This window comes from Nicotiana tabacum, chromosome 23 (assembly GCF_000715075.1).
Source record: "Nicotiana tabacum cultivar K326 chromosome 23, ASM71507v2, whole genome shotgun sequence".
Taxonomy (NCBI): Eukaryota; Viridiplantae; Streptophyta; class Magnoliopsida; order Solanales; family Solanaceae; genus Nicotiana; species Nicotiana tabacum.
The window spans coordinates 69,890,140-69,962,228 of record NC_134102.1 but is presented as its reverse complement, the minus strand read 5'-3'; the positions used below and the strand labels follow the sequence as shown (position 1 = coordinate 69,962,228).

At 38.2% G+C, this 72,089-nt stretch overlaps 3 protein-coding genes across 5 annotated transcripts; 1 reads left to right on the top strand and 2 right to left on the bottom strand.

The window, feature by feature from the left end:
• Positions 1-20,578: 20,578 nt before the first annotated feature.
• LOC107802797 (uncharacterized) lies at positions 20,579-22,513 on the bottom strand. The gene has a single exon (XM_016626368.2). The coding sequence runs from the start codon at positions 22,511-22,513 to the stop codon at positions 20,579-20,581; it is 1,935 nt and encodes a 644-aa protein (XP_016481854.1).
• Positions 22,514-24,232: 1,719 nt separating this feature from the next.
• On the bottom strand, positions 24,233-28,819 carry LOC107802800 (growth-regulating factor 4-like). Of its 3 annotated transcripts, none has more exons than XM_016626373.2 (4): positions 28,216-28,819; positions 27,148-27,526; positions 24,599-25,065; positions 24,233-24,498 (listed from the first exon to the last, which is right to left on the bottom strand). In XM_016626373.2, exons 1-4 carry the CDS (start codon positions 28,427-28,429, stop codon positions 24,491-24,493), a joined length of 1,068 nt encoding a protein of 355 aa, XP_016481859.1. In that variant the 5' UTR covers positions 28,430-28,819; the 3' UTR covers positions 24,233-24,490. The 3 variants fall into 3 exon arrangements, with proteins under 3 accessions (XP_016481859.1, XP_016481858.1, XP_016481857.1); XM_016626372.2 differs by having other exon boundaries at positions 24,233-25,065; positions 28,216-28,489; positions 28,607-28,819; XM_016626371.2 differs by having other exon boundaries at positions 24,233-25,065.
• Positions 28,820-62,816: 33,997 nt separating this feature from the next.
• Positions 62,817-71,201, top strand: LOC107822746 (MOB kinase activator-like 1A). The gene is made up of 7 exons (XM_016649312.2): positions 62,817-62,998; positions 64,025-64,073; positions 65,248-65,356; positions 66,395-66,488; positions 68,571-68,704; positions 69,387-69,550; positions 70,903-71,201. The coding sequence occupies exons 1-7, from the start codon at positions 62,976-62,978 to the stop codon at positions 70,975-70,977; spliced, it is 648 nt and encodes a 215-aa protein (XP_016504798.1). The 5' UTR covers positions 62,817-62,975; the 3' UTR covers positions 70,978-71,201.
• Positions 71,202-72,089: the final 888 nt, after the last annotated feature.

The window sequence follows — 72,089 nt, the reverse complement described above, 5'->3', positions numbered from 1 at the left end:
CTGAAAGCTCTCCTCGCACTCATCCGACCCCCTCTAAGGAGCACCCTTTTGGGTCAATTTGGTCAAGGGTGATGCAATAGATGAGAAACCCTCTACAAAATGACGGTAATAACCTGCCAAACCAAGAAAATTCAGAATCTTTGTGGCTGAGGACGGTTTGGGTTAACTCCAAACCTCCTCTATCTTCTTCGGATCCACCTAAATACCCTCACTAGACAACACGTGCCCCAAGAACGCCACTGAACTGAGCCAAAACTCACATGGAGAACTTTGCATAAAGTTTCTCCTCCCTCAACCGCTGCAACACGATCCTTAAATGCTGGGCATGCTCCTCCTGGCTACGAGAGTACACCAGAATATCATCAATGAATACAATAACGAACGAGTTAAGATAAGGCTGAAACACACTATTCATCAGATGCATGAACACTGCTGGTGCATTGGTCATCCCATAAGACATCACAAGGAACTCATAATGGCCATATCGGGTCCTGAAAGGTGTCTTAAGAATATCTGAGTCCCGAATCTTCAACTAGCGATATCCTGACTGCAAATCAATCTTGGAGAACACCCTCGCCCCCTGAAGCTGGTCAAATAGATCATCAATATGCGATAAAATATACTTGTTCTTCATTGTGGCCTTGTTCAATTGCCTGTAATCAATGTACACTCTCATAGTACCATCCTTCTTCTTCACAAATAGAACTGGTGCACCCCAAGGTAACATGCTAGGCCGAATAAACCCATTATCAAGGAGTTCCTAAAGCTGCTCCTTCTATTCCTTCAACTCCGTCGTTGCCATACGATACGGTGGAATAGAAATAGGTTGAATGCCCGGCACCAAATCAATACCGAAATCAATATCCCTGTCAGGCAGCATGCCCGATAGGTCTGCAGGAAACACATCCGAAAAAGCTCGCACCACCGGAACAGAATCAATAGCAGGGGTCTATGCACTAACATCCCTCACAAAGGCCAGATAAGATAGATAACCCTTCTCAACCATCCGCTGAGCCTTCAAGTATGAAATCACTCTACTAGGAACATAGTCTATAAAGCCGCTCCACTCAACCCTCGGCAAACCCGGCATCGCCAATGTCACAGTCTTCGTGTGATAATCTAGAACCGCACGACATGGAGACAAGCAGTCCATACCCAAAATCACGTCAAAATCGACCATACTAAGCAACAAGAGATCTACTATGGTCTCCAGGCTCTCAATAGTCACCACACATGACCGATATACTCGGTACACAATAATAGTATCGCCCACCAGAGTAGATACATGAACAAATGAAACTAGAGACTCACGGGGCATATCCAGATAATGAGCGAAATACAAGGACACATATGAAAAAGTGGAACCAGGGTCAAATAATACAGAGGAATCTCTATGGAAAACTGAGACAATACCCGTGATCATAACGTCCGAAGCAATGGCATCTAGTATGGTGGGAAGAGCATAAAATCGGGCCTGACCGCCACTCGATCGGCCTCCTCCTCTAGGGTGACCTCTAGCTGACTGGGCCCCACCTCGAGCTGGCTGAGCAGGTGTTGAAGTACTGGTGCTGAAGCCGTAGTCTGACTCCTCTACTGAAGCCGTAGTCTGACTCCTCTGCTGAGCCGGACCTCCCGTAAGGCGGGGACAATATCTCCTGATATGGACAAACTCTCCACACTCGTAGAAACTCCCCAGTGCTGGTGGTAGGGACTGGAGGGGGGCCCGAGTATCGGGATAACTGGTAGAAGGACCTGGCATAGACGAGCCCTAACCCAATGGAGCACGGGACGAACACTGAGCTGGATGGAAGGGCACTGAGAGATGAGTGACCCTGCTGATAACTATATGAACCATGGCCAGATGATGCACCATGGTGAACTGGGCGAGACATCTGAGCATGCCTGAAAGGATGACCCCTGCCGTGGTAGAACTGACCCCCAGAATGAACACCACTGAATCCACCATGTCCACGAGGCCTCTTGGCCTCCCTCTCCTCTCTATCCCGAGCGAGCATGCCCTCCAATCTCCTAGCAATACTCACAACCCTGCTGGTAAAGAATATCCATCTCTAGCTCCCTGACTATACTAATCCTAATATTGGGGTGGAGTCCCTCAATAAACCGATGAACCCTCTCTCGAACTATGGAAACCAAGGCTGGTGCATGTCTCTCTTCCCGCTTCTGCGCGATCGCACCTGTGGTGCCCACTCCGCAGGTGCGGTTACACCAGTAGCAGCAATACTTCAGCTGCTTCACCAACTCAAAACCACTAAGAGCAATTGATATTTTATACGTCAATACCACACAAGAGGGGGAGTGATTTGTGTGGTGTCTAATTTTTCATGTGCACAGATTATAGAAGGACTCGGTTCTTCTATGTGTTCCAACTACTACTGTTGCAGAATAATAAGTACAGAAAATAAATAACATAAAGATTTTTACGTGGAAAACACCTGGCTCAAAAGGTGAAAAAACCACGACCTACTTCCCAGTAGGATTTTCCCAAAACTCTTCACTAAATCACCGAGCCAAAAACTGCATTTACAAAATACTTTTGTAAACCTAGGATTAACTCTAATCCCGTTGTGGCAACCAGCCTCTAACTGCTGCGACAACTTCAAGTTAACTCTAACTTGAATATTCTAATTAACTATTACAATTGCCTCTAGATAAAGCTCAAAGGTACAATATGAAAACACTTGGAGCTGAAAGGTACAATATGAACTAGAATAAAAGACAGACACTTGGAGCTGGTTCTTCTATCTAGTTCAGGTAGCTTCAGGTTCGCACACTTGAATCACACACGAACTGCTTGCAAAATGCCTTGCTATTTTGCTCTCAGTTCACGTTTAACTTCTTCTTTTGTGCGTCACTGTACAATAAGAACATTCTGCGATTTATAGAGTTAGTAGAGTAGAAAATAACAAGAGGTCTAATGCTACTCTTACTTGGTGGAAGAGTTCTAGTTGATCTCAACCTCTAACTCCACCCTTATCTTAGATAGTGTTTTCTTTGATTAAGGAGTCCTTCTCCTTATCAATTATGTAACCCTTTTCGATCAGGAGAAATCTATTATTATGCCAGATTTCATTTATCTCCTGTATGTATATCTCACGTGCTTTGAATCTGCCCGTGTCTATGCCCCCCAGTGATGGACCTGGTTTATCCTTGAGTTCCTTTGTCAATCTTCAAAACTATTCTTTACTTGGGCCAACAAATTCCCTTTTTTGATGATGACAAATTCTGTGCTTCCATAAGCTTAGGCCCTGTTTCAACTTAGCTCAACATCAACACAATGTTAGAAATATTTTTCCTTTTTATCACTTATCATTAAGGACCAGGTTCATTAGGTTATAAATATCACTGTTCAAAGTATAAAGCACAACCTTTTTTTCCTTTTTGGCATCATCGAAAATTTGCATAAATATGTGAGATAACCAGATTTTAAAACTTACTCATGGCCATAGGGGCTACTTCAAATACAATTATGGATTAATCATCATAGATCAAGCTAAGAATTTTAACCATCAAAGAAATATAAACAAACAGTTAGAGCAAAAATAGTGAATTTCATTGATGATTGATACGATTCTTCCACAAAGCATAAAAAGAAATAAAAATACTGAAAACATGAGCAAATAAAAAAACATCCAAAACTGGGTCACTGAAAGGACTACACTGGGCTAGAAACTTAAGGCTTGGAAGAACTGGGGGCTTGGTTTTTGGTTTGGAGAAGTTTCAGCATGTCTTGAAGAATTCCATCATTCTTCTCCTTTTCCCTTGCTAGTTTATTTCTGAGAGCATCTCTCTCAGACTCTACCTCAACTAACCTTTTCTTCAGCCTCTCAATCTCAGCATCCTTAGCCCCACTTTCTTGTACCAAGGCTCGCACCTTGCTATTCACTGGTACCTTCTTAGATGAACCAGGTTTTTTAGGAGTGACATGGGCTTCATAGTCACAAACAGGCAGTGTATTTGCCCCAAAATGATCCTTACTTGTACCAGCCTCCCTTTCTTCTTTGGATTATAACTTTCAGTCACTCTCTTCAGTAGGTCTGCGATGGTTTCCTGTTCAGATGAAACATGTTCCTCTATATTTTTCCTGAGTTGAACCAGCCCTTCAGCGACTTCGCCAGACCCACTTCCCCCTGTTTTCTTTACACTCTCCTCTTCTCTAGCAGATTTTTCTCCCCAAACAGCCATTGCACCTGTGTCTTTGGTTAAACTTACAGGAGTGGGTAAAGAATCAATCACTCTTTTACCCTTTCCTCTCACAACACTTCGGACACACTTGCTCTCTTTTTCTTTTTCTTTTTAATTTTTACCACCAATTCCTCCAGACTCTGTAGTTTAAATACCTGCTTTAGACCCTACTAGTACAAACCTATTCTCCAAATTTGTTCTCTCCCCGCAAAACCTTGCAAGCAAGCATATTTACTCTTTTCTTAGAGGTTAGGGTGGTGTAAGGGATGATAGTGGGTGTGGAAGTCTAATCAAACTGAATTTCAATTTTGAAAAGATTTTGGAGTGTATCCCTAGAATCTAGGTACTTCAATTCGGTTGGGACTATTTTGAACAGAACTGGTTCACTTGTAACGGATAAGTCCAAAAGGAGTTTGGAATTAAGTAGGACTCTGCTCATGATCCAAATATTATTATTTCAAATTATGCAGAATGTAGAAAATATACCGTGTTATCTTGATGAACCAGGTTCTTCACTGATAATTCTCTTGTGTAAGTCTAAATTTGCCAAAATAGAGAAAATATCATTAGAGATTAATGAGTCATTTTAACACATGCCACAAGAGTATACTACTGAAAATATGAGTCTGAGCAAAAATTAATCTAATTATATATATACATTTTCAGATTTTCTAAAACCAACAAAAAAAAATTTAATTTTTTTTATTAATTTTTTTTCGTTGTGGATTCTGAACTGATCCTTTTAGGTGATCTTAATCATCTCTAATTATAACCTGTTCCTTTCAAAGTGATCTCTACTTAGGGCTTTTGTGAAGATATCAGCTATTTGCTTGTCAGTAGCACAGAATTCCACAGAGATCAACCCTTTTTCATAGTTATCCCTCAAAAAGTGATGTCTAACATCTATGTGCTTAGTTGTTTTGTGATGAACCGGGTTCTTGGTCATATTAATTGCACTAGTGTTGTCACAAAAAATAGGGATACAACCAACATCAATTCTAAAGTCCATTAATTGTTGTTTGATCCACAACAATTGAGCACAACATGAAGCAGCAGCAACATACTCAGCTTCAGCAGTAGATAAGGCCACTGAATTTTGCTTTTTGGTGGCCCAAGACACAAGACATGAGCCAAGAAAGTGTGCCATACCTGAGGTGCTCTTTCTATCCACAAAAAAACCTGCATAATCAGCATCAACATATCCCACTAGATTGAAATTACTACCTTTTTAGATACCATAGACAAAGATCAGTGGTGTCTTTTAGATATCTCAAAATTCTCTTGCCAACAGTCAAGTAAGACTCCTTTGAATTTGCCTGAAATCTTGCACAAAGGCCTACACTGAAAATAATGTCAGGTCTGCTAGCAGTGAGATACAACAATGAGCCAATCATTCCCCTTTACAACTTCTGATCGACAGATGAACCAGGTTCATCTATATCCAACTTTGTAGCTATTGCAATAAGAGTGTCAATTTCTTTGGAATCTTCCATTTTAAACCTTTTAAGCAACTCTTTTACATACTTCTACTAATGGATCATAGTTCCATTTGAATTTTGTTTAATTTGTAAGCCTAAAAAGAAATTAAGCTTACCCATCATGCTCATTTCAAATTCACTCCCCATTAGTTTAGCAAATTCTTTACTTAACTTATCAGTAGTTGCTCCAAAGATTATATCATCAACATATATCTGAACTACCAAGAGATCTTTACCTTTTTCTTTCAAGAATAAAGTATTGTCAATTTTACCTCTCTTGTAGTCATGCTCAAGCAAAAAATTTGATAATCTTCCATACCATGCTCTTGGCGCCTGCTTGAGCCCATAAAATGCTTTGTCAAGTTTGTACACATGATCAGGACTTTCCTTGCTTTCAAACCCCGGAGGTTGTTTGACAAACACTTCTTCCTTTAGATAGCCATTAAGGAAGGCACTCTTGACATCCATCTGGTAAAGGGTGAATTCCATGTAAGGAGCAAAGGCTATGAGGAGCCTTATTGCTTCCAACCTTGTAACTGGAGCAAAGGTTTCATCATAGTCTATACCCTCATCTTGGCTATATCCTTGAACCACCAATCTTGCCTTGTTCCATGTAACTATTCCATCTTCATCAAGTTTGTTTCTGAAGACCCATTTTGTGCCAATTACTGATATGTCCTTGGGTCTTGGTACCAGATGCCAAACTTGACTCCTTTCAAATTGGTTGAGTTCATCTTGCATTGCATTTACCCAGTCTGCATCCTGTAAAGCCTCAGCAATATTTTTAGGCTCAATAAGAGATAAGAAGGCATCAAAAGCACAGAGATTCTTTAATGAAGATCTGGTTTTGATTCCAGAGGTTGGATCAGTAATTATGTTCTCAATGGGATGAGAACTTTGATACTTGTAAGGTTTCACAACCAACTGGTTTCCCCTTGATGTTCCTTCAGTGTTTTGTTGCTATGGAACAAGTTCATGGATAGGTTCCATTGAGGTTTGGGGATCATTTCCTCTTAGTTCTATTCCCCCCTGTCATGTTGCGGGGGATAGATGAGCCTATTCCATCACCTGTTCCTTCTTCCAGAGATGCTTCAGTCTGGGCTGTGGTTTCATTTAAGTGTTTAACCAGCCCAATTACTTCATCATACTGTTCCTGTCTCTCAGAAAGAATGTTAGTTTCTTTAAAAATCACATGTACACTTTCTTCAACACACATAGTTCTTTTGTTATAAACTTTATAAGCTTTATTATGTGAAGAATATCCCAAGAATACTCCCTTATCACTTCTGGGATCAAATTTACCTAGGGAGTCCTTACCATTGTTGTGCACAAAGCACTTGCATCCAAATGCCCTAAGATGGGATATGTTTGGTTTTCTCCCTTTAAGTAACTCATAGGGAGTCTTCTCTACTAGGGGTCTTGTCATGCACCTATTTATGATATAGCATGCATTATTTACAGCTTCTGCCCAGAATTTATGGGGCAGCTTACTAGAAAGAAGCATAGTCCTAGCCATATCTTCAAGAGTCCTATTCTTTATTTCAACTACTGCATTTTGTTGTGGAGTTCTAGGGGCAGAAAAATTATGATCTATGCCATGCACATCACAAAATTCAGCAAATTTAGCATTTTCAAATTCAGTACCATGATCAGACCTAATTGATGCAAGTTGATTTCCTAGTTGTTTTTGAGTTTTTCTAACGAAGGAAGTGAACATGTCAAATGCTTCATCTTTAGACGTTAAAAATAGTGTCCAGGTAAACTTAGAATAATCATCAACAAGCACCATAACATATCTCTTACCATCTCTACTTAATGTTCTCATTGGACCACAGAGATCCATATGAACCAGTTCCATCGTTCTGGTGGTACTTACCACTTTCTTGCATTTAAAAGAGGATCTTACCTGCTTCCCCCTTGCACAAGCCTCACAAACTTTGTCTTCCTTGAACTTAATGTTAGGCAGTCCTATCACCAAGTCCTTGGAGACTAATTTGTTGAGTTGACTTAGACTTGCATGCCCAAGCCTCTTATGCCAAATGAGGGGATCACTATCCAACACGTTTAAGCAAGTTAGTTCATTCTCTGAGAGTGTGGACAGATCTATAATATATAAATTATTTACTCTTTTACCCTGCAAAACAATCTTGTCAGTGATAAAATTTATCACAAAACATTTAGTAGAGGTGAATGCTACCAAGTTACCTCTATCACACAATTGTGACACACTGATTAGGCTATACTTCAAGCCGTCTATCAAGTAAACATTCTCAATGGAATGAGAGTCATTCTTACCTACCTTACCAACCCCAATGATTTCACCTTTATTTCCATTTCAAAAGGAGACATTTCCTCCTTTGAGGTCCTCAAGTGAAAGGAACTGGTCCTTGCTTCCTGTCATATGCTTTGAGCAGCCACTGTCCATGTACCATATTTGGCTGCTCCCCTTCACTTGAACCTACAAAAGGAAATCAGGGGTTAGTCTTAGGAATCCAAACTAGTTTGGGTCCCTTTCTATAAGCAAAAGGATGAATTAAATTTTTTTTAGCCCAACTTGGTAACCAATTCTTCCCTTGAACAGATTTTTTGTTCTTTTGACTGGCCCTTTCTTTTGCGTTACATTCACTTTTATAGTGACCAGTCTTACCACAATGAGTACAAATCTTGTTCTCAGGAAGAGTGAGGTACTTGCTTTTAGGATCCCACTTAGGTAGCTGATTCCCAAAGCCAAGTCCTCTTCTATTGCTACTGTGATGTTCCTGTAGCCATGACAAAGCATCGGAGGACCTGTTCCATTTACTAGTTCTATCTAGTTCATGCTTGACGTTGCCTAGATCCTCTTTTAGTACTCTTACCTGCTCATCCTTCCTATATAACTCATCTTTTAGTTTGCCTACATTTTCTTCTAAAGTGAGTTGTGTGCAATCAGCTGTCTTCTTACTGGTTCCTAGTTTCAGTTTTAGATTTTCAGATTTTAACTCAAGAACATTTGCTTCAAATGTATTAACCTGGTTCTTCAGAGCAGTTTTTTCACTCACAGTCTCACTAACTCTGAGTTTCAGGTTCTTACACTTTGCTTTTAAAATCACACAATCCTTAGACAACTATTCTTTTTCTTTATTTATTACCTTAGATTCATCAATAAAATCTAGCAATAATTCAGAGAGTTTTTCTTTAGACAAAAACTTAATCTTGTCTTTGAGATGAATTATACTTACCTCAGATTCCTCATAAGATTCCCCATCTAATTCTCCAACTTCCATAAGTGCTTGTTCATCTCCATCTTCATCATCTGATTCCTCATCTGAACATTCTCCCCAAGCAGCAACCATAGCCTTTATTGAACCTTTGTTCTTCTTGGGATGAACTTGTTCCTTCTTCATGTTCCTTCGTTCAGATCTTTCCTTCTTCCATTCAATTTTCCATTGAGGGTAGTTCTTGATGTGATGATCAGTCTTCCCACACTTGTAGCAGCCCTCATTGGTCATTTTTTCAGGAACCCTTGCTTTGTTGTAATTTCCACCTCTTGAAGAACCTTTTCCTCTCTTAAGGTAATTCTTGAAGTCCTTCGTGATCATAGCCATTTCATCTTCCTCCAGATCAGCACCTTCAGTGATTCTGAGTGTCAGGCTCCTTTCCTTCTTGGGTACATCCATCTTCATGGTTAGCCTTCTAAGTTCATAAGCAGTGAGATTTCCAATTAGCTCATCCAACCTAAGAGAGGCAATATTTTTTGATTCCTGAATAGCAGTGATTTTGCTCTCCCATGAGACTAGCAGAACCCTTGTCAAAATCTTCTCAACTTTGTCTTCTTCAAGAATAACCCTTCCAAGAGACTTAAATTCATTTGTTAGTGTGGTGAACCTTGTATACATCTCTTGGATGGTTTCTCCTTCCTGCATAGTAAAATTCTCATATTGAGAATATAGTAACGTTCCTATGGACCTCTTCACCTGAGGTGTTCCTTCATGAGCCACTTGTAAAGTGTCCCAAATTTCCTTAGCAGTAGTACAGCTTTGAATTCTGTTGTACTCGTCTGGACCGAGTCCACAAACAAGCCATTTCTTGGCTTTAGCATTCTTCTCCCATTTCCTCAAGTCGTCAGCAGTGCAGTCAGCTCTTGTTTTTGGCACCTCTTCTCCTTCGGCATTTATCTTCATGGTAGCCAGTGGACCATCTGTGACAATGTCCCATAGTTCATAGTCTTCTCCTATGATGTGATCTTTCATCCTATTTTTCCACCAAGAGTAATACTGGCCGTTGAAGAGTGGTGGCCTAGCACTGGATTGCCCTTCCTAGTTTCCAGGTGGTGCACTCATCTTGATCTTCTCCTAAGGTATTATCCTCTTCAAGGATAATCTGCTTTGATACCAATTGATGTTTTATACGTCAATACCATGCAAGAGGGGGGGTGATTTGTGTGGTGTCCAATTTTTCGCGTGCATAGATTATAGAAGGACCTGGTTCTTCTATATGTTCCAACTACTACTATTGCGGAATAATAAGTACAGAAAATAAAGAACACAAAGATTTTTACGTGAAAAATACCTGGCTTAAAAGGTGAAAAAACCACGACCTACTTCCTAGTCGGATTTTCCCAAAACTCTTCACTAAATCACTGAGCCAAAAACTGAATTTACAAAACACTTTTGTAAATCTAAGATTAACTCTAATCCCGTTGTGGCAACCAGCCTCTAACTGCTGCGACAACTTCAAGTTAACTCTAACTTGAATACTCTGAGTACCTATTACAATTGCCTCTAAATAAAGCTGAAAGGTACAATATGAAAATACCTACTACAATTGAACTAGAATAAAAGACATACACTTGGAGCTGGTTCTTCTATCTGGTTCAGGTAGCTTCAGGTTCGCACACTTGAATCACACACAAACTGCTTGCAAAATGCCTTGCTATTTTGCTCTTAATTCACGTTTAACTTCTTCTTTTGTGCGTCACTGTACAATAAGAACATTATGTGATTTATAGAGTTAGTAGAGTAGAAAAAAAACTATATTTCTAATGCTACTCTTCCTTGGTGGAAGAGTTCTAGTTGATCTCAACCTCTAACTCCTCCCTTATCTTAGATAGTGTTCTCTTTGATTAAGGAGTCCTTCTCCTTATCAATTATACAACCCTTTTCGATCAGGAGATATCTATTATTATGCGAGATTTCGTTAATCTCCTGCATGTGCATCTCATGTGCTTTGAATCTGCCTGTGTCTATGCCTACCAGTGATGGACCTGGTTCATCCCTGAGTTCCTTTGTCAATCTTCAAAACTATTCTTTACTTGGGCCAACAGCAATCAAACACGTCCGAGGCCCCCGGGACCTCAACCAAACATACTAACAAGTCCTAAATCACGATAAGAACTAAGTCGAATCCTCAATTCACCTCAAACAATATCAAAAATATGAATTACACACGGATTCAAGTCTAATGAACTTCGAAATTTCCAAATTCTACAAATGACGCCGAAACCTATCAAATCACGTCTGATTGACCTCAAATTTTATACACAAGTCACAAATGACCCCATGAACCTACTGCAACTTCCGGAATCAGAATCCGACCCCGATATAAAAAAGTCAACCCCCGGTCAAACTTCCCAAAAATTCGACTTTCGTCATTTCAAACCTAATTCTACTCCCGATCCCAAATCACAATCCGGACACGCTCCTAAGTCCAGAATCACCCAACAGAGCTAACAGAGCCATCAAAATTCCAATCCGAGGTTGTTTACACATAAGTCGACATCCGGTCGACTTTTCCAACTTAAGGTTTCAATTAAGAGACTAAGTGCCTCAATTCACTCTGAATTCACTCTGGACCCAACTGACCCGGTAAGTCATAAAACAACAGTGAAGCACAAAAATGAGCAAAAAAGGGGAACGGGCTACAAATCTGAAAATGACCGGCCGGGTCGTTACAATATTTTCCCGTGTCCATTTGCCAGCTGGCTTCAAGATGCCAAAATTTGAAAGGTACGACGGGCACGGAGACCCGATCGCTCATCTAAAATGATATTGTAACCAGCTGAGGGGTGCTGGTGGAAAAGAAGAGCTGTTAATGGAATATTTTGGAGAAAGTCTCACCGGAATTGCTTTCGAGGGGTACATGGATCAAGAAATTACACATTGGCATGTGTGGGGCACTTTGGCCCGAGATTTTGTCTGCTGGTTCTAGTGTAATGTGGATATCGCATCCGATAGAAACTCTTTGTCCAATTTGAAAAAGAAAATCGCTGAAAGTTTCCGTGAATATATTGTCAAATGGAGCGAATAATCCGCTAGGGTAAAGCTTGCAATGGACGAAACAGAAATGGTTACGGTCTTCCTACAGGCCCAAGAGGCAGATTACTTCCAGAACATGATGTCCGCTATGGGTAAACCACTCGCTGAGGCTATCAAAATTGGGGAGATGGTCAAAAATGGTTTTAAAAAGGGACGAATCTTGAGTCATGTTGCCTTTAAGGCCACATCAGAGGCTATTCAGAATTGTTCGGGGGGTTTGGTAAACAGAAACTAGAGAGAAGAGGGATCCATGATGGTTTCGAGCTCGAGGGGGGCCTGCAGGTCATGCAACCAATCATATATATTCTCTTCACGGGTGGTTTAATTTCTCAAACATTAGACAACTAATTAATAGTATATCTACAAATTAAAATAACCATCTCTACTCAATTGGTTAGAGTCTCGTAATGATAATGTGTTATAAAATAATAAAAGAAGAAGAAGAGTATTGCCGAGAAAAGTAGAGAGAGAGAATTCTTATTGATTTGAGATGATTTACAATGGAATAGAACCCCTCTATTTATAGGGAAAAAGTGACTTAGCCACAAAGTAACAAACCCTAAAATCTCTCTAAAATATAGACATTCACCTTAAATACAGTTCTATTTATAACAATTTTTAAATAGTGTCCTGTGAATATTATGTGATGTGAGTAGATAAAGTGATAACCTACTTGTGTTTTTAGAATTAGATTTATCATTTTTCATCATAATATATTGTTGTGTAAGTTTTGTTACAAAAATTAATTTTATGACTGTAGTACATTATATTGAACGATGAGAGAATTTGACCAAAATCGTCCCTCTTGTTTTACCCTAACTTTCACTACATCCTTATATTTCACTTAACATAGAACATCCTTTAAGTTTCCCAAAAGTTGACCAAAAATATCCCTCTGTTAAATTTGCCGTTTATATTTGACGGATCTTGTATTTTCACGCGACTTCTCTTTTTCCCCCCTTTTCTCACAAATTTTTCCCTCCTTCCTCCTTTTGACAGAACAAAAAGCCACATTTGGGAAACTTGTTATAGGGTTTCTAATGGTTGAACAACTTCTTCTTGGGTGAAGCTTCTACCTTTCAGTATAAATTTGACAATCTCGCTGTTGTGCCTGTGATACACTCCCAACCAAGGTTCCAAGTAGTAAGTCTAATCTCATTTTAGTTTTTCTTGGTTTGTTTTAGTTATAGACACTACTTCTTATATTCTTCCTCTAAAATGAATTTAAAGGTAAAGGTAAAGGCATAATACCTTATTATAATGCACAGTAGGTTGTGGACAAATGAATCTAAAGGTAAAGGCATAAAAAATTACATGTTAAAACAGCAAGGGACCACTTTTAAGAAAGAACCTTATGTTTCACATAAAAATTTAGCTTCTTTTATTATTATATAATAAAAATTACTTTATTGGCAGATTCAATGTTCGAGAGTCAAGCAGTATATAGTGATTCTGATAATGAGTCCGATTATGGAGAGTTTGAAGATTCAGATTATGAAGATGATATTTTATTTGACAGAAATGTTGATCCTTCGGTTGAAACATATATTCTGTCAATGCCAATGGAACTAAGAGAACAAATAATAATAGTGGAGAGTTTATTAGCAAAGAGTTGCAAAAGCATATGCAAAACGAAGATGGCGACTCAGATTGTGTTATTTCCAATGACACAAAAAGCTTGAATAGTGATAGCGATGCATCTAATGAAGATTTTAACTTTCCAAATCATAATCCGAAGACTGATGGCTCTAATCCTAAGTTAGCATTAGGACAAGTGTTTCAAAATAAAAAAGAGTTCAAGGAAGTTGTAACTACTCGTAACATTAAAAGAGGAAGGACGGTCGAGTGGATTAAGGATGATTCAGAAAGAGCAAGGGGAAGATGTAAGCATCATCCCTCTTGTAAGTGGGTAATTCTATCTTAAAAAATGCACAGGGATACAAATTTTCAGATAAAGTACAACTCCGAGCATACATGTTTTTGTTGGAATGTCAAGAATAAGAATGTTACTTCCAGTTGGATTGCAAAGAAATATATGGATAGAATCAAATCAAACAGAGATTGGAAGACAACAAAATTCAGAGATGAAGTAAGCAGAGCGCTGGGAGTAGACGCATCTTTATGTCAAGCAAGAAAAGCTAAAAAGAAGGCTATTTCTTTGATTGATGATAACTTAAATGACCAATTTAGCTTGTTGTGGAATTATATTAATGAGATCGTGCGTTCTAATCCTGGAATATCAATTTATATGGAGTTAACACCAAATGAGACCCCTAACAATCCGTCTAGATTCCAAAGATTATACATTTATTTTGTAGCATGTAAAGAGGGCTTTAAGGCAGGTTGTAGGAAGTTTGTTGGTGTTGATGGTTGCTGGTTGAAAGATTCTATATATGAAGCATTGCTGGTTGAAAGATTCTATATATGAAGCATAATTGCTTGATGTTGTTGGTTTGGATGGCAATAACAATATCTTTCCTATAGCCTATGCCATTGTGGAAAAGGAGTGCAAGGATACATGGCAATAATTTTTGAATGATTTGATGATTGATATTGAAATAAAAGAGCAATATCTCTGGACATTCATGTCAGATAAGCAAAAAGGCCTTCTTGAAGCTTTTGAGGAAGTGTTACCAAATGTTTCTCACAGGTTTTGTGCGGGACACTTGCACAATAATTTCAAAAATGCTGGGTTCCTGGTCATACGTTAAAAGGTGCTTTTTGGGAAGCGGCTAGAGCAACAACTGTTGAAGCGTTTAATATATGTATGTTGAAGACACTTGAATTGAATAAAGAAGCGCACAAATGGCTTTCTACTAAGTTACCTAGTGAATGGTCCAGATCTCACTTCTCACCACTTTCTAAGTGCGATATGCTGTTAAATAATATGTGTGAGATCTTCAATTAGTTTGATTCTTGATGCTAGAGATAAACCCATTATTAAACTTTTGGAGACCATAAAACATATATTCATGGCTAGAATTGCAACCAACAGGGATAAATCTAAAAAATGGGCTTCAGGTAATATTTGTCCAACTATAAAAAAGAAATTGCATAGAAACATGAAGGGAACTTCTGGTTATATTCCTCGAAAAGCCGACTCATGGAATTATGAGATCCTAGGGTCTACTGATATTGACACTTGTACTGTGGACTTTTATAACAAGATATATAGCGGTAGAAAATGAAAATTATCAGGGATACCTTACAAACATGCTATTTGTGCTATATGGATGAAAAAAAGATGAGATTGTAGACTATGTTCACGACTGCTACAAGGTTGAGACATACAGGAAAGCATATACAACCATATTCCCTACGAATGGGCAAGATTTATGGCCTAAATCACCTAATCCTAAACTATTGCCACCTTCTTATTTGAAAAAGAAGAAAGGAAAGAAACAGAGATTAAGAAAGAAAGAAGTGAATGATCTTGGAGCCTCGAGGACTAGGATAAAAAGAAAATAAAAATCAGTTGATTGTAGCAAGTGTGGTAGACCTAGCCACAACAAAAGAACTTGCTCTTTATATAATGTTGTTGAACCAGAACCAACAAACTACACTTCATTTTTGAACTCTATTATGGTTGAGAACACAACAAATTGGACGCAAGAATCTGTCTCTTTTCGTGACAAACTTCCGGTGAGATGCATATATCAATAATGTTTGTCTTATTTCATTGTAATGAAATTCATCTATCTTAAGGTCCTCTTATTCCTTTTTCAGTTTAGAAGAGGCCAGTAGCATGAATGTGCCAAATTGCATAGCATCGTAGATGTGACAGTCATTTCCATTTTGTTCATTTTGTAATGACAGGATTTATTTTGGAATGACGCAAGTTCATTTTGTAATGTGATGACTTCTAAGCGAATTAAGTTCATTTCGTATGAGTCAATTATGAAATTTTCCGACTTTAATTATTTACAAGTTTCAACTTTTGGCATTTGGTATTTCTGTAATTAGTTTTCTCCATTTTGTACTTAATTTTTAATTTCTGCACCATAATTTATTGCAATCTGCACTAATTCTGCATTATGTGCATATTTTTTAGTTTTTGCATACATTTCAATTCCTGTTCTATAATTATCTAGATTCTGCACTTACATTTCATACTTTTAAGATTTTACTGGGTTGTTGTTGTTGTTGTTGCACTTACATTTCAAATTCTACACTTAAATTTTAGTTTCAGCACACTGCACTATATTTTTCTTGATTCTGCACTTATATTTTAGTTTCCGCACACCAAAATCTGCATTTTCATTAATTTCTGCATACATTTTTCAATTTCTACACACCAAAACTGCACATTATTAAGTTTCCGCATACCAAAATCTGCATATTGTTCAGTTTTTGCACGCGATTCACGAGAAAGAGATCGGAGAAAATCAAAGACGAAAAAAGATGCAACACACTTTTATTAAGAATGAAGAGCTCGCTGGACTTGGAGGCTCTCCCTTCTGGGAAAAAGAAAAAGTCACGTGAGAATATTAGAATCTGTTAAATATGGATGAAAATTTAATAGAGGGATATTTTTGGTCAACTTTTGGTAAACTTAAAGGATATTTTAGGTTAAGTGAAACATTATAAGGATGTAGTGAAAGTTGGGGTGAAACAAGAGGGATGATTTTGGTCAAGTGACAACCTACTTGTGTTTTTAGAATTAGATTTATCATTTTTCATCATAATATATTGTTGTGTAATTTTTGTTACAAAAATTAATTTTATGACTGTAGTACATTATATTGAACGATGATTGACCAGCTAATCATATGATATTTAAATACTTCACCTAGTACTGCTCCCAAACTCCACCTGGATCTACTGGTAGACTAGCTAAGGAACCGAGTTGAAATATCCTGTTAGCTAACTTGAATTTTTTGTGCGTTAATACCTTCCCTAAAGATCACAATTGTCCTGAAGATGGTTAAATACATATTTAGATTGAGGAACATATCTGTTCTGATTTTGCTATGAAACCATTAGTAAACGATCTGAACTGAATGAAGTTCAATAGACCATGATAATATTTATGTACTCTTAATCTATTATAAAATACTGTTGTAATTCTATGCGGAGTTTGAAGCTGTTCTTGTTTGTTTTGACTGCCTAAGTAATAACTAATCTAAACTACAATAACAACAATAATAAACTCACTATACAACCTTATGAAGATAGAAGAGCTATTTTTAATATAGACCATTGGCCCAAGGAAAGATGAAAGGAAGTAGTAATAACAATCAGTGACAACAACAAGATACGATGATAAAGGAACTGAAGCGAAAGGAACAATATGTAGTAATAAAAATTGAAGTATAAGAAAATACGAGAAGGAATAGAAAAGAGGTACACTCGCCTACCTACGAACTTTTACTCTAATTCTCGACCTCCACACCCTCCTATCAAAGATTATGTCCTCAGTAAGGTGACGCTGCGTCATGTTCTGCCTAATCACCTCTCCCCTTTTTATTTCTTAGGCCTAACTCTATCTCTCACAAATCCTCATGGCCAACCTCTCGTACCTCCTCACTAGGCATCTGCACATCTCATCCTCGCATGCTTGTATCATCTCAGCCTCACTTCTCGCATCTTATCCACCACGTTAGCTACTCCTACCTTATCATGTATACTTCACTCCTAATCTTATCTCTCCTAGTATGCTCATACATTCATCTCAACATCCTTATTTCTAATGCCTTCATTTTCTAGACATAAAAGTTATTGACCGGCCAAAGCTCCACCCATACAACATAGTCAGCCTGACCATCACTCTGTAGAACTTATTTTTTAAGTCTGTGGCATATTCTTATCACATAAAAAACCGGATGTGAACCTCTATTTTATCCATTCCACTCTAACACAATGTGTGATATCCTTGTCAATCTTCCCATTGCCATGGATTATGAAACTAAGGTACTTAAAACTTCTTCTCTTGGGAATGACTTTTGAATCATGACGCGGACACGGGACGTAAGGAGTAACTAAGCTCCTTGCTCAATAATACTAATATGGCTTTATTAAAGCCAAAAAGACCTGCATCTGTCTCTAGATATTTTGTGGTTCATGAATCCTAAAAAGGGATTCTAGCTTTCTAGTAGTTTTGCTATTTATTTTTGTTAATCTTCTTTCACTTAGTGTGGTGAAAAACGGGCGAAGGACCAATATTATAAACAACCAACCATCTTGCGATGAAAATCAAAGGAGCATGAAGTAATGATGAATGAGCATCAATCAATGAAGTTAATAAACTAAGCATTAATTTGTGTTGTAACAAATTAAAGAAGACCATTTGTTGTTATTAATTCAACTCCAAGAAAATACTCATATGTCCCAAGTCTTTTATGTGAAACTCAGTCACATGGCATTAATAAAGGACAATTCTTAGCCTTGTGCTAAACACTGCAGTATGATCAATGTAAACAAGTAGAACCAAGATATTTGATTCCTTTAGATATAAAATATATTATGGTCTGAGGATGATTGCTTAAGGCCAAGATCTTAATGGAAATTAGCCGATTGATGATAACAAGTTCTCGGGATGGTTTCAGTCCATATATAGCACGATTAAGCTAACATACATGATGCAGATAGTCAAGATGTAAACTACCTCATTGAGAAGGAAATTCATTGGTCTGATAGCATATTGAGACTAAAGAGGTCTAATACTTCATACTCAAAAATATAAGGAAATCTTACGTAAATGTCCCAAATAAGTCTAAATAAGTCCTAACTTTGTGTATGTTATTCGCTGACGACATAATTCTGATTGATGAGACGCGAGACGGTGTTAACGAAATGTTGGAGATTTGGAGACATGCCCTTGATTCTAAGGGTTTCAAGTTGAACAGGACTAAGACAGAATACCTGGTGCAAGTTCAGCGCCGAGTCGAGGGAAGTGAGCATGGACGTGAGGCTTGGATCACAGGTCATCCCCAAGAGAAGTAGTTTTAAGTACCTTCAGTCGATTATTTAGGGGGGACGGAGAGATCGACGAGGATGTCACACACCATATAGGGGTGGGGTGGATGAAATGGAGGTTATCATCTGGAGTCATGTGTTACAAGAAAGTGTCACTGATACTCAAAGGTAAGTTTTATAGAGCGGTGATTAGACCAGCCATATTGTATGGGGCTGAGTGTTGGCCGGTTAAGAACTCTCATATCCAAAAGATGAAAGTGGCAAAAATGAAGATGTTGAGGTGGATTGCGGGCATAGTAGGATGGATAATATTACTAATATTTTATGAATTGAATAATTTTTATAATAAACTACTTATAAATGGACATAGTTGATAGTTTCGTCTACTAAATTAACTTGCAAAGCCAGAGGGGACAGTGTTTACACATGCAATGAACGATGAATGTACGGCTAAAAAATGAGTTTTTGACTAAAATTATCCCTTATCTATGGTAATGGGTTCATTTTTGTCCTTCAAATATAACCCAGAGCATCTTTAATCCTCTAACTTTGCTAAAGTAGAGCATTTTTGGTCTCAATAACAGAACCAACTTAAAAACTAACAGAAATGGCAAATTTTCTAACGGTGACTACCTTAAGCTTCTCAAATGATTTCTTTGTGGTTTCTGTAAATTTGATTAGTTCAAAATAGTGACAACCCCACCTTTACCCAAAGAGTATTTAATGTAGAAAACATATCTTTTTAAATTAACTATCATAGATAGAGAATTCAACTAACAATGCTCTCCTTCTTTCTTGATTGAGGCACGTTTTCTTTTCTTCTTGCTTCTTCATTTCTTAGGTCAAAATAACTTATAATTAATGTGCATGACTTATTAGAATCAATAGTGCAAACCATTATTTTTTCGGTTTACAAAGTTAGTTTAAACTTTATATGCTTAATCATCTCCACTTACTCGACACATCAAAAGCAAAAGTAAAACCCAAACCAAAATAAAGATTCATTGAACTCAACTCCTTCGTAGAGAAATATGTTTAAGTTTTTAAGAAATATGTTATAATAGCCCTTTACATCAGTTAAACCAAAATGAAGAGTTTACTAAAATCAACTCTTTTACGCCAGTCTTTTAGCGACAAAAAATAACTCTTTCATGCGCATCAAGCTATCCCAACCATCTGCTAGGCGTATCAACCTATCCATATAGTCTTCAACAGCAATCCCAACTCTTTTTCACCAATCTTCAGCAGCAAAAAATAACCTCCAACGGCAACAACCAATCCTTTTAAGCAGAAACTTACATATCAAAAAATATATCTCCAGTCACTCTACTTTCTTGAGTTGCTTTCATATAGTCCTGGCTGCCAGACCTTCTTCTTACCTACAATAAAAATAAAATTATCGTTACTGTATTATTAATATAATTAAATAAAGTGATATGTGTAATAAACTCATACCTGAAGCTTTACATGAGCAGAAGATGCAGTAGGAAATGAGGATTCTTGTCGCACCGTCTCATCATCATGAGAATCTAGATACACACGATTTAACTTGCAGGTTCTTTTGTTATGACATGGATTATGGCATAAGCTACAATCCAATTTTGTTTGCTTCCTTTTCATTTTTTGTCTACTTGCTCCAACTTCATCAGACTCTTTTTTGCGAAGCTTTTGTTTTCTTCCTTTGGTACTTTATCTTTCCAATCGTGGAGGCAAAAGAGGAACGTTATTCGACTTAGGCCACATCTCTTGACCATTCATAGGTAGAATAGAAAAGGCATAGATCATTCTATAAGTTTCTACCTTATAACAATCATCCACATATGAATTAATGTCATCATGTTTAGCCCAAATCGCGGCAATGGCATGCTTGCAAGAAATTCCTGTTAGATCCCATTTCCTACAGCTACATTTTCTATTTAGCAAATCCACATCCCAGTTGTTCATTATGCTTGCTCCTATTATCTCATAATTCCATTCATTTGACTTCCTGGTAATAAATTCAGCTGCTTTAGCTTGATTTTTGTGCAATACATTCTTAATCCTAGGGCAAATATCACCATCATTCCACTTGGTACCTTTATCCCTATTTGCTTGCATCCTTGTCATAAGGTGATACCTTAACTTCTCCAATAGAGTGATAATCAGCTTATCTCTAGCCTCAATGATCATACTATTAAAACATTCACACATATTATTGAGTAAGGTATCGTATTTCACAGTTTCAAAAAAGTGAGATTTAGACCATTCAGTAGGCGACTTCTTCTTGAGCCAATGAACAGCTTCTGAATCTATATCAAAGATGTCAACCATGCAATCCTCAAACCACTTTACTGTTGTAGCCTTTGCAGCCTTCCAAAGGGCATTCCTGAGTGAAATACTACTGAATCCGGTCCTCTTGAAGTTATTATGGAGGTGTCTCACACAAAATAAATGACTAACATATGGCAATACCTCATTGAACGCTTTAATCAAACCCTTTTGCTTGTCTGACATGAAGGTCCAAGTACCATAGTTATCAATGTCTAAGTCAAGCTTCAAATAATTCAAAAACCATTCCCACGATTCCTTTCTTTCCTTCTCTACAATTGCATATGCTATCGGAAAGATATTGTTATTCGGATCAAGCCCAACAGCAGTTAACAATTGAGTCCCATATATTGGACCCTTAAGCCAACAACCATCCACCCCAATTATTCTTCTACAACCGCTCTTGAACCCCTCTTTACAACTACTAAAACAAATATAGATTCTTTGGAATCTCTTAGGCTTGTCGGGCACCTCATTTTCAACAAACTTCATATAGACTGATGTATTTGGATTTGTCCTCCTAATTTCATTGCAATAGTTCCACAATACCTTGTATTGAGCATTAATATCTCCATCAATCAGTGCAAGTGCTTTTTTCTTTGCCCTTCTGCATTGTGATAATGTCACTTGAACTCTTAGTTCCACACTAACGTGATCTCTGAATGCACCGATTGCCCAAGACCCATTTGAGCTTATGGCCTTAAGATATCTTTGTGCAATATAAGAAGATGTGATTGCTTTGTTACGGTGATTCCAAATCTTACAATCATGAGTGGGATTGTATGTTCTGATCTGAAATGTTCTATCTCGATGCATTCTTGATGCTAGAATCTCCCATTTGCAATCTAGATGACCACAATTTGCTTTAACTCTTGAGTTATCATTCTTACACCACTTAATGTACTTTCCTTCATTAACTTCATGAGTTATTACAGAATATTTGAACTCATGCTTATTTTCAAATGTCAATTCTAATGCCAACACTGGTTTATCCCCGTCTGTTTTAGGATTGAACATCGGAAAGTTGAAACTCTCACTGTCAGAGTCACAATCTAAACTCTTTGTATCATCCGAGTCAACACAATCTATATCACCTTCTTCAGCAGCCATTTTTTTCTTAACTTCTTCACTAACTTCATGTCTATGATTCACATTTTCATTATACTCTGAAAAATCATTTTCTGAGTCTTCAAATTCATCATCAGTCAAAGAATGCTCGCTATTTACTTCTTTCTCTTGTTCTGCTCCACTAACTTCATTAGTATGTATAGTTTTTCCAATATATGAATCAAGATGTTCAAAGTACACTTCAACCATCTTATGATCTGGAATATTTTTGGATATAGGAGTAGCTTCTACATCAGTAGAAACAAGTGCATTCCATTCCCGTACCTCCCGCACTTGTGCCAAAAAGTAACAGAATCTCTCTCATAACCACATAGTTCTGTCATGGATTTGAATTGCGACAGATTCAACTCCGTATAGTTAACATAATCAATAAAATCTACACGTCCCCCAAGGTAATATCTGCTAGGTTGATGCTTCATCGTACCACCATGTGTTACTTTTACACTGAAAAAAAAGCTTCATATGCAGGGTCTGCTAAAAAAACTTATGTTAAGGCTATATGATAAGAGCTAATTGAAGTTGTCATGTGTTATATAATAATCATTAGATAAACTAAAGAATTAGAAATTGAATCAACATACAGTAAAAAAAATAATTCACAATTTCTTCAGTTTGATGAAAATCTAAACGGTATTTCTTGCTAAAATCTTACCATAATTGGGTATTTCACTACCATGCCATCTAATAATCATTGCTGGAGATCAATAAATAAGCTTCTTCACTTTGAGTCATCTTCTTGTTTCAGTCATCAAAGCTTTTTTGAGAGGCTAGGGTTTTTGGTAATGGGTAGATCTGCGGATGGAGTTGGGAAAAAGTGCAAATGGAATTGGTCATCTTTTACTAGTGGGTTTAGTATTTTATAAAGTGACGTGAGTGTCACATGGGTTAGCACCGTTAGTCTTTAAGTTGGTTCTGTTAGTAAGACAAAAAATGCTCTACTTTAGCAAAGTTAAAGGATTAAAGATGCTCTGGGTTATATTTGAAGGACAGAAATGAACCTACTCCCATAGATAAGGGATAATTTTAGTCAAAAACTCGCTAAAAAACAGTAAATATAGTTTACTTCCATGAGATTGAATCGGTAAAAAATATCCTTCTTGATTTATTCAATCACATCTCACCTAATCCAAATGGCTTTCACTTAGGGTGTGTTTGGTACGAAAAAAATATTTTCTAATTTTCTTATCTTTGGCTGGTTTAAATATTTTAAAAAATATTTTCCTTATGAACTTATTCTTTCCTACTAAAAGGAAGAAAATTATTTTTCAAAACTCTTTCTCAATCTTCCCCAACTTATTTTTCACCCCACCCCCACACCCTAACATTCCCACGACCACCCTGCCCCCTAAACTCGGACCTACCACCCTCCCATATCTTTATCCATTTCGTCTTATATAGATTTTGCCTAAATTATATATTTTTCAAAATATTTTCTACTACTTAACCAAACACCAGAAAATACGCAAGAAAATCACCTATTTTCCAAGGAAAATAGTACCAAACACACCCTTATTTTCCTTCTTGATGTATTCAACCACATCTCACTTCTAATCCAAATGGCTCTCACCCATTTCCCAACTGAGAGAAGATCTCCTTCCAACCAACTATACGTGCAATTTTACTGCAAATTATTTATTTTTTCCAAAGCTATATCTTCTCTAATGAAATTCCTTGTGCTTTTTCTTTTATTTTTTCAATCCCGATTTTGTTGTGATTTTTATGGAAACTCATTGGTGCCTCTTTGATTTTACTTCAGTACTCCAAATTAAGCCTTTTTCCTTTCTAGAGGGCTACCATGAAAAATAAGTCAAACAAAATGGAGAATGAAATAAAAGTTTCCTTGAGGGATCAATCTCTCTATAAACTAAATCACATGATTTGCAACCAAATATTGAAACCACAAAGTAATCATCATCTAAACACCAGCAGAAAGACTGGTAAAAATACATTTATTTTTGACAACGAACACGGGCAACATTTGAAGACAACTTGTTTTTTCTTAAAACATCGTTGAAAATTGAAAATCAACCACAGACATGGAACAACTCAATGTTCCAGCAACATGAAGGTTACATAAAGCTCATACAAGCAGATGACGCGTTAGTACTAGCATGTCGGTTCATCTGCATAGCACCAGACTGCTGAGTTTTTACAGCGGCAGCTCCCTCAAGCATCTACAGCCAAGAAAAAACCAAATGATATCAATAAGCTTGCTGTAAAAGACTAAACCAGTAGGATGGGAGAAGCTATTTTTCCAAGGATGTCAATTTTCACCATTCGGGGAGCAAGCACTTCTTGAAGAGAAGTCAGAAGGAGCCATTGGAATGGATATAGAGAGCTGTGTAGTGGAGAAATTGTTTTTGTTCGATTCCTCATCATCAAGGTTGGACCACGATTCTTTAGCAGTGGGCCATTCGTTAAAGAAAGGGCGCATTGACTGCTGCTCCTGCTTTACTGTTCCAGGTGAATCAATTTCACTGCCAAAGAAGCAATGCTGGTGTCGTCGTTTTGAAATTGTTGAATCAATCATTGGCTCAAGTAGATTAGGTAGATGCATCTGCTGTGAGCTACCCAGCAACTGAGAATCATTTTTTGGTCTCGCCGTGGGGCTTGAAGAAACTTGAGAAGGCAATACCCATGTGCTGTCCATGGTGGTCCCCATCCCTAAATTTCTGACAGTTGCAGAAGTTTCTGAAGATAAATTATGCTCATCAGCATCAGGAGCAATTCCATGGAGATACCTGTGATACATTTTGGCATTAGATGAAACTGGATGTTACAACACTTATTTCTCCAAAGGCAATACAAGCTGACTGCAGCCAAGAATAGTATTAGTAAAGGGACAAAGGCAAACTACCCAAACAATTACACATTTAATCAGAATAAGGGCATGAGAAGAGTAAACGGAGCTTCTTCAAATTGCCAAGATTTTTGTTGTCAACTTCCTTATAGGGTGGATCAAAAGAACCCACCCCCCCCAAAAAAAAAAAAAAGAAACCCCACAAGAAAAGAAAGAAGAATGCACTCAGAAATAAAGATAAGGCAGGAGTGACATAAACACAAAGGGAGCTGATGCACAGTAAGCACGGGATATGCATCCTTCAGCACCATATGCTATTAGTCGGAATATGGCAGACTACTGTTGGTGTAAACTGTAAAGTAATCACCATTTAAAACTGAGTTGTCATTCTCCAAATCATTAGAGATGAGTCCTGTGAAAAATACAAGATTATCGTCGTAGTTCAAAACACTTCCAACCTTCCATCACTGAGCTCGGCAGTTTCATGCTAATAAACACATACTCTGCCTAGATGGAACTAGCTTATGACTTGATAAGTAACTGGAAAATACTTTATCCTTCTTGTTTTGACATAACATTAGAGTCCATATAGGAGAAGCCTTTGGTCTCTTGCATGCATATATTGATGTTACTCCTCCTTGTAAGTACAACTAAAGGCAAGCATATATGCATTCCAACTTCCAAAAAACTAAACTTAACGTGTTAAAATTGATGTGTTTGAAAATATATTCTATTACCTTCATTGATAACAGCCAATAATCTCGGGCGTATGTTATTTATTGCAACTTCCAGAATGGTCTGAAGATTTCCAAGAATGGAATACAAATGCATATTAAATGTTACTTATAATGGTGTTCAATTATCAGAGACAGAATTTCCAAAGTTGATCGAAATTCAAATCAAAATTTTATTTCCTTTTTGTCTGATAAATATTCCTGCGATTAGGTTATGCAACTCTCTCTGGGATAAGTGCAATTCATTTACAAGAGAAAGAAACAAGGCAAGAAACAATTGCCATTTAGTAGCAAGAAAAGCACATTCAAGGACACAACCCTACAACCGACACCAGCATTCACACGAATGTTATCATGTTGCATGAAATTTGAGCGACGTCACACTCACACAGGCACCTCAAATATCTATACCCACTCAGGATCCAACCATAGATACAGGATCACAACACAACTCTGACCTGAAAATTGACATACCTGAAGGGCCAATGCTACATTTAAAAGGAAAACGTGAGGCTCAATAGCTATTTGTAATTTTCGCCCTCACTATTTATCATCTTGCTTATGATATGACTTGCTGCATCAGAACATAATCAGTCTTTTTGCACCTATTCATGTCAGGACCTTGATAGATAAACAGTTCCAGAGGGAGTAGGAAACAGCTTTTAGAGGTGGATCAATAATAACTTATCAGGCCCTCAAATTTTACGGAACTGGTAGGTCTCAAATTAGCAAAAGTGGAAAGATGAACTGAAGGCTTACAGGCGACAAAAATGGGTCATAAGCAGACAAAAAATGGGCAAAAAACATTGTGCCATGATAATAGTCTCCCAAGTCCTATATGGCATCCTCCTGATGTAAAAGATTTGAGTTCACATTTCTATCTTTTATCAGCAAAATAACAACAACAACAACATACCCAGTATATTTCCACAATGTGTGGTCTGGGATGGGTAATGTGCGACCTTACCCCTACTTTGCGGAGGTAGAGAGGCTGTTTCCGATAAACTTCTATATTTATCAGCCAAAAAAAAAGGACAAAACATAGAATCACTCATTGGAACAAGTAGAGTGTTAGACCACATGATACAGAGCCCAAGATCAAGGCTTGAAGCAACATGTTGGAGTAATTCAGATGACAGATTCAGTTATCAAAGTAATAAAGTTTATATGCCAACTGACGGAAAAACAAATTTAGGCCACAAAGTAGTCGAAGTAACACAAGAACACCAAGACAAGTGTAGCCAAGGAAAAGAAGTCCTAGTGTCCTACTGAAGACAAAAAGGAGGTACCTATAGTCCTTGTTATCTATTCCATAGGACACGAGCTCCATCTGCAACTTTGTTGCACTGCTTCCATAATTCAGTTCTTCTGAATTAGCGACAGAATATAATGGCATGTGCTGGAAACTTCCACAGCTGCTACTTTGGAAACTTCCTCTTGTATTGCTGCTCCCAGTAGTAATGTGCGACATACTAGTCGACAAGGACTGGGAAGCAGATTGAGATTCCACAGGCTTTCTTGAACGGTTGCGACCTCGATGCATGTGCCGCTCACAATATTTGGAGTCAGGATATGCATCTTTCGAGCACCTCCACTTCTTTCCATCAGTCCTTCTACACCTTCCGGGCTCAGGGTCAAACTTCTTTCCGTAATAGGAACAATAGCCCACTGCACATGGAATATACAAACCATTAAGCTCCGAGATAATGTAGTAAAGCCGCACCACTGCCCTCAAGAAGTCCTTTTACGGCAAAAGAAAATATATAGCAAGATCTGATTAGCCACACAGCAATCAGAAATCAATGAAATAGGAGCATACCAAAACACAAAGTTCCCACTACTGGAGCACTTATACATAGGCATCGAAAGTAAGCACATCTGTAAACTATACATGATCTGCGGCGGATTTAAAAACAAAATTTCAACAAATATTATTTTCTGAACCCACAATTTTAAAAGTATAGCGAGTTCAGTCTAAGAGTTTAAGAGATTGAACCATCAAGTTAAAATTCTGGATGTGCCACTGTTCATGATGGTGTACAACTTAAATAAACATCGGATGAGCCCCTAAAAAGGCAAAAACAAGTGTGTTTCTACTACATTGACACAAAGAATAACAAAGCTATAATTCACTAGATGCCAACCCCGACGAAAAAAGTCTCTCCTAGAGCCAAACCATGTATGTACATATTAAATACAAACAAAAAAGTAACAATTGCAAATTCATAACAAGACAGAAAGTAGACAAGAATGCCAAAAAAGGAGCCCTTTTCCAGATCAAAGTGAAGTAACCATCAATTCTTCACGAACATATGAAAAAAAGACAGTGGCAAATGAAGAAGAAAGAAGAAACATACAGCTGGGGTGATGAAAGAACCTAGCAGAGATGGCTTCAAAACTCCGACGAATTGGAACAACGAGGTCCGGTGGAACAGGTAGACCTGCCACCAGGTACTTGTATATCATTGCCTGATGCTCCAGCTCCTGCCATTGCACTGCCGTGAATGGTGGCCGGTAACCATACCCATACCCCCCTCCCCCCACCACTGATGTAGAGGTGCTGCCACTCATCTCCCAACAAAATATTTTACCCACTTTCAACTTTTTTCACTGTCACTAAAAAAGCTGCACCTAGAAATCAACACAAACAGCAGTTAATACACAAACATAAATAAATATACACAGAGGTCAGAGGGAGAGAGAGAGAAATGTTTTCTTTGATATAGAAGCAAAGGTTGTTGAGGTTACCTAAGAGGGGGACAGATCTAGGGTTTGGACAAGCATGGAAGGAGAGAGCAGAGAGAGGAAAAGGCAAAAAAACATACTCTATAAAGTGAAGTGAGATTTAAGTAACTTTAAAGTAGAGTGAATGAAGAGACAAAGTGATAGTAATAGTAATATGGAAGTGCTGGAAATTAATGATGTTCATTAGATTACATACTACTTTGATTACTTAAATGGAGATTTCTCAATGTTGACGTTGTAGTTTAGCAGATGAAGAAACAGAGGGAACGAAGAAGACAAATACTAATAAATTAGATTAATCACACTAGCTCTAGTATTTTCATTGCTTCACATTGTAGTTTATCAGATGAAGAGAAGAGACAGAAGGGAGTTTAATGAATGAAGGTTTAAGAATGGAGTGTTGATGGTTAAGGAAGCATTGGGACATGGGAATAAAGGGTGTGGGGTAGAGTGAATTATGTATATGTCTTGTTGTGGTCCAATGATGTAACCACCCCTTACTCTTTTCTCTTTGGTCATGTGATTGTTATCATGACCCCAAAGATGCAAACTTTGTCCTTAAGATCTCAACAATGACCTACAAAAGATCTTGTTGTTTTTCTTTGAGTAAGGAGGTGAAATATCTTTTCTTTAAGGAATAAGCTCCAAAACAAGAAAGACTAGTTTGGTGGGCTTGTACTTGTACAACATAATTTAATCTCAATGATAAAATTTAAGATTACATTTAGTTGCAACGTGAAATTTACATTATTAATTTTAATCGTTCTAAAACTTTATGTACAATGGTATAAAACTCTAGAAAACCAAACATTACATTAGTTATCAAAAGCTTTATATTAAAAACTTAACATTTTATTAGTTTTACAACAATTAAATTAATAGTATAAATTTTATTATTCGTGCCGATTTGACACGAGATGTAATATGGTATAGGTTTTAATCTCCACAAACAAAATATAAAATATAATAAAATAATTTCCTTAAGATTGTTATAAATCTGTATTGCTGTAATAAACAATTAAACCATTAAACTTTCTGAAATATATAAACAAAACAGAAAGTTAGTAATACTTGTTTAACGAAATAAATTCTGAAAAAATAGTATAGGAATAAATCGAGCCCACTGAATACACAGTGTGTCCTTAAGGGAATTATTCCCCTCAAGCACCCGATGTGCTGGAATATATCCTCCCAGGATAGAACAATTTAACTCACCGGAGTGTTGGTACCCAAAACGCCGATGAACAGCGAGCCACTCGAAAGCTGTAAAACACACTAGATTTTTTGTGCAGAAGAAGATCAGAAAATTTCGTAAGTAATGATTCTGGGATTCAAAGTATATTTATAGAGTTGCTGGCATTGTTTCTGAAAAGGTTTGCAACATTTCAGAAATAGCCATGGCTGTTGGAACAGGCTGTTTGAAAATATTGCGGAAAAACGGATTTAAAATAATCCGGAAAAGAAAACGGGCTTATTCCGGATTGAATTTTTCGTTAATTATTTATTTATTTAATTAATTATTAAAAAAAAATTGTCCAAAAAGATTAATCAATCAATCGATCTTTGACCAAATCCAAATCCAAATCCAAATCCGAAACCAAAACCGAAGCCGAAGCCGGATTGAATTTTTCGTTAATTATTTAATTAATTAATTAAATAATTGAAAGGAATTTTGTCCAAAAAAATTAATCAATCAATCGATCTTTGACCGAATCCGAATCTGAATCCGAAGCCGAATCCGAATTGAATTTTTCGTTAATTATTAATTAATTAAATAATTGAAAGGAATTTTGTCCAAAAATATTAATCAGTCAATCGATCTTTGACTGAAGCCGAGCGAGCGACGGCGGCGCGAGGCTTGCCTTCTTCTTAACTCTTTAAGAGTTAGAAGAAGAGCAATTATATATATACCCATCAAAAGCTTTTTCTTCCTCCAATATGGGACAACGTCCCTTTGCCAAGGAGGAAAACTCAAATATTTCATTTTTCCTCCATTTCTCATTCACCCTCTTTAAGCTACACAAGCTTAAAATTCCAACAAAAGGTTCTTAGAATAAACAATTACTGCATAACAATCTTTGTATTATTAATATATAACCATTAATTTAATATATTCCTTGCATAACTAGTTTGTTGTACGAAGATTGTATTCAAACAAGAATATTGCAATCAGTGAGGAATTAGCTCATACGGATACTTGTGTTAATTAGTTAGCTTTATCAATAATTACTAATACTATATAAACCTCCAAGGTTAGGAATAAATGAATTGATTTAGATATAAGTTTGATTTCCATTGTGTCGTTCCTAGTTAATTTAATAATTAAGAGATGACAAGTTAAATTATAGTGTTAGATTAAATCGCGGGGCGAGAACAACATTAGCGTACCTATCAATAATGCAACGGAAGAATTGTTGAACTCACCGCTAAAATAATGGCCCTAAGTCGTACTCTGAATCTCTAGAAAACAGAGTTCTTGTTCACAAATTAAATACTTTAACTTACTGTGTTCTTTTTTTCTGTAGGGAGAATATGTGAATACTAAAGAGAAAGAGAAGTACATAAAGAAAAGGAGAAGGAGAAAATCGCCGGTCATTTTTTTTGTTTGCACGTGCGGCACTTCTCTTATTCTTTTGGGAGTTGATAAGCTTCCCTGGAAAGTAACTTCTATCAGTCTTATCTCTTTTAGGTTGGCCGAGTCAGTCACATGAGTGATCCGTAACACAAACCCAATATCCAACATATAGTATCAATAATTTGAATCCAATAACCTTCTAATCAGTGATATCAAACTGGTCTCTCTATCTTACCTCAACACCTCCATCAAAAAAAAAAGTAAAAGCAAAAGAATTATATAGGTTGCTTGCCACCAGCATGATGTCCTTTTTAAGTTTTAGCATCGCAGACCTAGTATAAGTAGTTAATAGAAATTTCTTCTTTTAGTTTTTTATGAAAATGACCACAACATCTTCTGGGCAAATATAGATTTTCAGTGACGAGAAGAAAAAGTGGATTTTCAGTGGTCGTCCCATTCCTTTTATGTCATAAACTAGCGATTTTAATTGAAAAGAAAATGAAAATATTTAGATAATTTAGGCACAAGTACCAAAGGGGGATCATATCATATACTTCAAATATCTTTCCTGGTTATCCAATTCATATCTTATGCGAAATAAAGTATTTTATTGCCATTTAGTTATTCGCACGAATTATAGACGACTCATCAGTCGGTTCACGTACATGAATACAAATAATTGACAAAATTCTAAATTAATTTGGCGGAAATGAATGGAAAAAGAAAAGCTCCATGTTTCTGAATTTGTTATCTTGGAATTTTTTGTTAGTTTGATACGATATTTCGATTTTTCATGAACACCCCTATTGTCATGTATGTTGAAAGAGTGAGGTGCCTCGAGGCCTCACTTGTTCAGAAGGAGGCGAGTTCGAGTCAACTTATCGATGAGCACGCGAAGCTTATTGATGAACTTAATCGGGCTAAAATATAGAGGAAATACCTTGAGCAGGCTCTCAAGACTTGGAAAGATTCTACCGAATCATTTAAGGTTAAGAAAGAGAGGTTGCAGGGTGAAAGAGAAAGCAATTCAGTATCTCGATAGATTGAAGGTGCAATCTGAGTTTGCTTAGAATGTTGCCTTCCTGGAATTCATGTTATCAGCATTAGAGGATATTCGTGCAGGGATCCCTAACATGGATGAAGAGATCGAGAAGGTGAGACAGGCGATAGAGACGGCCCGACAAGCCATGGAATGTCTTCTCTTTTGAAGATTTTTCAGAATGGGGGACGTTTCTGGGCCTCCTGGATGAGGATGGCGGAGAGGAGAATATTGATTCGCATCCCAACTCCCCGGTCACTCAAGTTGATCCTTCTTTCTTGCTCGGCTCCTTTTTTGGCTCGATTTCCCCGAATCCTCAAGCCTCGCTTCTTCACCCGGAGATCAGTGAGGTGAATTGACCAATGACCAGTGCAATGACCAATAATTGGGAATGTTTCAGGAGCTTTTCTCTTCTTTTTTTGTCTTTGGCTAGTCATGGGCATTATGAATATGCCTCTTTTTCTAAGCTACTAGACTTTTTATTAATGAAAAAAGTATATTTCTCATACTTTGTCGATGTTTTTTAGAAATACTTTGTAAAGAAATTTTCAAACCCTTCGAATGTTCCAATAGTATCCTTGTGTGTTTTGGATATTTTATCTCAGATGATTTTTTGCTGATCCCAGGAACATAATCCCGAAAAATAAGGTGGTGCTCGAACATCCTAGGATTTCCTGGCATTGGGCATGTGGTGTCGTTTGACACGTGTGTGCCACACGTACCATGGCCATTCACCTTCCAGATAGTTTCGAAAAACATCTTGAAAGTGGAAAGGCTCCATAGGCGGGAAAATGAATCATTTCCGACACCCTAATTTTGAATTTGTAAGGTCAAATATCGTATTTTTTTAATGAACGAGACACACGGGTAGGTCTAGTTACGGATGATGCCATCGGTAGTTACCGAGGTAATGATAATTTCTCCTTATATAAATGAGTGGTTCTCCTTGTGTTTTATTTTCTACCTTTGCTTTCTTCGAACTTCCATTTCCTCTCCAGAAATAACATATACTTTGCCTTCTCCATTTTAAGAAGCTTTCTAGTCCTTCCCTCAAAAACTTTTAGCTTTCAATAATGAATTCCCAGAGCCATAACCCTTTAATTGAGTGACCTTCTTCTGTTTCTGCTCCTGATACCGTGGAGGATACCTCTATCGTCGTTGCCATGAGTCGATGATGGTTCACTTTGCTTCGCCACCGGCAAAGAAGAGGAGGAAATCCAAGAAGGTTGACCTAGCATTCTTGTCGGAACATACGGTTTCAGATATTGTGCCAATGGAGTTTAAAAGCACAACAACTGTAAGGTCTAGGAAAAGACCGAGAAGCATATAGGGGACCAAAATTTTCCTATGTTCAAGTTTTCATCTCTCATTTCCCAAAACATCATCCCCTAGGTTCGGGAGGATTGTGGGTGAACTAAGAGATGAGAATTCATTCTTGGACTTCCTCGGGATGGCGAAAGACTTATCAGTCACCATCCTGATCATTCCTTCATCCACACGTATCCCTTTACCATGGGGTTCAAGCTTCTTGTAAATGAAGTTATTTTCAAAATTTGCATGAAGTACAAGGTGTGTTGAACCCAGGCCGGTCCCTAAGTGTGGAGGTTGGTTTCATGCCTTCTTCACTGGCCTTGGAGGCTGGTGTCCCCATCACCTTCCAATAACTTATCCATCTTTGTTACTCCAAATTCTATCGTGGGAGGATAATCAACATGAATCATCGGGGTTCTATGGCTATGATATTCGACTGCAGCGAGGACTTTTCAAAGATGGTTCAAACGGTAGGTTGGTGGTACAGACCAAGTTCCTCTTTTTGAATGTCAAAATTCGATTCCTAGAGAAATAGAACATCAATCATAAGTGCTTTTGCTTTTCCTCTTTTCTCTTATACTCATTTTGGAAATCACTCTTAACATATTTATGCCTTGCAACTGTTGTGGTGGCTCTAAATAGGGCTCCCGGTATTGAGGACTGAGTGTCCAAGGTTTTAAGCATTTCCTCCAATTACTCGAGAACCCGAAAGGCCATTGCTGCCAAACTAGGGGCATTCGAGCAAACTACAGTGGTAGCATCTTTTTATGTTCTAATGCTCATCTTCTCCTTCTCTTTTTCATTTAACGTGGGTGAACTCCTACATGCACAGGTCTCTAGAAAGTTCCCCGATCTTGAGTTCAACATCCTTCCGGACCTTCCAACCTCGGTGGCAGATGCTTCTCAGAGAACTAGGAACTATTTGCCGAAGCACAACATGGAGATATTAGTGAAGTTCCTGTAATGCTGCCTCCCCCGGGGGCCTCCTAAGAGGAAAAGATCCTCCTAAAGAAGAGATATACACTTGTGAGTAGAAGGGGGAGTGCCCAAGCTGTTTGGAACATCACCGAAGAACATGTGCGCACCGACCTTATTTTGGTCGACTCTGAAGAGGAGGATCCCCGAGCTATCGCTCTGTCCGGGAAGAAAGCAGAAAACTTAATCATGGACGAGGTTTTAGATCTTGGCCAGTAGTTCTGTCTCGGGAAAAAGCTGTAGAGTTTTCTCAGGACCCTTAGACTCGACCATACCGAGTGAATCCTCCCGCATAGGAGGAGGTCCAACCAGTAGTACTGTGAAGAGGATCGCCCCAATTCCGGAGGGTTCCATTGACCCCAGTGCTAGTACCAACAAACAACAAGTTATCACTTTCTTTATGCCCTGTGAGATTGATTTTTTCAAAGATCCTAAGCACATTGCTACCCATCTCCATGAGTTGGTGGGTCCCAAGGAGTGGGGGAAGATGAGTTCCATAAATTTAGAGGTGCTGGTGACCCAAATTGCTTATGAAACTACTATGGTAAGTTTCTATGACTTTCTTTTGTCATTGTATGGTTATGTCCTTCTCATTGATCTACCTTCTCCCTCTGGCGCAACTTAACTTGCTCACCTTGGAGGCCATATAAAAAGAGTCCGGTAGGATATTGCTTTAGACAAGGAGGTGGTGAAGTCAATTAGGCACTAAGGGTCGAGAACGAAAGACTCAGGAAGGAGATTGAGAGTCTAAGAGTTAAGAAGTAGGCTCTCTTAGTGAGGACCAAAGTAGCGAGAGGATCAACGAATTAAAATTACAAGAGTGTCTCAACAGTGAGGCAGTTTTTATGGTTGAGTTGAGTAGGGCTAATGATAGACTCTTGGCCCTTCAAGCTGAATTGGCTCCGAAGGCGAATGTGGAGGTACAGTTGAATGAGGAATGCTCCCAATTAGAGGCCGAAGATCAAGGACTAAGGTCTAACCTGGAAGTAGCCGAAAAAAGGGCCCGGGCCAGTAATGCCGATAGGGACACCCTTCAAGGAGCTTATGAGGCTCTAAAAAGGAAGTTGGAGTTAGACCAATATTGGGCCATTTTGAATAATCATTTAATTGTTCTCCACGAAGTTCATGCCGATACAATGGACATACAGAATAAGATTCCTTCTCTCGATAATTATGTGAGGGATATTCAGAGGAGGCTTGGTATTCCTTCCCCTGATCGGCAAGAGATTAGCCTTGGGTTGGATGAAGACAACTCGGAGGGTATGGGTGAAGGTGGTAAAGAAAACGATGTGGTCTAGCACCCCGAGTCTTTGCCTTGCCAATTGTTGTGATTCCAGATATACCTTAAACTTCTAGACCTCGAAGTCCAGCGGCGGACCCTAGTCCTAGGCCTCATTATCCTTCTTAGGAATTATTTTGTAAATCTTGATCTTGGACCCCCTTGCCGTATTAATGAAATATTTTTTGCGGGCCTTTTCTGTGCCTTTTATATTTGTGTTAAATGCTTTCATACTTAAGAATATCCTTCTTATATTTTTTTTTAGCATCCTGCATCAATACTGCGCCAAGCCTAATACGTGATGCATCACAATACACGGTGTAAGATCCTGAACCTTTAGGCAACACCAACATTGGGGTTGTAGTCAAAGCAGTCTTGAGCTTCTGAAATCTCAACTCACACTCGTCAGACCATCTGAAAAGAGCACTCTTTTGGGTCAACTTGGTCATTGAGGTTGAGATAGATGAAAACCCCTCCACGAATCGGCGATAATAACCCGCCAAACCCAAGAAGCTCTGAATCTCTGCAGCTTAAGTATGTATAGGGCAGTTCTAAACTGCCTCAATCTTTTTAGGATCCACTTTAATACCCTCGTAAGATACAATATGGCCCAAAAAAGCAACCGAGTCCAACCCGAACTCACACTTTGAAAACTTGGAATACAACTATTGATCCCTCAAAGTCTGAAGTACGATCTGCAGATGTTGCTCATACTCATCTCGACCGTAGGAGTAGACCAGAATATCATCAATGAATATGATCACAAAAGAATCCAAATAGGGCTTAAACACCCGGTTCATCAAATCCATAAATACCGCGGGGGCATTTGTCAGGCCAAATGACATCACTAAGAACTCGTTGTGAATATACCGAGTCCGAAAAGTTGTCTTAGGGACATCTGTGCCCTAATCCTCAACTAATGGTAGTCAGATCTCAAATCAATCTTCTAAAACACTTTAGTACCCTGAAGCTAGTCAAATAGGTCATCAATCCTCGACAACGGATACTTGTTCCTAATAGTGACTTTGTTCAACTGCCAATAATCTATACACATCATCATCGTCCCATCCTTCTTCTTCACAAACAACACCGGCGTGCCTCACGGCAAGACATTAGGTCCAATAAATCCCCTGTCAAGCAGATCCTACAACTACTCCTTTAATTCCTTCAACTCCATTGGGGCCATATGACATGGTACGGTAGAAATGGGCTGAGTGCCCATAACCAGGTCAATGCAAAAGTCAATATCTCTATCGGGTGGCATCCCCGACAAATCTATAGGAAACACCTCTAGAAACCCGCGCACAACTGGTACTGAACCCATGGAAGGAACCTCTGCACTAGGATCACGGATATAGGCCAAATATGCTAGACATCCCTTCTCGACCATACGTCGAGCCTTCACATAAGAAATAACCCTGCTAGTAGAATGGCCAAGAGTCCCCCTTCACTCTAATCGAGGCAACCCCAACATGGCTAAAGTCATTGTCTTGGCGTGACAGTCCAAAATAGCATGATAAGGTGACAACCAATCCATGCCCAAGATAACATCAAAGTCCATCATATCTAAAAGTAAAAGGTCTGCCCTACTCTCAAAGCTCTTGATAGAAACCACACACGAGCGATAGACAAGATCTACCACAACAGAATCTTCCACAAGCGTGGACACATAGACAGGAGCATTCAAAAAATCACGAGACATAATCAGATATGAAGCAAAATAGGATGACAAGTATGAATAAGTAGATCCCGAATTTAATAGAACTGAGGCATCTCTATAGCAAACCGAAACATTACCTGTGATAATGGTGTCAGATGACTCTACCTCAGGTCTGGCTAGAATTGCATAAAAATAGGGTTGAGCCCCATCACTATGACCTCCGCCCCTCGGGCGACCTCTAACTGACTAGCCTCCACCTCTAACATCCTAGACACCACCTCTAGCTGCCTGACCCCCGCCTCTAGATGGTTGAGCAACCGGTGCCGGAATTAGAGCACGAGAACTCTGATGTGGTATACTGCTATGTGATCTAGGGCAAAACCTAGTAACGTGCCTCGAATCTCCACAGGTATAACAAGCCCTCGGCTGCTGTGGCTGCTGAAGCTTAGGCTGACCCTGTTGGCCCGCATACTCACTGTGATAGCTCTGAATCGGTGGTGCATGATGGGAGCTGAAGGTGCACTTTAGGCTGGCTACTCCGGAGGATGACCATATGAACCACAACTTCCTGAAGCACCGTGGGATGCCTGGAGTGTTGACTGAACTAGCCTAGTAGGATGGATTCTACCAAAAGAACCTTTGCCTCTAGATGAGGCACCACTGAAACCACCAAAATGATGAGGCCTTTTCTTAGATACCGCCTCTCTACCCTAACTACAAATCATCTCGATCCGTCTAGCAATCTCTACCGCCCGCTGGAAAGGAATATCATCCCATGTCTCTTTGGCCATCTGTAGTCTAATACCAAAGGTAAGGCCGTTAATGAATCTCCTTACTCTCTCTCTCTCTCAGTAGGGAGTAAGTTAACTTCATGGCGAGCTAGGTCGACAAATTGGGTCTCATACTTGGTAACAGTCATGCAACCCTGCCGAAGGCGCTCGAACTGCTTGCGGTACTCCTCTCTTAGAGTGAAAGGAATAAACTTCTCCAGAAAAAGCTGCAAAAATTGATCCCAGGTGAGGGTCGGCGAACCTGCTGGTTTACTCCGCTCATAATCTTGCCACCACTTCTTGGTAGAACCGGTCATCTGGAACACTACAAGGTCGAACCTATTGGAGTCAACAATACCCATGTTGCGCAACACCTCATGGCAACGATCCAAATAATCATATGGGTCCTCAGAAGGTGCACCTCTAAAATGAATAGGAAAGAGCTTTGTGAACTTATCCAACCTCATCAATCCCTCAGAAGATATCACGTGTCTCTCCCCGGTCTATGTAGCAATAACAGGCTGAACAACTCCAACAGTTAGATTCACCGGAGTCTGGTATATGAGAGCCATATGCTCCGGAGTGTGAGTGGCGGGAGTCTGTGCTCCTCCCCCAGCTTGAGAGACCGCTGGTGCCATAGAAAATACTCCAACTTGAGCCACACTCTCCATGAGTCCAACTAAGCGGACCAGAGGATCCTGAAGTATGGGAATGGTTATAAATCCCTTTGGGACCTAAGTGGGTACGATTGATACGGTCTGAACTGGGATCTCATCCTCATGATCAATTTGAGGATCCGTAGCGGGTGTTGCTGCACGTGCTCTAGGCTGAGCTCTGCCTTGGCCCTGGCCCCTACACCTGGTAGTGGCTGCAACAGGGGGCTCTAGCTTCTGCCCTGCTGTAGATGTTTGTGAGTTCTCTCCATCTGCGAGAGAACATGAATAGAATGGTTCAAACTTCAGTAATAGAATAAAGTCGCACGATAGAGAAAGAAAGAAGTGAAATGCTCCTAAAGCTCTTTAGCATCTAGAAGATAAATACAGACATCTCTGTATTGATCCTCTAGACTCTACTAAGCTTGATCATGACTCGTGAGACCTAGGTAACCTAGTGCTCTGATACCAACTTGTCACGACCTGAAATTCTCAACCTCGGGACCCTGATGGCGCCTAACATCTACTTGCTAGGCAAGCCGACATTATTGAATTAGTTAACCGACCTTTAACAATTATCACAAAGTAATGAAATCTAATGATTAATAAACTCAGAATTTAACACTGTGTAAATAGAAATAACACGATGTTAACTACTCCCAGAAATCCGGAGTCACAAGTACATGAGCAACTAGAATACTACATAAACGGTCTGAAACAAAGTACAATTGTTTGAAACTAAATAAACAGTAAAATAGATAAATAAGGGGACTTCAGGGCTGCGGACGTCGTGCAACTATACCTCAAGTCTCCAATACAGCTGAATCCGAGCAAAAATACCACTAGACACTGCTGGGATCAACACCAGTATATGCAGAAGAAGTACAAAAGTGTAGCATGAGTACAACCGACCCAATGTACTCCATAAGTGTCAAGCTTAACCCTGACGAGGCAGTGATGAGGCTATGATAAAACACCTACTAAAAACATGCACAGATATATACATAGAGCAACAAAATAACAAGTAGGGCAAATAAAACATTAACTAGGAGGGGACATGCGAATGGGGGAGTATCATAAGAACGACAAGTACGAAATCACCAAATAACAACTTTTCGAAGTAAACAATAATGCAGCCAAGTAAATTACCAATCCGGGAACCAAATAAGACAATGAAATAAAAATGGCACGGCATCAACCTTCGTGCTTTTAATCTCGTCCTCATAATGTAATAGTATAAATAAAATGGCACGGCATCACCCTTCGTGCTTTTACTCTCTTCTTCACATGATGTGATAAATGATAATAATGAGTCACTGGCAAGACATCACCCTTCGTTCTTTAATCCTCCCAATCTCTCATATAAATGATATTGTATGTAAATAAAGCGCGGTAATACCTTTCGTGCTTTTCTCTCTTCCTCGCCAAGCAACAACATTAATCCAAGATAGCAAAACAAGGTGGAAAGCAATTTCACTTCAATCATAGTGTAATGATAATTCAACTCAAATTCAAATTCTCAACAACTTCAAAATAAACAATAGATATAAAGGCGAATAATTAAAGAGGTAATAATCTATCTACGGCATGAAAAGCATAGTCAATGAATCAACAAAATACAATAAAATAATTTTCACCCGCATGCTTTAACCCCACAACAATGCATATATACTCGTCACCTTATATATAAGTAATCCCACATAATTCATGTAGCAAATAGACCAACTAGTCCCAATTTCCTCAAGTTAAGATTAATCATGACACTTACCTCACTTCGAAACCAAATCAATGCTCAACCATGACTTTTTATTTAGAATTAGCCTCCAAACCAACCAAATTTAGCCAAATATAGTTCAAATAATTCAAAATAGGCTTTAGAAACTATCCACGAGTGAAAAAATTTCAATCTTTAATAATTATGAAAAAAGTCAACCCCGGGCACGCTTGGTCAAAATCAGAGATTTGGACCAAAATCCAATTACCCATTCACCCCGAGCCCGGCTATGTGATTTATTTTGAAATCAGACCTCAATTTGAGGTCTAAATATTAATTTTACAAAATTCCCAATTTCTACCCAAATCCTTAATTTCTACCATGAAAAATCCTAGATTAAAGGTTAAATATCAATGGGCGTTTATGGAAATATAATAAAAATAAGTTAAAATTTACTAACCATGAAGTTGGAATGAAAACCCTCTTCAAAATTGCCTCTAGGCCGAGCTCAAACTTCAAAATGGTGAAAATGATGAAAATCTCAACTTTTAGATGTTTTAATACCTGGGCGTTAGGTTTTCTTCGCGTTCACGAAGCACCTGACGCATTCGCAAAGAACATCAACCAAATGGCCTACGTGTTCGCGAGTCCAGATTGGCGTTCGCGACGGAATCCCCTGCCAAGCCTTCGCGTTCCTTTGGTCGCGTTAGCGAAGAAGGACCTCCGACTCTCCCCCAAGTCACCCAGTGAACCGCGTTCGGAGAGGCTCGTCTTATTCGCAAAGGGCAAACCCCCTCCGCTTCGCGTTCACGATAGGTCCCTCATGTTCGCGATGAACAAATCCACCTCAGCTCCAATTTCCCCTTCGCGGTCGCGAGGCACTAAGCATCAGACACCAAAAATAGCTGAAACCAGCAATCTCTTTAAGTCCAAAAATAGTCTATAGCCTACCCGAAACTCACTCGAGCCCCTCGGGCTTCAAACCAAACATTCACACAAGTGTAATAATATAATACGAACTCGCTCGCGCAATCAAAATACCAAAATTACATCTAGAACTATGAATAGGACATCAAAATGTATGGAATTTCAAAGAAAAGTTAAGAACCTCTAAAATCACAACCAAGCGTCTGAATCCTATCAAACCAATTCCGATTTGTACCAAATTTTGCAGACAAGTTTCAAATAGAAAAACAGACCTATACCAAGTATCAAAACCAAAATTCAAATCTGATAGCCATAAAGTCAACCTACGGTCAAACCTAGGAAATTTTTAAATTTTAAATTGCTAACTTTCGGCAAAACGAGTCAAATCAATCTAGGGACCTCCGAATTCAATTCCGAGCATACGCTCAAGATCAAAATCACGATACAGACCCACCGGGATTGTCAAAATACCGATCCGGATCGTTTACATAAAATTTTGATTAGTCAACTCAAATTATTTTTATAGCCAAAAATCATATTTTCTTCAAAATTTTACCTAATGTTTTTCGGAAAATGTTTCTCAGATTGTGCATGCAAATCAAGAAATATAAAATGAAACTAATATAGGTCTTGAAACACGGAAATAAGGGCTAGTACTCAAAACGACCTATCGGGTCATCACAAAACATATATAATTGGTCGCGACATATTAGATTATTCATTGTGAACTCACATAGTTTTGTGTGAAGCAATATTTGTCATTTTATTCTGCAATGATTGTAATTTATACTAATATAGCCACATCCGAGGTCGACACTAAATAAGAATTCTTTTATCTCTTTCTTAATTCTATTTTATTTATCGAAACTGTTATTCATTTCATTACACGCACTTTGAATCAATTTGTTGCTAGTGGCATATAAATACAAATTTAATTATATATTCTAAAATTAGTTTTTAGGTTAAATAGTTTGGCGCCTACCTTGGGGCCCTAGCAATTGAAAGTTTGATTCAAAGTCATACCGCTTCTTTTCAATTTTTATACTATTCTCACTTGTTGATTGCTCATTCAAGGAAAATACCATGTTTGGAGTCAATAACCCGCCCACAAACCCGGTGGCCCAGCTAATGGAACAAATTAGGATCAAGAACCCCAAATGATCAATCTCTCAGAATTCACCATTTTGTTCATGGGAGAATTCCCCAACAAGATCCATTAGCAGGGGTGATGAATGCAGGTTAGCAGCGATGATGAAAGATTTTATGGTGCCACAACAACAGTTGAATACTCAAATCGGAGTGATGTTAAGGGTCCAAACGAGTGGCGTTGCGGCAGTAACGCCAACCCCGCCTCTAAGGGCGGATCTAAACTAAGGAATATGGGAATATGGGGACTTTCAAATGACATTGAAGTCGGGGCTCAGGTGCAACCAAATATTCTAAATTACAAAATTTGATCTAACCTTACAATAACAGGCCAAAGGAGCAAAACGAGCAGATCGAACAGATCCCAGGAGTGCGACCCATAATCAGAGGAATCAACATCGCCAAACACTCTCAATAACTATGGAAGCCGAGTGCCATCCCTTTACTCATTCGAAAGAACTTCAAAATTCCAGATATTCCCAAATATAATGAAATTTTGGATCCACATGACCATGGCATAGCCTACACAATCGTAATCAGTGAGAATGATCTTACAAAAGAAGAACCCTAGTATGTACTTGTCAAGAAATTCGGAGAGTCTTTAACCAAATGAGCCTTAATTTGGTACACTCATCTATCTTAAAATTCAATAGGTTCCTTTTTTGAACTTGCATATACTTTCATCAAAGCACTCTCCGAAGCATAGAAGGTGAAAAGATGAATTGAGGACATTTTCAAAATTCAACAAGGAGACAGTGAATTGCTCTGGGATTTCATAGACTGATTCTAAAGGGAAAGGATGTTGCTCCTTACTATGCCACACAACTGGACAGCCATGGACTTCTCATAAAATTTGAACAAGAATAATTTACAGGCTACTAGGAGGTTGAAAAACAGTCTTTAGGAATTCCTTTACAAGTCATGGAATGGCATATACTACAGGTATAACACTAAGTTTCGGATAGAAGAAGATATCTCAACACTCCATGTATTAGAAAAGATAGATATAGGGGGATACAATCATCGACCAGAAGTTAGACGGGAAGATACCATATACCATGACTCCAGGGTCTGATATAGACCTTATTCTAGGCCCCTGCATCAAGAAAAAGAAAAAAGGAAAAGGTCGATTTGGGACGATAGAAATTTTGACGAAGAAATAACACAATGCTATATCGAGCAGGGAAAGAACCGGAAGCATCAAAAGTCAGCGATTACCAGCTCATGCCAAAGCTTGTTGATTACAACTTCAACGTCAATACATGTGAGTTAGTGGCAGTGCTCAAAGATATATGAAGCAAAGTGATGTGGCCAAAAGAAATAAGAACGGATCCAAGCAAGCATCAGGAATTCTGGTACGAGTTTCGTAATGATCATGGTCACAAGACCAATGACTGTAGTCTTTTAAAATAAAATAGATCATTTTCTGAAATAATTATATCTCCCTGAACTCTTCAACGAGAAAGGAAAGAAGTCCTACTTAAAGAACTAAAGCAAGAAGGAGCCGCCTTAAGTCCCTACACCAAAATGAATAGTCAACGTCATATTTGGAGGAGAAGAAGTAAATAGGGTGACTTTCATGATAGCAAAGAAGTTCTCAAAAGTGTCTGTCTTGCATGAAAAACATACTCGGCAAACGTTATCTAGAAAAAGTATAACCTTCAATGACAATGATGTAGATAGCCTACCCATTCCCCACAATGATGCCTTGGTAATAACTCTTTAGACACTGACGTTAGACGATTTTTGGTTGATCCAAGCAACTTGGCAAACATTATCCAATTATGGGTGATCGAGGAAATGTAATTCACGGGCCAAATCATCCCTAAAGAACGATTGCTTTTGGGGTTGAAACAAATCCAATGAGATAACCTGAGGTAAAATGACATTTATAACCTTGACAAGGTTGTTCAAAGAAACTCCATTCCAAATTAGTAGCCGGTGACATGGACTATAATGCCATCCTGGTAAGACCTTGGATGTAGATTGATAAGGGAAGTCAAATATCTGGATGGCTGGCCAATGCTATGGTCGTGCCCAAGAAAAATGGCAAATTGAAGGTATGTATCGACTACACCAACCTAAATAAATCATGTTCAAAAGTCTCTTTCCTTTTACCTTATATCGACCAACTCATTGATGCAATCGTTGGACAATAGTTATTGAGTTTTTTGGACACTTATTCTGGGTACAACCAGATTAGAATGGGCCTAGAGGATCAAGAGAAAACGTCTTTCATTACTGATAAGGGAACTTACTGTATAAAATGATGTCGTTCCGCTTGAAAAATATAAGAGCAACGTATGGGAGATTGGTCAATACGATATTTAAAAATTACATTGGGAAGTCCTTGTAGTTTATGTCGATAAATTGGTCAAATCGTTGCATGCAGAGGACTCCAAGAGAGGATGTAGAGTCCACCTTAGCCAAGTACTATTTCATACAAGCTTTTTGTGCTACGTAAGTTCCATGCACTTGATTTATTACCTACTGAGAATCACTTTTCAATTTTATACACTAGGCCTCGAGTCCTGGGCTAACACAAGTCCTGCAACAACAACCTCATATTAGGCTTCATGTTAGTCATAGGATGAAATTTGATAGATTGCAGCCTTGTTTTCCCACTTGGGGTGATAAGTAGTATGCCAATCTGGACTCTTTCATGCTAGATGAGTCGTTCATACAGAAGGTCCAAGTTCACGGAATTATTCTGAAAGCAATTGTCACTTCCTTTTTCATTTCGGGAAGTATGCCCATATTGAAATCAGTGACAAAGTCCCCTAAGACTTGTGACTTAATATAAGTACAAGGTTGATATGAAATATCATATGCACTCAACTCGACTGCCCCTTTGGCAAGTCATCCTGAGAGTTCCGATTTGTGGAGGATACTTCATAACGAGAAAGTGGTAACTAGGAAAATCGGATGCCACTGAAAATAGAGTCTTATTTATTGGGCAGCCACTATGAGTGCTAGTGCTAATTCTCTAAGTGAAGATATCTAATTTTAATATCTAATAATATTTTGCTGAAATATGAAATTGAAGATTGTGTACCTTTTGTCCTCTTGTACCAATACCACACTTACCGAGGCTTTGGATACTGCCAGGTAAATCAGTAATTGTTCTCCCTCTCGAGGTTTGGATAATAACAGTGAATTTGATAAATAGTTCTTCAAGTCCTTTAATGCTTGCTGACATTCGAGGGTCCACTCGAAATTCTTTTACTCTTTTAGTATTAAGAAGAATTTGTGGTATCATTCTGATAATCGGGACAATGAATTGACCCAAGGCTGTTGTCCGGCCTGTTAATCTTTATTTCTTTTTTGCTGGTTAACATTTCGGGTATGTCATTGATGGACTTACTTTGAGTCGAGTTTACTTTTATTCCTTTATTGGATACTAGGAAACCTAGGAGTTTACCCGATATCACTCCGAAAGTATATTTTTCGGATTCAACTTTATGTGATACTTCCTAAGAGTAGGGAATGTCTCTTTTAGGTGGTCAAAGTGGTCCTCCGCCTACAATGATTTGACTAACATGTTATAAATGTAAACTTTTATGGACTTTTCAATATAATTTTTGAACATTATATTGACCGATCTCTTGATGCATTGCTCCTCCATTTTTCAAGACGAACGACATTTATACTGTAGTAGTAAGTTCCCTTGTTGGTAAAGAAGGATGTTTACTCTTCATCCTCCAGGTCCACTTTGATCTGGTTGAACCCATAATAAGTGTCTAGGAAAACTCACAAACTCATGGCCAACTATCACATCAACGAGTTAGTTGATATGAGGTAGCGGGAAAGAGTCTTCCAGACAATATTTATTTAGGTTGGTTTAATCGATACATACCCTCCATTTGTTATTTTTCTTTGGTACGACCACAACATTGGCCAGCCATTTTGGATATTTAAATTTTCTAACAGTTTCGATTTTCAACAGTTTGGAGATTTCATTATTGATAACTTTGTTCCAATATGATCCCTACTTCCGTTTCTTTTGTTTGACGGGGCATCAATTTTAGGTGTATGTTTAGCTTGTGAGTCATCACTTCTATGTGAATCCCTATTATGTCTGTGTGTGACCAAGAAAAATAATCCTATTTAGCACGTAGAAAATTAATTAACTTATATTTTAACTTTGGAGTGAGTCCCGAACCCACAGAAACCTTCCTCTCCGTGAAGTCAATAAAAGCGATGACTTATTCTAATTCCTCAGCATTTGACTTTGAGGCATCATATTCTTCTGGTTTAATGATTCTATCCAAGAGTGTTAAGGTTCCTTTTTGGAATCACAAGGACCAGATTCCGTTGATGGAGCTTTATTGCTCCAGAGCTTTGGCTGCATTAGTTGCTATTTGGCTATCTAATATTTGGATAGGCTGCTCGCAGTTGTTATTGAGTTGATCTCTCGATATGTTTTTTGCTCTCGCCTATTTTCTTTCGTTCCCACTTGAATGGGAATTTGATCACTTGATACAATGTTAATGGGACTGCATCCATCTTGTTAATCTAAAGCCTCCCAGGATGGAATTATAGGCCATGTCACCAGCTATTACTTGGAACAAAGTTTCTTTGACCATCCCTTTTTCAAAGGTTGTTAATGTCACTTCACCCCTGGTAATCTTGCTGGAGTTGTTGAATCCAAAAAGTAATCGTACTTTTGGAACAATTTGGCCCGTGAGATTCATTTTCTCGATCACCTATAATTGGATGATATTCGCCGAGCTGCCTCGATCAACCAAAACTTGTTTAACATTAGTATTTAAAATGCATAGAGTTATTACTAGGGCATCATTGTGCGGTATGATCAGGTTGTCCACATCCTCGTCATACTTTCTCTAGATAATATCTGCTAAGTACGCTTTTCATGCAAATCAAATACTTTTGCAAAATATTTTGCTACCATAAAAGTTACCTCGCTTACTTCTTCTCCTCTAAATATGACGTTGACTATTCATTTTGGTGTCGGAACCCGAGGCTTCTCCTCCTTGCTTCTGTTCTTCATACAGGATTTCTTCACTTTCTCGTTGAAGAGTTCAACGAGATATCCTTATTTGAGAAGACGGTCTATTTCATTTTGAAGGACTCTAGAGTCAGTAGTCTTATGACCATGACCGTTATGGAACTCGCAACAAAATTCCTGACTCCGCTTACTTGGATTTGTTCTCATTTATTTTGGCCACCTTATTTTTACTCCCATATCTTTGATCACCACCACTAGCTTAGATGTATTACCATTGAGGTTGTAATCCGCAAGCTTTGGCTTGAGGTGGTAATCACTGACTTTTAATGCTTTTTCGGTTCTTTTCCTGCTCGGTGTGAAATTGTGTTCTTCCTTTCGTCCATAAATTTTATTGTCCTGGATTGGCTTTTGCCTCAGACTATTTTATCGATGCAAGGGACTGGAATAAGGTTCATATCGTACCCTAGGGTCTCAGTATTGGTATCTTCCGGTCTACAGTCCATTTTCGGTCGATGCTTATATCCCCTTGTATCTTTCTTTTTGAATCCGTAGAGTGTTGAGATATATTCTTTTATGTGAAGTTTAGTGATGTACATGTGATACACATCGTTCTATGTCTTGGGTGAGAATTTCTGATGACTATCTTTCAGCCTCTTGGTAGCCTCCGAACTGTTCTCGCTCAAATTTTATTATTCACAATTTTCGATCTTACATGTTCCCTTGGCTTTAGTGTTATTCAGAAGTTCCCTTGTTCCTGTATTTCATAGTTTAGAATTAGGGGTTTCTATGACGACACACACCTTTAGAGGTAGGTTTGGCGTTGTTCCCATAGTGCCACTCGTCAGAACCTTAACGCCTCTCTAATTTAAGCTTTTAGCTGCGTCATAATATTTTTTCAACGTCTCCTCTGACCTGCGACGTTTATCACCCTTGCTAGTGGATCTTACTGGGGAATTCTCGATGGCACTATTTCGGGAGATTGATCATTTGGGGTTTGTGATCCTCTAGTTTGTTCCATTAGCTGGGTCGTCGAGTTTACAAGCTAGTTATTGACTCCAAACATGGTGTTTAACTAACAAGTGAGGAGAATAGCAAATATTAAAATGAAGCAGTGTGACTTTGGATCAAACGTTCAATTGCTAGGGGCCCACGAAGGGTGCCGAACTATTTAACACCAAAAACTAATTTTAACACTATCATAGACCAAAATCCTATCGGAGCCGTGACGGCGCCTAACAAAGTGTTTAATAAAATGAATAATAATAATAATAATAATAATAATAATAATAATAATAATAATAATAATAATAATAATAATAAATAAAATGAGATTACCATTGAGATAAAGGAATTCTTATTGAGTGTTGGCCTCAGATGTGGCTTTATTAGGATGAGTTACAACCCTTGTAAGATACAATGACAACGATAGCTCCATAGAAAAATATGTCAGTACATAATAATCTAATGTATTGTGAGCATCATACTAGCGTTTGGGCATAGATTTGGTTGAAACTTGAAAAAAGAAATTTTTGAAGATTGAGATAAAAATAATTTTTGAAAGTTAAAATTGTGTTTGGACATATATTTTACTTGAAAAGAATTTAAAATATTGTGAGTAGAAAACTTCAAAATCTTCAAAAACTACTCTAGTGCTGTTTTTGGGATTTGAAGATTCTATTTTCAAAATCCACTAAAAATAGTTAAAATCTATAAACAAACAGAAATTTAAAAAAACGCTTCCAAGTTTTATGGCCAAACAGAAGCCAAGTGTGTTTTGTCAGTGAGTAAAATAGGATATTTAGAGCCCGTTTGGATTAGCTGATTTGAAATAGCTGATAAGCATTAGGTGCTGAAACTGATTTAATAAATAAGTAGTTACATGTTTGGATACAAGTGCTGAAATTGATAATAAGATGCTGCAATATTTGATAAAAAAAGTACTGATAAGCTCTTTTTCTGTTAAAATGACTTAAATAACCTTAGAACTGTTTACACTTATAAGGGCGTAATTTCATCAAAATTTTGGATTCCAGATCGATTCAAATACAAAATATTCTATTTGTCATTTTATTTTAAATACAATTGTACTTGGATAAGATAATTTTTATGATAAATATAATTTATTTTATGATAAGCATATAATCATAAGTCATAATAATTAATAAATTGACAAAAGTTTCTCAGTAAAAAATAAACCTAAACAGGACAAAATATTTGAAGAGAAATAAACATTGTCTTCATCACCACAACACTTAGAAAGTAATACACCAAAAATTTTATATGTCCTCATTTATTCCATACAGTTCAAAGATTAATACACAATCACACACACACACACACACACACACACACACACATATATATATATATATATATATATATCACATAGATACAAATATGCAAAAGGAATAGAGAATTTGCTTATTTTAAATAGTCAATAAAAATTGCACACTTGAAGAGGCGGGGAGAGGGGGGTAGGTTGTAAAAATACTTGAGGCAGTGAGTATCGATGTAATAGTTTTGTTCTAAAAAGGAATATTTTAAGGATAAAATAGTAAAAATCTTGGTCAAACTTAAAGTGCTTATAAGCTAAAAATTCATAAGCTGGGGTGACCAACTTATGGCTTTTGGCTTATTTTTGACTTATAAGCACTTTTAACTTTACCAAATGCATAGATAAGCCGAAAAAGGTTTATAAGTTAGTTTGACCAGCTTATAAGCTTAGCCAAACACCCTCTTATAACCTGGTGGGATGGGGCCGTTTCAATTTCCTAGCCTATACGCTGCCTATGTGATTAGTGGAGGACGAGATACTTCCTAGTGGTAACTGCAATAGTGTAACAGACGGAGTACACGATCTCAGGAAGGCTCCGGGTACAACGGATTTCGACTTTAAAGGTGTTTAATTTGTTTCGAGTATACACTTTACCGGTTGCTCTAGTTTCGGATCTAGATGAACGACGTTGATCACGATTCTACTATTCTCTCGGTTTTGGCCTCCATGCTTACCGACTCTGAATCGCTTTGCTACGCGTCATCTTTTTGTTATTCCACACGATAACACCGAATTTACCAATACAAAAAGCCCCATTTTGCTAGCAAATAAATGATAGAATTGCCGTAGTATATTCTTATTCTCGTAATGTTTTCCTTATTCTTTATTCTCCCACTTGCTCTGTCTCCTCACTAGTATTACTCTTCTCCGAAAGCTTGTTAACTCTTGCCATTATTGCGGGGCTCATAACCTTGAGTTGGTTTGCTGGCGTAGATTAATACTTCATATTTACATATTTATGTTTATCCGTAAAATGGTACAATTGAATTTGTTCGTGATTTCTAGACAAGTTAATTAATTTGATCCAAAAGATAATGAAATAACCGATTAAATATAAAATACTTAGCCTTAGAATGTAGATGGAGTGACAGAGCTGATGAGTCCGGGAACAGGGTTTCCGGGCACAACAATGATGAGATCAAAAGCAAGAGAATAAAATTATATTAAAATACTGTATAAAATATAGTGTAAGTTAGCCAGAAAATTTGTCTGCTGACAATGATAACAGAGCTCACTATTTATAGTTACGTATAGGAAATGAGGTCCTAGGATCGTGCCCTTCTTTAATGTCAATTATGAGGGTCATTGATCTAGATGTAACGTTAGACATAAAGGCCAAATTTCTTGTAACGGGCCATCATCCTTAATGCTGCAAAATATTCTGTATTAAATGTTACCGGGCGCAAAGAATTTAATACTCATTTTATGATCGTTATTCCTTCCAGTAACAAGCGGAATAGCTATGTTCGGTGGCCATCCCCATCTTCCGTTCTACGTGTCCTTCCTTTAGGCGGCCATGTATCATGTCGTATTTTTTCCTATACAAATAGTTTTCCGGTGACACAATCTTGAGTTACCGGAAAGTTGGTAGAAAGCACTTTTTTGGCGGGAATTACTATAACTCCCTTTGAAGTTTTCTAACAGTTGATTAGACGCACGTCTCTCCGCATTTAATGCTCCGAACACGCGTCATCCCACAATTCAGCACAACTTTTTGCCAGTTATTGAGGTAATCATGGACATGAATTTAGCCGCTAAAATTTTAGTTATACGCATCATCCTCCTCTTATGTAATTCATAATTTCTCAAACTTCTAACTTGCATCTTTATTTCCCAACTTTTCTCTGATCATCTTCGAACCATAAATTTTCCTTCCTTCTATTCCAATGGTTTTCTCTTCAAAACGTGCTAGTTCTTCAAAGGGCAAGAACAAAACCGAGTATTCCGTTCCTCCAACAATGGGTTCCATCATCCCAAGAAGGCTTAGTACTTTGAAGGATTTTGAAGAGAAATTTCCTACTGCTAACCCTCGTGCATGGGCTGTTAGTATATACCATTCTTCCATTTGCCCTTCCAGTATTCCTGCTATGAAGGAGGACTACCGCTGCCCTGAGTTAGATATTATTGCTCCTGATTTATTGGAGAGAGTGACCCTTCCCAAGGAAGGTTTTACTTATTTCTTCACATATCCCTTTACTTTGGGTGCATTTTCTTTGAGCGGAGATCTTGATTCCGTAATTGCGGAGTTTTGCCTTCGCTACCAGGTGTGCTTGGCACAGGTAAGTCCTTCAGTGTGGAAGACGATCGCCTGCCTTCGGCGTTTGTGCCAAGAAACTAGAGAGAAGCTAACCCTAGCTCATATGATGAATCTCTATTCCCCCAAAATCTTCCGCGGGGGAATGATAAACCTTTGTAAGCGTGGCCACCATACTTTTACTGTCTAGCATGGATGACGACAACGACCGTGGGTGGGTGGATGGAACGGTTCGTTATAGTTGCCACCAATGACATTATTCCAACAACGGCTTCATCCTTTCCGGCCGCTTGGAACCACTCTCGTAAGTTCATTTTAATAAACTTTTGCCTACTAAATATTCTTTCATGCTCGTATTGATCCTTCAACCTTCGTTTGTTAAAGCGACTTGATGGATCCCACCGGTGATAGAAGGCTTGAACCGGTAGGTTCAGAAGATCTTGGACATTACAACGCCCGAAACTCGTTTGTGGAAAGAGTTGTCCTTTAAATACGGGTGGAAGGCCAAAAATCATGGTAACTTTGAATTACTTTGTTTCCATTTTTTTTTTATATGAAGAACTTGGTTGAACCCTTCTGACTTGTTCATGAAATTAGGTCTACATGCGGGCTCAGTTGATGTTTTCGAGGAGGATGTTTTGGCTGACCCTGGTGATGCGGCGAGGTTGCTTCAGGAGGCACTTACTCGAATAGGCATCTCCGGGCCTGCTTCGGGCGCAAACGTTTCTTCACGGAGTCCCCGGCCAGAGAACAAGCAACCAAAGAGAAGACGTTCTTTTGAGGCTGGGGAAAAGAATAAGAGGGCAAAGGTTGATGCCCCCGAGTCAGCTCCGGTGGCGATGGTGACTGGTCCTCCTCCCGGGCCAGTCATAGACACTATGATGATCGATGATGATGAAGAATCTAGTGATGAGGGAGCTTCTTTACATAGAAGGATATGATCCTCATCATCTCAACAAGATGCTCGACCTGTTGAGATAATTGTACCAACTGACGATGACGTCTTAGCACTTTGGAGAGAATCTGATTTAGTTGAATATGCTAACTCCCGCTTCCGGGCCCCAATTACTGTAACCGGTACCGCGGGGCTGAGTACCGATCTGTGCCATCTTTGGTTGGCGAGCATCAAACAACCAGCACTGCATTTGATGCAGCTGCTTCTCACTCTTCAACTCCATCAGCTTCTTCTCCACCTTCACCACCATGAGCAACTGCTACATCATTTCCATCTTCAACCACTCTTCCAACATCGGTTGCTACATTATCTTCATCGGCCACACCTGGCCATGAAGAATCTTTAGTTCAACTGTCCGTGAGCTCGACGTCAATCTCAAATCTACTAGGTCCGCCCAGGAAAACCTTTCCGCCGAAGTTACTCAACTCAAAGAAGAACTCAAGAGCCGAGCGGCTTCCCTCATTGTTGAAAAACCTTATTCCATGTATAGCATGAGGAGAAAAACCTTGGAAGAGGCCTAAACTGGTATCATTGACATTGATGCCGAAATTGCTAAGGCCCGAAAGCTTGAGTTGGCTGCAAGAAATGGACTCCCAGCGCAGTCTGACGCTTCAGGTTCTTCTGATTCCCGTTTCGAGTTTTCGTAAACTGAAGAAGGATCGGAATGCGACGATGCCGAAGACCAAGCTGGGGAAAATATTGAGCCATCGATGGAACCATCTACTACTCCCGAGGATGCAGATACTTCTCTTCCTCCTGATTCCGGAGACGTTGCAGTTAGCTTTTTCTTTCTTTTTCTATTTTGTACCTTTATCATTTTGACTCGTCCTTGTAAATAAAAGCATATTTTTCGCTCAAGTATCATTTGAGTCTTACTTTCATTTGAATGTTCATGCAAGTCTTTAACTTTCGTACTTGCTCAAGTATTCTACGCATGTTGTTCTATTCACGCTTTAATATGTGTAATCTCGGATGCCTTTCCTTCGAGGCATTTTGGTTCCGAGTATTATCCCTTTTTCGTGAGGGTTTCCATGAGTATTTGTGCAAGTTTGCTTTTTGCGTCTTTTTCGTATGCGGCTTTGGGTGTATTTTTCCTCGATGGCATTCTAGATTTCGGGCATTAATTCTTCTGGAACCAACCCTTTAACGTGAGGGTTTTTATAAGAGAGAGCCCTCTTATGTTTACGGTGCTCTTGAAGAGGACGTCTCTTGTTTATTATGGCACAAATATTTGAAGTACTCATTTAACTTTTAAATGGCAAAATTAACTCATCGTTCGGACAAGAAAAAAGATAAAACAAAAGGATTTCATTTCATTTAATTCTTTCTATTTTCAAAAAGTACATAAGCATTTTGCTATGCAGAAAAGAAATTGCCATGACTTGTGGCTATCTTGTACAACTTGTTTCTATGGGGCTGACTGCGCAGTCCCCGGTCCCGATGATGTATTATGTTCCAGGATTTTCATTCCCCAATTGACGTGGCATTCAGTATTGCCGTATTCTCATATCATTCCCCCCCCCAGTGTTCGAATGCGAAGAATGCGAATTGGAACACTGGAAGTCTTGTATCTTCGAAGATCCCACCAATGAATTGCTAGGTAATCTTTCACTCGGCAACATATCTTGTTTCCCCTTAGGAACACATGCTATCGAGCGAAAGAATATCTAACAGTACTCTAGTGGTTTATGCTCGTGAACGGTCGGGTAACCTCCGTTCGGTAGCAAACTTAACTTCCCGGTGGGAATTTGCTATCGAAGCAAAGATTATCTAATCATCCCCGAGTGGAAACTTGTTCGTTTTCCTTGTTATGAAAAGTCTTATCATAGCTGTCTTCGTAGTATGCTTTCCGTCACAGCCTCATTAAAAACCTTGCCAGAAAAACCCAGTTGGGACAAAAACTGAATGAAGGGAAAATGAGTGCAGCACATACTTTCCGTTTGACTATTGTTTGTCAGCATCAATATCTTTTGAGGTGAGCCACGTTCCAGTTGTTGGGCAACTTGTCTCCGTTCTGGTTCTCCAACTCGTATGATCCTTTCCCAGTGATAGCTAAAAACCGGTAAGGGCCTTTCCATGTTGGGCCTAACTTGCCCGCATTGAGTTCCCGGGTGTTTTGAGTTACCTTCCTCAAGACCAAGTCTCCTACTTTGAAATAACGGAGGTTGGCTTTTCGATTATAATATCGCTCCATCTTTTGATCTGCCATTCTGACATGCGCCAAGTCCCTGCGTTCCTCGAGCAGCTCCAAGTTGATTAGCATTGCCTCATTATTCGATTCTTCGTTCGCCTAGAAATACCTTAAGGTTGGTTCCCCTACTTCCACCAGTATCAAAGCTTCTGTGTCGTACACAAGGGAAAAAGAGGCTTCTCCCATGCTTGACTTGGCCGTTCTTCGGCAGGCCCATAGAACCCGGGGTAATTCTTCGGGCCAATTGCCTTTTGCCGCTTCCAACCTTTTCTTTAGATTTTGTATAATCACTTTGTTTGTTGACTCTGCTTAACCATTTGTGCTAGGATGATAAGGTGAAGAGGTAATCCTCTTTATCTTCAAATCTTCAAGGAAATTTGTAACGTTTGCAATGATAAACTGCGGCCCATTGTCGCATGCAATCTCTTTTGGTATTCCAAACCTGCAAATTATGTTTTCCCACAGGAAGTCGACCACTTCACGTTCTCCGATCTTCTGATAAGGACCTGCTTCCACCCATTTAGAAAAATAGTCAGTCAAAATTAAAAGAAACCTTACCTTTCCGGGAGCCGGTGGTAGTGGTCCGACGATGTCCATCCCCAATTTCATGAACGACAATGGGACAGAACCGAATGTAGGGGTTCTGTCAGTTGATGTACTAGTGGTGCGTAACATTGGCACTTATCACATTTTCGTACGAAATCTTTGGCATCTTCTTCCATATAGGGCCAGTAATATCCTAACCCCGAACTAATTTTAGCACCAAAGAATCTGCACCTGAGTGGTTGCCACATATCCCTTCATGGACTTCTCTCATGACATAGTTAGCTTTTGATGCTCCTAAGCACCGGGCCAACGGGCCTTGAAAGGGTTTGTTTTGTACAATTGGCCTTTTTTGAAGCTATAACGTGCAGCTTTGGCGTGTAACGCTCTTGATGCTTTGGGGTTTTCGGGCAACTTTCCATGCTCGAGATAATCGATTATTTCGTTTCTCCAGTCCCAGACCAAACTAGTCGAATTTACCTCATAGTAATATGTGTCCAAGACTAAGTTCATCAGTTGTATTATCGTCCCTAATTCTGATCCCTGGATTTATGTCGATGAGCCCAAATTTGCCAATGCATCTGCTTCCGCGTTGTCTTCCCTCGGGATATGAGTAATTGACCATTCTCGGAATCGTGCCAATAAAGCCTGAACTTTTACTACGTATTGCTGCATACGTTCTTCTTTGGTGTCAAATATTCTGTAGACCTGATTCACCACCAAGTGCGAATCACATTTGATTTCGATAACTTCGGAGTCAAGTCCTCGGGCCAATTCGAGCCGTGTAATCAAAGCTTCGTACTTTGCTTCATTGTTAGTTAAAGGAATCATTTTGATGGCTTCTTATAAAGTTTCCCCCGAAGGCGTGATCAAGACTATTTCGAGCCCAGGCCCTTTTACGTTTGAAGCTCCGTCCCTAAATAAGGTCCAAACTCCCGATGTCGATTCTGACACCATAATTGCCTCTTTGGCTGCCAGAGGTAATAGTTCCGGACTGAAATCGGCCACGAAGTCAACCAAGATTTGCGACTTAATTACAGTCCTCGGTTTATATTCTATATCGAATTCGCTCATTTTGATGGGCCATTTGGCCAATCTACCCGAGAGCTTGGGTTTATTGAGGATATTCCTCAGGGGGAAAGTAGTCACCACAGCTATCAGGTGACATTGGAAGTAGGGCCTCACTTTTCGGGCGGCGACTACGAGATCTAAGGCCAGCTTTTTCAGATGTGGGTAGCGAGTTTCTGCTCCCATTAAAATTTTGCTAACGTAATAAATGAGAGATTGCGTACCTTCGTCCTCTCGGACTAAAACCGCACTTATCACAACTTCTGAAACTACGAGGTAGACTAGCAACATTTCACCTTCTTTTAGTTTTGAGAGCAATGGTGGAATATTTCTTCAACTCCTTCAAGGCTTGCTGACACTCCGGTGTCCACTCGAAATTGTTTTTCTTTTTGAGTAGTACGAAGAAGCGATGACATTTTTTCGATGAACGGGAAATGAACCTGATCAAAGCTGCCAATCTTCCTGTGAGCCTCTGGACTTCTTTTACGTTAGACAATTGGTCCGGAATGTCCTCTATGGTCTTGATTTTATCGGGATTTACCTCAATTCCCCTTTGTGAGACTAGGAATCCTAGGAACTGACCCCGAATGCACACTTCTCAGGGTTAAGCTTCGTATTATGCTCCCTCAGGATGTCAAATATTTCTTGTAAATGCTTCAGGTGGTCACCTGCATTCAAAGACTTAACGATCATATCGTCCATATATACTTCCATATTCTTTCCTATTTATTTTTTGACCATCTTATTCACGAGCCGTTGATAAATAGCTCCGGCATTTTTTAACTCGAAGGGCATCACATTGTAACAATATCTGCCAAAATTCATTATAAACGAAGTCTTTTCCTGATCTTATGAGTTCTTCTTGATTTGATTGTACCCAAAATAAGCATCGAGGAAACTCATTAACTCGTGCCCGGCCGTGGCATCAATCATTTGATCGATATTTGGCAATGGGAATGAGTCTTTTAGGCACGCCTTATTAAGATCCTTATAATCTACGCACATGCGAAATTTATTATTTTTCTTAAGAACTACTACTACATTGGCTAGCAGTCCGGATATCTTACCTCTCTAATTGAACCAATCTTAAGTAAATGGGTTACCTCTTCTTTGACGAATTTATTCCATGCTCTGGCGATAGGGCGCTTCTTTTGCCTTACCGGAGGTATGTTGGGATCCAAGCTTAACTTGTGCAAGACTATTTCCGTAGGGATTCCTGTCATATCCTCGTGCGACCATGCAAAACAATCAGCGTTAATTTTAAGGAATTCGATAAAAGCAGACCTGAGCTCCGGGTGCAGTCCTGTTCCCAAATGGAATTTCCTTTCTAGAAATTCTTCGAACAACGCAACTTGCTCCAGTTCTTCTACCGTGGACTTCGTCGCGTCCGTTTCTTCTGGTACTTGAAAATACCTTGGTACCTGGTATTGTTCCGACTCTTCTGTCCCCGGGCTAACTTCATCTTGTTCGGGGGAAGGTGCCAGTTCTGGTAATTGCTATGCCGCACGTTTCTTTCCTTTGCTACTGGAGACCGAAATTGAATTCATCTTCCTTGTTGCAGGTTGATTACCCCTTATATGTTTGATCCCTTCGGGTGTCAGAAATTTTAACAATTGGTGATATGTTGAAGGCATGGCTTTCATCTCGTGCAGCCATGGTCTTCCCAAGATGATGTTATACCCCATGTCTCCATCTACCACTTCGAAGAGAGTTGTCTTCATTACTCCTTCAGTGTTCGTGAGCAGCAAAATTTCTCCCCGGGTGTTCACGCTTGCAAGGTTGAATCCAGCGAGGAGTTTCGTTGCCGGGATAATGCTTCCGGCGAGTTTAGCTTGCTCCAGTACTCTCCATTGTATGATATTAGCTGAACTTCCTGGATCCACTAAAACATGTTTAATTTTAAAATCTAACACATTTAAAGAAATTATCAGTGCGTCATTGTGCGGTAGCAGTAATCCGTCTGCATCTTCGTCCGTAAATGTGATATCGTCTCCCCGGAGCCTTTTATTATGAGTTATGGATACTTTTGTCTTTTTTGCTGCCGAAAAAGTGGCCCCATTAATTTCATTTCCTCCGAAGATCATGTTGATCATTTGGCGTGGGGGTTTTTCTCCTACTTTCGAGGTTTCCGCGTCGCCACTGTTCCGACCATAATTGTTTTTAGCTCGGTCACTCAATAATTCTCTGAGGTGACCATTCTTTAACTATATTTCCACTTCTTCCCGGAGGTGTCGACAGTCCCCAGTCCGGTGACCGTTAGTGCCATGGTATTCACACCATAAATTGGGATCCCTCTGGCCGGGATCAGATTTCATAGGTGTTGGGAATCGTGCCTCTTTGATATTTCTCATGGATGATACCAACTCCACCATACTGAATTTGAAGTTATACTCCGACAACTTTGGGAAAGAAGAAGCTCTCGACCCCGAGATTTCTCTATCCTGTAGCGATCTATTGATCCGGCCACGATCGGTCCTTCTAGCAATGGTGAACTTGTCTGCTGTCCGGAAGCTCCTGCCATGACCTTCTTTCTGCTCGTAGGGAAAAAACTGCCTACTCAAAGTCCGTCTATCCGTGTCAATATCATCTTTTATTTTTTCTCTATTCTTCTCCCGTCCTTTGGTCGACAATGGAAAGCCAACCTGATCGTCTTCGATCCTTATTTTCGACTCGTACCGGTTTTGGATATCCGCCCAAGTCGTCACTTGAAACTCGAGCAGACTTTCCTTCAACTTCCGGGAAGCGTCTGAACTTCTCGGATTTAAACCTTTAGTGAACGCTTCAGCCGCCCATTCATCTGGGACTGCCGGTAGTAACATCCTTTCCTTCTGAAGCCGGCCGAGTAATGAACTCTCGTAATAATTTGGATTCTCCCTGCGCGATCCTGAATATGTCGGCCTTTTGGGCTTGTACCTTTCTGGCACCGGCATGAGCTTTGATGAAAGAATCCGCGAGCATCTCGAGGGAATTTATGGAATGCTCGGGCAATAATGAATACCACATTAAAGCTCCCTTCGTGAGAGTCTCACCAAATGTTTTCAGCAACACTGACTCAATTTTGTGAGGAGCTAAATCATTTTCTTTCACCGCTGTTGTGTAGGTGGTAATGTGCTCCTGTGGATCTGAAGTTCCGTCATACTTTGGCACTTCAGGCATTTTGAACTGCTTCGAGATTAATTACGGGGCTGCGCTCGATTTATATGGTAATTGAATATACTTCTTCGAGTTTGGGCCTTTTAGTACTGGTGGTGCACCCGAGATTTGATCCATGCGGGCGTTTACTTCCTTCATGAACCGCAAAAGTTCATCCTTGAATGGATCGTTCTCGTTGTTGAGGCCGGATCTACTCCCTCCAGCCCCGTCGGAGCCAACTTCGTCCCTAGGAGTGTTATTATCAACTCTCTGCGTCGTCTGGTTTGCGGGAACATCAGGAGGAACTCGATCTCGCCTGCTTGCATTATTTGAGGCACCCGATAGCGCCTGCTTCAGTTCTGTCATAACCTGATCATGCTGCGTGAGATGGCCTAGAATGATTGCATGTTGCTCTTGCAAGACCCTTACTGCATCCGCTACATGCTCCTCAACAGCATCATCAGGACTTGCCTCCCGAACCTGTCGAGGGTACCGCCTGTCATGTACCAGTGTGGCATCGTTCCCCTCATTACGAGTGTCACTGATTGAATCCTCAAAATGAGGTTGTTCCCCTTGAATTTCAGGGTTGCGCGCGCCATTAACAGTGTTATCCGCCATTTTTGGTGATTTCTAGCTAGGATAAAGTAATCAAAACACGTTAGTAAAAAAGACAAGGATCAATTTAATCACACGGCTGTCTAGGCCCCACGGTGGGCGCTAAACTGTTTACCCGTAAAACGGTACAGTTGAATTTGTTTGTGGTTTCTAGACAAGTGAATTAATTTGATCCAAAAGATAATGAAATAACCGATGAAATATAAAATACTTAGCCTTAAAATTGCAGAGCTGATGAGTCTGGGAACATGTTTTCCGGGCACAACAATGATGAGATCAAAAGTGATAGAATAAAATTATATTAAAATGCTGTATAGAATGTAGTATAAGTTAACCAGAAAATTCATCCCCTTACAATGATAACATAACTCACTATTTATAGCTACGTCTAGGAAATGAGGTCCTAGGATCATACCTTTCTTTAATGTCAATTATGAGGGTCATTGATGAAAATGTAACGTTAGACATAAATGTCAAATTCCTTGTAACGGACCATCATCCTTAATGCTGCAAAATATTCTGTATTAAATATTACCGGGCGCAACGCATTTAATACTCTTTTTATGATCATTATTCCTTCCGGTAACAAGCAGAATAGCTATGTTCGGTGGCCATTCTCATCTTTCGTTCCACGTGTCCTTCCTTTAAGCGGCCACGTATCATGCGTATTTTTCCCTGTACAATCTAACTTCTATAAATTTTGCATTTTGTTTCCTTGATAACCTTTGTAATTGTACTTTGACTTTGACTTTGAGATTAAATGAATGAAAAATTCTTTTGCTTATGTTATTATAATCATTGAGGTTAGAGTTGTTACAACTACCAAAAAGTGTTTAGGTGTCAGTAAATATGTTTATCTATCAAAATAGTTATTAACATCAAACTTATCAAGAAATATGAAAATAAAAGTTTGAAAAGAGAGAAAAGAAAATGACAAAGGAAATACTCACTAAAGATTACTAGATTAGCAATGAAATATTTTATGCTTCTGTAGAAATTCAGAAAACTTAACTTTACGACGTGTTAACACTTTAAATACATACAATCTCAATAAATTCTCTAAATTTTCAAGGATAAATTTTGAAATCGCATAACAAATTGTGTCATTTACATTATTTGTAAATTAATGCTGAATGATAATTCTGTTCTTACATAAACATCCTTCAAACTCACAAAATTATTTTTATTAGCATTTTATTTTAGAATTTCTTGTTTGAAAATTTTATATATATCTATATGTAGGTTTGCTCAAGTTCTCTTATTTATTATGCAAGATAAGAAAATAAAAGAGTATAAGGAAAAGAAAATCCATCATTATTTTTAGGTGTATCAATTTTGTTTGTGTATGATAATATTTCACAATTATTTTTCCTATCATTGTCCATCATTTTTATGAAGATTTCAAATGTGAAAGGTTACCATTTACTACAACAAAATACATTTTAAACATGTAAATTTGGTTCAAAAAGTTGGAAGAAAAACTTACCTTTAAAAAACCATTAACCTCGAACTATTTTCATTTAATTTTCCTTTTTTTCTTTGGATGGTTGTTTCACAGCGTTTCATAATATATTGTATTGTATTGTATTGTATTGTATTATATTGTATTGTATTGTATTGTATCGTTTGATGAATACAATATTTGGATATATTGTATCATTTACCCTTGTTTTATAATATCATGCACCAGCAATATGAAGAATAAATTTGCAATATTATAAAGAAAATTTTTGATACGGAATAAATTTATAATATAAAAAGGTAGAGTAAATGATAAAATAAAATTATTTAATAATAGTGAAGGGTGAGATAAGAGAAAAAGACAAGATAACGACGCAACCACACCAAATCGATCGTTATATAAAGTGGCACATTTCGTCGTTACGTAACGACGAATTTAACGATACGATACAATAAAATTTAAGTAACAACTAAAATAAATTTAGTATTTAAAATAACAATACGATATAAGGAATATCCAAACAAGCTTTTAAGGTTTAGGAGGTGTCAGCTCAGCTGTCATGTTCTCAGATGTGAAGTCAGTGCGAGACAGCATTTTCCTATTACTTCCACTGAAATTATTACGTTCCCCCTTTCATTAGAAAATAGAGAAAAATATAACTGCCCGCCCGCGAATAAATAAAAGCCCCCTCTCCTTTTGGGCAGCTTTAAACTTCTTCTCCGCTGCCCCCTCTTTGTTCTCCTTCCTCTCAAAGATCCAAACTTTTTGAATTTCTCTTTCCCAATATCTAAAATTAATCATGAGTCTTTTTGGTCTTGGAAGGTAAGATTGTAATCTTAATTTATTTTTTTATATGGGAATGTTTTGAATTGTTATTTTGTTTTTCTGGAAATTAGGTGTTGATTTTTCTCTGTTTTCATGATCTTTGATTACTACATGGGGGATCTGTTGATTAGGATATTTTTGCTTCTTCTATATTTCTGTTTCTTGTGTTTTTTCTTTAATAGAAATTTGGACCCACTAATGTTTTATTGGTTTAGAGTTTTAGGTGTTAATTGTTTGTTTGACTGAATGCTGATACGCTAGATGAGGTTTAAGGATGCTTGATTCCTTTGGTCATTTTGGGGTTAGCTGTGTATACACTTGAGATGTATGGAATTTGTTAGGAGCTTCTTTTTACTGTGGCTTTGATGCTACACATATATAATTACCATTTCGTTTAACTGGTTTGAGATTGAAATTTGGGCTAACTATCAGTGTTCCGCGCCATTACCCTATTCTTCAATGAAGCTGGACATGTCAATTGAAGGAACTTACTGTCATGTGTTTTTCTGTTCTTAAAAGATTATTGTGTATAGATGAATCAAACTTATTGCATTGTTTTATTTTGTATTGAAGCTGAACATGCCAACATATGGAACCTTTCGCATTTTTGCCAATTACTAAATTATTCATGTAAATGGATCATATTTTTCATAGTTTCATTTGTAAAAGATGTATAGGTTGCTCGTCCTGATTGGTTTAAGAACCAAAGGATTCGAGAGATGGTAAAAGGAAAATAAATAAATAAAAAGAAACTTTAAGAGTTCGTCTGAATGAAGAGAACACTATAGCTTGGCTTTTTTTATTTCAAGTATATATATTTGCTTTATACAGTGTGAAAATTGCATTATACCCTAAATTCTACTGGTTTTAGTTTGACCTGCTTAATGTGTACTTTGCTCATGTGTTGCCGGTGGTTGCGTTGAGCTTTAACTTTTAGTGCACCTCACTTTCACATTTGGCTGGATAGTTGTCTGTAGCCATGCGCATCTGTCATCTAATACATTGTTTATTCTTTCTATATAGGAACCAGAGAACATTCCGGCCCAAAAAAAGTGCACCTTCAGGGAGTAAGGTTGCTCGATTTCTTAGTCCAGGAGAAGGAATTCTCCTGTAGTTTTTGTGTGCTTTGGGTACTTATTTCCTGTGTGTTAACTCTTTCAATCACCATGTTGATGTTAATGCCTCCAATTTCTGAAACTTTTCAGTTGTCAAAGAAAGAGCAATCTTCAAGCTTTAGGGCAGACTAACTATGTTTGACCAATTCTCAACGATTCTTAGCATTTCTATCTTCATGCTAATGTGCTTTTATGATTGATTGACCATGATAGTTGGGATTTTGAGAACTGCGAGAGTTATTCTACTTGTTTGGAGAGTGAGGCAGTGACTAGGTGAGCTTGGCCTTAAAAGTTAATATTATTTTGATTTTAGGGAGCTTTCGACTTTGCGAATGAGGTATATAAAATATTGGACTTTAGAATGTTAAGTGAGTAAGCCATTTTGTCTTGTTAATGCCATCCTAATTAACTATGTGGCCAGCGAGGTGCTTAATTTTGATATTATGATAAATCTGTGCTTTTGGTTCACATGAGATCTGGTTTCTTTTTAGCAAGGTTTGTGGCATAGATTGGCAGGCTTTCTGTTTCGTTAGAGAAGCATCAGAATGATATGAAATCAATTATATAGTCTCATAACTCTGATAAAATTTCAAAATTGTGTTTGGAGCTCTTAAGGCACATCTAAGCTTCAAATTTTGATATGATAAGTTTTGTTCAGGCTAGTTTCAACAGTCTAGAGTATTGCATGCTATGAGTTTAGATCCTTGTGGCAGATATTGAACTTGGTATCATTTACAGATATATTTAAAGATACACAATTGGGTTGATGAGCACTATTAGGCGGGCTCTAGCCTTTTGGTATTATTCTCTTGTATCTTCAACTGGATTAATCATTTCTGGTATTCAAGCTATAGAGCCTGCATATTATCATGAAAACATGTTAAGTTCATTTGTTTAATGCAGTTTCAAGGCAGTAATTGTTCCTGATCAACAAATTTACTGGAGATTTGTGTTTTTCTGGATGAATTTTCTTCTATCTGTTCTATGTCTTCTTCCTAGTTTATCATTCTTCCCAGACATTTCTGTTCTGGTCAGGCAGTTGATGTGATCCATGAACTGTGGAGTAGAAGAAACGTATTTTCCCTATTAATTAGGTCATCTTCCTTATGTTCTCCTTTTCTGCTATTGCAGGGGGCTCAGTTAAGGAAGCATATTGATGCCACGTTAGGTAGTGGAAACTTGAGAGAGGCTGTAAGGCTCCCCCCAGGCGAAGATATTAATGAATGGCTTGCTGTCAACAGTACTCTTTCTCCCTCTCCACCTCTCTATCTTTCATGCACTTGCATGTTGGGCGGAGCTAGAGCTTTCGATTACGGGTTCAACCGAACCCAGTAGCTTTGGTTCAAACTTTGTATTTGTCTTAATGTTTTCATAAGCTTCAAATCCTAGCTCCGCCTCTGCTTGCATGTCTGTTTCTAGCATCCCAATTTTAGCTCTATTTGTGTGTCTTAATGTTTCTCAGACACAAACAACACAAGTGATTGCTGTATTCACTATTGCCCTTTAGCTGCAGGCCTAATCTGTTGCGGAAGAACAGTCGCACTAAATAGCCAAAAAGAAAAAGGGCGTTAAAAATGTCAAACAAAGATACCTTATCTACCCCAAACTAACTGCTGCACTTTCTTCTGACTGTCCCAAATATTTGTCATTTATCTAATAGAAGTTTTCTATAATTCTTATACTTTTTCAATATATATCCTGGAAGAGATCACATATGACTTTTTTCTTCTTCTGATAAATCTGCATGACTTAAAACTTTCAGAACTTCTAATTCATCCAGATATATTCTCCATGGTTTAGTTCAATTTGAGCAGAAAATTTCAAATTCTTCCCCTTGTACCGATGCCTTGTTGAATTAGGTTTAAGATTGAGGGTGTTGCAGGAGTACTTAGCATGTTGAATGGTTAATTCTAGGTTACAGGTGTAGTAAGAGTGGATAGGTTTTAAGCTCGTGTGAGTATTGTGTTATAGTTTGCACAAAATCATACAGTACCTTGATCTTTATCTTTCTGGGCCAATCCAAATGCCACATGCATGTACCATAGAGAAGAAATTTCACCAAGTGTTAAATTCACATTTAACAACAGCTTTTGTAGATTGGCTTAATATCTGTAACCAAGTTCAAAGGCTGGTGGAAAGTGAAGTGCTTCATATATTATTTGTTCTTTGCTTTTATAGTATACACACACACACATTAATTATGTTTCTTTGCTCAGTTGTTGTGATAAGCTAATCTAAATTTCAAAACTGAATGGAGGTTTTATCTTGCAATATCCAGCTGTTGATTTCTTCAACCAGGTGAATCTACTTTATGGCACCCTGACTGAGTTCTGTACGCCAGAGAACTGCCCTACAATGACTGCAGGCCCTAAGTATGTTCAGTAAATGACCTTTGATGATACTTGTACAAACTACTATTTGCTATGTAGTTCAGTTATGTATAAGAATAAGGAAAAATCATTTAGATGCTCTCTGATTTTATATAAAAAAGGTTGCTTTTCTTAGGAATATTTGAGAAGGGTTAAAATTACTGTTAGTCATTCCCTCATTTCTTTCTCTATTGATATTTATACTTACATGAAATGATTTCAGTTCTTATCAGATCTTACTAAGTGGTGAATGTTCTAAAGTTTTGCAAAGCTATCCTCTATCCGGAGTTAAATTATCTAGGTGCTAATAAACAAGAACTGAACCAGTTAAGAAGAATAATTACTATGAATCTGCATTGGTCTTCCATAGGCAACTGTGGGAAATTAATGAAAATATCCTTCTAAAATTACATGAAAGGAAATCTGTGGTCTGGTATTCGATACCACTTGAATCTCTGATCGGAAGCACGATTTGTTAGATCAGCTTGAAAGAGGCCAGCAGAGAGTTCTTGCAAAATAAATCATGGTTGCTGAAGTACTTTCCATATGTGCTGCAAGCCGTTCGGAAATGAGAGAGGATGCCACAGTGCTTCTTTGACCAACAGTCAGAGTAAAGATGAGCATGTACATTAATTAATGGTCAATGGTACAAAGAGATGATACGTTTTTGCACATTTCAGGTTTAGTTCCCAAAATATAAATATTGAGATGATGTTATTAACTGATTATGATACTTATTCATCAGGCTAGGTGGAAAGTTTGATCTGAAATATTTTTCATATCATTTACTACTCTATGTGTTGGAAGATATTTGTCTTTTAGTTCCTCAAAAGAAACTCTGCAAACAAAAAGGCAGAGGACACACATTAAGTTCATGATTTTAATACTAGTGTTAACTTTTTTGGATATAGTAAACTTCACCCTTAAACCCTCCTACCCTGCAGCCCAATATTGGCCCTTCCCACTTTGCTTACTGGGGATTTGTGGTTGGAGGGGGGGGGGGGGTCATTTCCACTATGTTTTCCCTCCCTTCCCAAGTTCGCTTTAGCGCCTATAATCTGTCTTGAAGAGAGTGACAGTAAATAGTAAATATGGTCCACAACACGATACATTAATTCTCAAGGAAACATTATGGCAAGTGATTAGTAAGTATAATTGAAAATCTAATATAAGAAAACTACATAGTAGTTAAATTAAATATAATTGGAATGCTTAAATGGGTCTACGCATGTGTTTGAAATTTTAAAAAAGTTGCGCTTGATTGACCAATAGACCTTTTCTACATGCTCTGCCTTTGAAAATGCTGCCACTTGTAGCTGGTAATTTTTTTTGATAAGATAATAAGTACCTGTAGCTGGTAAATTATAAGAAATCATTTAAACAATGAGCATTTTAAGAAGTTCACCGAACAGACACACTAATCGAGGAAGTTACCAATATGTATTAATTATGAACTAGCACTGTGCGAGCTACTAATTATTGTTTCACTCACGGTTTGGTAAAGTGAATTAATTCTTGATCTCTGTATTGAAACTGCACTATTCATCCAGAAGAACCTAATAATAATTGGATCTGGTTTGGTTGAGTTGAAAAGTGCGGTTCTTTACCACAAAGAGGAAGCAGAATACAAATGAAGGGTTTGGATGTATGAAGGCTGCTTATTGTCATAAAAAGCTTAAAATGATTAATATCTGGACGTACATCAACATGATTGTTTCTTCTAGTTCAATATCTTACTCTCACCGTTTAAACTTAACGCTGCAGCCAGAAGTCTAGACCTTTATTACTTACTAAAAAAAGGAGAAAAGAAGTCTAGATCTTTTTTTTCATAATATGTTTTTTCTGCTTGTCTTTCATTAGTTATTGGTGAATTGCATTTTCCGCTGCATCTTTACAAAGAAAGTTATCTATTTTGCTGGTCATCTTAGCCCTGTGAATGCTCATTCCTCCTTAATCAAGTCCGACTTTGATTAATAGTCTGAATCAAGCTAAACCCAGAAGTTTCTTATGCTGCTATTTTGTTTAATGTTTCAAGAGGAGAAAACTTCACATAGTCTTCCTGACTTCTTCACATATTGATTTTAGGTATGAGTACAGATGGGCTGATGGTGTACAAATTAAGAAGCCTATTGAAGTTTCGGCTCCAAAATACGTTGAATATTTGATGGACTGGATTGAAACTCAATTGGATGACGAATCTATATTTCCTCAGAGGCTCGGTAATTACTGGTCTTTAATTAGAAATTAATAACAAGATGTTACTTTTGTAATTCTTTTAGATACTGTAGCGGGGCAGAGTACACAGTTTTAATTTTGGAAAGCATCAAATGTTTGACACTCATCTAAAATATTAAGATGCTGTGTTACTCCCACACATTTCAAGAGTGCAATCTCATTTAGTAATTCTCATTTCACTTATCATCTAATTCCTCCTCATCAAACCAAGTAATAACTACTCTATTATCATTTTACTTTTCTACTCTGTCATCATTATACTTCAAGTAGTATTGTTCAACTTTTGTTTAGTAAAATTTTCACCTCTTAGAAAAGCTACTAGTATAATATTAAAGTCTAACTTCTTGGTCTCCGGGCTGAGTGAAGTTGTGACGGATAAAAAATATGTCGGAGGGGCCCCTTTATTCCACATCCCCATTCAAAAGAAAAATAAACAAAAAATAAAATCTTATTTCCCTTCGCTTGTAACAATACATTGCTTCAATTGTTTACTTTTGACTTAGTTCTGTTGGGAGAGGGGGTGTGGTGGCAGAGTCTGGGATTGGAAGTGGATGGCTGGGTCGGGCGGGATGAGATATTCTAGCTTACTGATATCAATTCTCTTTCCATCTTTGTTTGGACTACACTAATACCTTTGGTCATTAATTCTCTATGCCAAATTTGTAGGTGCACCATTTCCATCTAACTTCAAGGATGTCGTGAAGACAATTTTTAAGCGCCTCTTTCGTGTATATGCACATATTTATCACTCTCATTTTCAGAAAATCGTGAGTCTTAAGGAGGAGGCCCATTTGAATACGTGCTTTAAGCATTTCATACTCTTCACCCATGTGAGTTCTCTGAATCTCTTTCTTGTGCACAATACTGTTTTTTCTTTCTTCCAATGCCTGAAAATATGCTCATTTAATGCATCTGTCCAAATTGATGTCATGTTATCTTCTTTAGTTTCCCTGATTAACTTTTCAAGTGGCAGTGCTCTCTCTTTTCTTTTGTTTTTTAATCTTCAGATCTGACTTCTGAGTACTACCTCCCTCTTTCTCTCCCCTCCCCCTTGTCTAAATTTTCTCTAACTTTATCCTTTCAACCTAATGTAGATTCAACCAAGATTTGAGATTGTACTTCTTAAACTTATTATTTTAGTATCATCTAAAAAATTTGTATCATGTGTTTCATAAAGGATTATTTATCTCCATCGGCTGATAGAAAACTAAAGGATTAAAATCTGAATGTTCCAACTAAGGGGAAAAACTTGTGTCTTCCTCCGGATGTCTGTCATTCACTAGTTTGGCATCATCTGCTTGCTTGCTTTGCTTTGCTTGTTGCTGACCAAGGTACGACTGGTCATGAGGAAATGATTTTAAGCTCTGAATGATGGATGGCTCTCAAATATAGCAGGAGCGATCTCCTTAACCTATTTATTCTAAACATGCTGTTTAAAACGGTGATAATGATATGTAGGAGTGGGTAAGGTGAGTGATCTAAGTTTATATTCTCAAGAAAATTAATCATCAATAGCTAGGCAAATCCACAAGGTGTGTGTTCTATGGATAAATTTAGGGATCGGTTGAGATAAAAGATAAATAAATAGAATCTGTTCCTTTTAAGAAACCTGGTTTGTTTCAGGAAGAGTAGTGGTTCTCGGGTGCGTAGAAAGAAGGGAAGATGAAAGTAATTTTTGCCCTTTAGATGGGTTGGTTGACGTAGAATTCCCCAGACAGACTTACGTCTTTTCTTTCAGCGGATAAGTATAGAATTGTTGAAAGAACATAAAGTATAAATGTCTTCATCATTAGACTAAGATGTGGCAGAAATGTAGAATGCTCCTGGAGTCTGCTTCTGTTATTCGTTTGCATCTATTTTTCCTGCTGGAAGGAGGATTATGGAGCACAATTTTCAGGGCATCTGTGGTATTTTCAGGATTAGATCTTTCGCAGAGGACTTAAATCATAAAACCTATTGTTTCTAGTTTCCGGTAGCTCTTCCTTCTTGCTACCATAATTCCACAACAAAGCTTCTAGCACTACCTTATCCAGACTACTAGTACTGGAATACATGGGATTGCAATGAAGGGAATAGCTGTTTTTTCTGCGAACGCCTACATATGAATGAAAATTGTTTGGGGTGCTTTTAGCATTTTTATGTGGATTAATTACCATGGATATTAAATATGTTTATTTTGTAGGAATTTGGACTGATTGACAAGAAGGAGCTGGCTCCACTCCAAGAGATTATAGAATCCATCATTGTCCCTTACTAAACATGATATTTTATTTTGCTGCTAAATCTGGAACTAAATAGCCATAATCTAATGAAGTTTGTCGTTAGTCATCCAAAGTATATAGCCTCAGGTGACATTTCAAGTGTTTGATGATGTATGTATGGTTGTAGCTTTTCTATATTGTTTTCAGGTGAAATCCTTTTGCACAACTAAATGAAGAGCAAACAAATAGCAGCTGGACAAAATTAAAGTACAGTTATAAACACTAATGTTTCTTTTTGCTTAACGATCACAGGCTGTAGGTGTTGTTTCTTACTGTAGACATGTATTCTCTGTTCTCTTTGCTGTCCAGTTTATGGTTAATGGCGTTGGAGATATTAGCCATTACCATGGTGGTAATGTTGTTTGACTTCTTTTTTTGCCTGGAAAGCCATTAAACATATTTTTCTAATAAAAAATAATTCAACTTTGCTGAAGTATCTTGTAAAATAACTAGGAGGAAATAAAGGAGTTTTTCTACGATACATAGGCAAAGTTGAATGACTTTTCGGTTACAAAATTATATAGTGACTCTCAAGTAGTTTAGTAATTTTAATCTATTAATATAGAAATTGAGTAACCACTCGTAAAATCATTCGTAAATTAGACTATCAAGTTATCACTTACCACCAACATAGCTGAATCTAATAATAAGATAAGAAAAACAGAGGAAATGATTTCATATCTTTTTACGATTTGAATGTTAGAAAATGTGCCTACAAAGATCTTTTGCGTTATTTGTACATTTTTTCCTGTGTTTTTTTTATTGATTTCCTGTAAAAATATCATATATATAACTAAAATAACATTTATAATGGATCACGTTAAATATCCAATTAAATTGCTAATGATACCAGACAGGTAGACACCCAGTGTCAGTTATGGTATTTCTAATAATTTATTTCTTGTTTGTGATTTCTAATAAATTATTTCTTGTTTGTGGAACAAATTCAGAAACCAACCTTTTGGTTTTGCGCTGCTCTATTGTTTCACAACTATGAAACTTATTGTCAAAAGAACGCCACAAATGGTGGGGAACTATCCCAACTAACTATACTTTCTAGGAATTTCACCAGGTATCCGCTTTGACATCCTATTTAGAACTTGGCCAA

Excerpts from the sequence above, each read along its gene's own strand:
- LOC107802797 (XM_016626368.2), bottom strand. The coding sequence starts at position 22,513 with ATGGTTGAAGTGTACTTTGAACATCTTGATTCATATATTGGAAAAACT.
- LOC107802800 (XM_016626371.2), bottom strand. The coding sequence starts at position 28,429 with ATGAGTGGCAGCACCTCTACATCAGTGGTGGGGGGAGGGGGGTATGGG. Across the intron at positions 27,527-28,215 it reads GTTCTTTCATCACCCCAGCT|TGGGCTATTGTTCCTATTAC; the intron begins GTATGTTTCTTC and ends TTCCATGTGCAG. Across the intron at positions 25,066-27,147 it reads ATAGATAACAAGGACTATAG|GTATCTCCATGGAATTGCTC; the intron begins GTACCTCCTTTT and ends AATGTATCACAG.
- LOC107822746 (XM_016649312.2), top strand. The coding sequence starts at position 62,976 with ATGAGTCTTTTTGGTCTTGGAAG. Across the intron at positions 64,074-65,247 it reads GTGCACCTTCAGGGAGTAAG|GGGGCTCAGTTAAGGAAGCA; the intron begins GTTGCTCGATTT and ends CTGCTATTGCAG. Across the intron at positions 68,705-69,386 it reads TATATTTCCTCAGAGGCTCG|GTGCACCATTTCCATCTAAC; the intron begins GTAATTACTGGT and ends CCAAATTTGTAG.